The 69,803-nt window shown below is 40.7% G+C and overlaps 1 protein-coding gene across 5 annotated transcripts; it reads left to right on the top strand.

The window, feature by feature from the left end:
• Positions 1-45,186: 45,186 nt before the first annotated feature.
• LOC135239800 (early growth response protein 3-like) lies at positions 45,187-68,077 on the top strand. 5 transcript variants are annotated; one of them, XR_010325495.1, is made up of 4 exons: positions 45,187-45,645; positions 64,057-67,635; positions 67,669-67,701; positions 67,735-68,077. XR_010325495.1 is itself a non-coding variant. In XM_064308751.1 (2 exons), exons 1-2 carry the CDS (start codon positions 45,495-45,497, stop codon positions 65,187-65,189), a joined length of 1,284 nt encoding a protein of 427 aa, XP_064164821.1. In that variant the 5' UTR covers positions 45,187-45,494; the 3' UTR covers positions 65,190-68,077. The 5 variants fall into 5 exon arrangements, 1 of the variants encoding a protein (XP_064164821.1); XR_010325492.1 differs by having other exon boundaries at positions 64,057-67,437; positions 67,471-68,077; XR_010325494.1 differs by having other exon boundaries at positions 67,669-68,077.
• The last annotated feature ends 1,726 nt before the right edge of the window (positions 68,078-69,803 follow it).

Genomic DNA, 69,803 nt, shown 5'->3' with positions numbered 1-69,803 from the left:
CCAGGACTAGAGTGGGCTCCAGGGATAGAATGGGCTCCAGACTAGAGTGGGCTCTAGGCTAAGAGTGAGCTCCAGGACTAGAGTGGGCTCCAGGGATAGAGTGAGCTACAGGGCTAGAGTGGGCTCCAAGGCTAGAGCAGGTTCCAGGGCTAGAGTGGGCTCCAGGGATAGAGCAGGTTCCAGGGCTAGAGTGGGCTCCAGGGATAGAGTGGGTTCTGGGCCAAGAGTGGGCTCCAGGGCTAGAGTGGGTTCTAGGCCAAGAATGGGCTCCAGGGATAGAGTGAGCTCCAGGGGTAGACTGGGCTCCAGGGATAGAGTGAGCTCCAGGGATAGAGTGGGCTCCAGGGATAAAATGGCTGGAGTCCTGTTTGACTGCGCCACACAGGGCTGGATCAGCAAAGGCATTTTTAACATTTTTGCCCATGTTAATGGTCGTTTTTAAGAAACCAAAAAAAAAACTTAAATTGGAAGAGGAAACTTGTCCCCATTTTGCTCAAATGAAAAGAAGAAAATGAGTTTAGGTATAGCTGTGAAATTTTATCTTCTTCAGAAATATTGTTTTAATGACCAAATGTGCTCTTTCTTTTGTTTTGGCATCATGGCCTGGACACAACCTGTCTCAGCTATTGGAGCTATTTTTATTACAAGTTGAAAAATTCAATTTTATCTATTTATTTATTCAATTTTATCTGAAAATAATCAAGTTTAAAGTAATATTCAAATTCATAATCAAATTATTTCCCTGCAAAACAGATTAGATAGATAGATAGATAGATAGATAGATAGATAGATGGATGTTCTTTTTTGTCCACAAGGGAAATTCATTTTGCTCAGGTCAGTACACTACATACAGTCAAGACAATAAACAAATAAATAAATAAATAACACCACCGTAAAAACAGAAGGTATGATTCTAAAAGCAAAGATTTTTTAAAAGAAAACTTTGCTGGGGTGCTTGATAACAGCAACGTGAGCCTGCTTTTATTAACGGAAACGCCGTCTACTGGGCGGCCATTACCGAATAGCACGGAGCAGGCGTGTTCCTCCTAACTTTGTCTGGGCCGACCCTAACAGTTGGCAGACCCTAACAAGTACTTAACCTAAGTTACTGAAATATACCACATATTTTAGTAAGATGGAGGGCAGGCTATCAAACGTGAAACTTGAAAGGATTAATGGCACAAAAACATTTTCATACTCTTTTCATGAGTCAATGCTACCACCCACACACAGCTGAGATGTGCAGTCTCTCAAGACAGATGACTGTTCATCCTTCAAGTGCCATTTTAGTAAATACCTGCTATTGAGGAAATGCCTACTGTTTGGTTGGTTACAGTAATACAAAAAAATGATGCTCTTATCTATAAATTATTCTTAGGTCAGTCAGGTCAAACGCGGTTTTTCAGTTTAATTGTAAAACAATTAACAATGTGAAACAAAGTGGGAGTTATCTATGAATGTAGCCTTTGTTGAAAAAACCCCTTGTGACATGTTTCTGCACAGTCACATTGACTCCTAAAGAGCTGTGAGAGGCACAGCAGATTCATTAATGACCACAGCAAGCGGCTCATAGCTCTCAGGCCATCAGCCACTCTCTCTCATTACATTACATTACATTACAGGTATTTAGCAGACGCTCTTATCCAGAGCGATGTACAACAAGTGCATTAGTTCAAGGTGCAGAGGTGCAAAAGAAACACACTAGAGTGAAGTAAAGATCGTAGTGCCAGAAGTGACCACATAGATCAGGACTCCAACCCTGTAGAGTAACCTGTTCAGCAAAGAAACAACAATCCTGCCAAGTACAAACTAGCACTGAAATCACATTTGCCTAATCAGAATCAGACAAAAACAATCCTGCCAAATAAAAACTAATGTGATCGTATTAGCCTAACTAGGTACATTGAGCTAAACTATAGGCTAGAGAGGGGTGGGGAGAGGTGCAGCCTGAAGAGATGAGTCTTTAATCTGCATTTGAAGGTAGTCAGATTCTCTGCTGTTCTGACCGCCACGGGGAGGTCATTCCACCAGCGAGGGGCCAGGACAGACAGCAGACGGGAGCGGGAAGTACAGACACGAAGAGGGGGAGGTGCCAAGCGTCCAGAGGTGGCAGAACGGAGAGGTCTGGCTGGTGTGTAGGGTCTGATGATCCTCTGGATGTATCCTGGTGCTGACCCCTTAGCTGCCTGGTATGCAAGCACCAAGGTCTTAAATTTGATGCGAGCCATAACAGGCAGCCAGTGGAGGTCAGTGAGCAGGGGGGTGACATGGGAATGTCTGGGGAGGTTGTAGACCTCCCTCGCTCCCTCTCTCTCCCTCTTTTTCTCTTTCTCTCCCTCTGCTCTCTCTCCAGCTCTTCCTTCCTCTCCCTCTCTCTCTCTCCCTCCCTCTCAAATGTTTTCAAATTGAAAATGTTTTATTGGAATGGCAAGATATTTCTTATATTATCAAAGCACAGAGATGAATATATACTGTACAAAGGAACACATAAACATAAATCTAGAGAAACGGTGTACAGACAAATATAGGCCGACCCTAATATGCTCTCTGGTTGTCCCTCTGTTTATGCCAAGCTGTTACATAGTTTGCAGCTAGTCCAATACATTTGGTGGACATATAAAGTTTTTATAAATTCTGGGTAGAAATTCTGCCTTATGTCAGATTATGGGGATTCTTTATATACACCTCTTGGCATTTCAGCTTTGGCTTTGCTCCTGGCTTTGTAGTGATAGCAGAGGTGGTCACTTGTTTTTAAATGTCTCATGGCTCAGTTCTGAATATTAATTAGTAGTGGATATTGGCTAATTCTGCCCTGCATGCATTATTTGTGGTTTTCCTCTGAATCTGGAGGATACTTTCACAAAACTCCATATGCAGGGTCTCATTTGAATGTTTATCCCATTTAGCAAATTTGTGTTGTGTTTGTGGACGCCACACCTCACTGCCATACAGTGCAAATCATTCAATATGATTTTATTTGAAGATTTTGAGGCAAATGCCAATTGGAATTTCTATTTGAGTTGACTTTTTAATGGCATAGAAAGCCCTTTTTACTTTCTCTTTCAATATATTCACAGCCAAATTAAAACTTCCTGTAGAACTTTTTCCGTGATGACTGGATTTTTGTTGGAATACAATAAGTTTTTTTAGGGTTTATTGTCAGGGTCCAGATTGACAAATTGACTGTAGCAAATCTGATGTAGATGCTCTTCTGTTGGTGTAAGCCGAACCAGGTCATCTACATAGAGAAGAAATTTAACTTTGGAGTCATATAGTCTGAGGCCAGGTGCTGTAGATTTCAAAGTAGTGTTGCCAATTAATTTATGTAAATATTAAAAAGGTTTGGTGAGATAGATGAGCCCTGCACCACGCCACACCCCTGGGAGAAATACTTGGTTTGTTTGTTGACAATGTTAACCCCTTAGCACATGCCAAAATCTGACCATTCCTTGCCCATTTAAGGGGTACCCTATTTAAAGCTTTATAACTCCAGATGTGAACACCACAGAGACTTGAAAAATGGCTTAAATGAAGCAAGACATTTGTACCATTTACAATTCTAATGTAGATTAGTTTATATTCATAATTTTGGAAGAAATTAAGTGCCACAAATGCAATTGTCTAGACAAACTCTGCACTGTTACTGCACATACATGTAGTGTAGCCATTTGCTCTATTGTACTGTATGCTGTCTGAAATGCATTGCATTACTGTACCATATCACATACAGTTAATTTGGAGTTACTGTATGCTCATATTTTGTAAAATGGATGGTTTACTGTAATCCCATCAGTACTTCTATTTTTGCAGAACTGAGAGACGACCACCTAATGGAGGCAGAAGACAGCTATTTTCAGAAGAGCAACAGATGGCAATCATCAATATGGTCATAGCCAACAATGTCAGTCGCTTGCGTGAGATACAAAGAAGAGTTATTGAGGATTAAGCTTGCTTACTGAAAAACGTATGTTTTTTTTTTATGCAGGAGAAACAATGTGTCCTTTCATGCAAGCATAACAAACTATACACCATTAGAAATGTAATTTAATTGGGTAAAAAGCTTTTCAGTTGTGACTATAATATCTTGCCACTGGCTGTCTGGGAAGAACTTAAAATGTACAGCTTGAGTTGTTGCTGGCGCACGGTGGGTCCAATTGGCTATACTGGGGGACTGCTTGCCCAGGACTCATCAGAAAAGCTTGTAGGCTGTAGAGCTCATCTTGTTTGAAAGAGTCTATCTGAACCGGAGATTTATATATGCCCCACCTGCAACATTTATATAATACTTTTGGCATATTTATAACAGCGAAACGGACAAAAATGATAATTCCTCAGGAGAATTGCTAAGTAAGCAAAGTACATTCTATTGATGCTTCCTCGGTCAACTAAGAATTACTGTGGATTTTGCTCACTGTATCCTTGCCATGATAAAAAACACTGACTTTACAGTTATTCAGATGAATTCTTGTGTAATATATACCAGGCCATTACAGACTTTACAGAGGATGGCTATGAATACGGATAAGATTTCATCCTCGGAATGTAAGTTAGGGTTAGGGTTAGGGTTAAACTTTTTGGTGGAATGTTGTTTTAATGTCATCCCATCCCCATTACATACAGTAGAGTAAAGAAAAACATACAAGAGTTAGTAAATACACATTTAGGTATGTGTACCACAGTGTGTCACAATGTTTTTGCATTATTTTTAAATTATTTTTTTAAACCATCATAAGGGTAAAAATGTATTTGCTTTGTAATACACAAAAACATTTTATGAATTTTTAGAGAGATTCTGGATGTTTTTGGATCCAGAGATATTTTAGACCCCTGTACTGATGGAAAGACAGTAATACCAACTTGAAAATTATGTTTCTGGAGTCAAAACAGTTGATTTGTAGTGAAATACATAATTATAATTTCCAGCAATACAGCAATAGACAGTTTGACTAACTTTGGAGACACCAGAGTACTGCTTACATTTTCCCTCATAGATCCTTAATAGTTCTGCAAATCACTTGCAGACTTGATGTCAAGGAGTTTATGATCCAGGATATGTATAGTTACCTGTATTATGAATGGGACCTCTTAGTATTTTATTACAAACTACAAAAGAACAACATCTTTTCCAAGATAAGAGCATTTGTGACCCTTTATTTCTGCCTAAATTATGAATATAAACGAATAACATGTTATTGTAAATAGTACAATTGTAATGCCTCATTTAAACCATTTTACAAATCTCTGTGATGCTCACATCTGGAGTCATAAAATTTCAAATAGGGCATCACTTAAATGGGCAAGAATTGGCCGGATTTTCCATCTTTATATGTTTTACAAACACTGGCTGATCCAAAAGAACCATTTCAATGCAAAACTTAAACATACCACAGAACACATATTTAGATATAAGTGACTTAGGAGTCACACAACCATAATGGCCAACATGAACCATGATTAAGCATTCACCTCAATGGGGTGTATTCAATATAATACACCCCACCTGCAACACATAATACCCCACCTGTGATAAAGCAAACCGCACCTGCAATAAAGTTTGCCCCATCTGCAATAAAGCATGACTCTGTTTAAGCATGCCCCACCTGCAAAAAAGCCTGCCCCTGTTTAAGCATACCCCACCTGCAATAAAGCATGTCCCTGATTTAGCATGCCCCACCTGCAATAAAGCATGCCCCTGTTTAAGCATGCCCCACCTGCAATAAAGCATGTCCCTGATTTAGCATGCCCCATCTGCAATAAAGCATGCCCTTTATTTAGCATGCCCCACCTGCAATAAAGCATGCCCCTTATTTAACATGCCCCACATGCAATAAAGAATGCTATGGTTTAGCATGCCCCACCTGCAATAAAGAATGCCCCGGATTTAGCATGCCCCACCTGCAATAAAGCATGCACATGATTTAGCATGCTTCGCCTGTAATAAAGAATGGCCCTTATTTAGCATGCCCCACCTGCAATGAAGCATGCCCCTGATTCATCATGCCCCATCTGAAATAAAGCATGTCCCTTATTTAGCATGCTCCACCAGCAATAAAGCATGCCCCTTATTTAGCATGCCCCACATGCAATAAAGAATGCTATGATTTAGCATGCTTCGCCTGTAATAAAGCAAGCCCCTTAATTAGCATGCCCCACCTGCAATAAAGCATGTCCCTTAATTAGCATGCCCCACCTGCAATAAAGCATGCCCCTGATTTAGCATGCCCCACCTGCAATAAAGCATACCCCTGATTTAGCATGCCCCACCTGCAATATAGCATGTCTCTTATTTAGCATGCCCCACCTGCAATAAAGCATGCCCCTGATTTAGCATGCCCCACCGGCAATAAAGCATGCACATGATTTAGCATGCTTCGCCTGTAATAAAGAATGCCCCACCTGCAATAAAGCATGCCCCTGATTTAGCATGCCCCACCTGCAATAAAGCATGCCCCTGATTTAGCATGCCCCACCTGCAATAAAGCATGCACATGATTTAGCATGCTTCGCCTGTAATAAAGAATGCCCCACCTGCAATAAAGCATGCCCCTGATTTAGCATGCCCCACCTGCAATAAAGCATGCCCCTGATTTAGCATGCCCCACCTGCAATAAAGCATGCCCCTGATTTATCATGTCCCATCCGCAATAAAGCATGCCCCTGATTTAGCATGCCCCACCTGCAATAAAGCATGCTCCTGATTTAGCATACCCCACCTGCAATAAAGCATGCCCCTGATTTGGCATACCCCACCTGCAATAAAGCATGTCCCTTATTTAGCATGCTCCACCAGCAATAAAGCATGCCCATGATTTAGCATGCTTCGCCTGCAATAAAGAATGCCCCACCTGCAATAAAGCATGTCCCTGATTTAGCATGCCCCACCTACAATAAAGCATGTCCCTTAATTAACATGCCCCACCTGCAATAAAGCATGCCCCTGATTTAGCATGCCCTACCTGCAATAAAGCATTTCCCTGATTTAGCATGCCCCACCTGCAATAAAGCATGTCCCTTAATTAGCATGCCCCACCTGCAATAAAGCATGTCCCTTATTTAGCATGCCCCACCTGTAATAAAGCATGCCCATGATTTAGCATGCTTCGCCAGCAATAAAGAATGCCCCACCTGCAATAAAGCATGCCCCTGATTTAGCATGCCCCACCTGCAATAAAGCATGTCCCTGGTTTAGCATGCCCCACCTGCAATAAAGCATGCCCCTGATTTAGCATGCCCCACCTGCAATAAAGCATACCCCTGATTTAGCATGTCCCACCTGCAATAAAGCATGTCCCTGATTTAGCATGCCCCACCTGCAATAAAGCATGCCCATGATTTAGCATGCTTCGCCTGCAATAAAGAATGCCCCACCTGCAATAAAGCATGCCCCTGATTTAGCATGCCCCACCTGCAATAAAGCATGCCCCTGATTTAGCATACCTCACCAGCAATAAAGCATGCTCTTTATTTAGCATGTCCCACATGCAATAAAGCATGTCCCTTTATTAGCATGCCCCACCTGCAATAAAGCATGCCCCTGATTTAGCATACCTCACCAGCAATAAAGCATGCCCTTTATTTAGCATGTCCCACATGCAATAAAGCATGTCCCTTTATTAGCATGCCCCACCTGCAATAAAGCATGCCCCTGATTTAGCATACCTCACCAGCAATAAAGCATGCCCCTGATTTAGCATACCCCACCAGCAATAAAGCATGTCCCTTAATTAGCATGCCCCACCAGCAATAAAGCATGCCCCACTTGCAATAAAGCATGCCCCACCTTCAATTAAGCATGCCCCTGATTTAGCATGCTCCACCTGCAATAACGCATGTCCCATCTGCAATAATGCATGCCCCTGATTTAAAATGGTTCTGGGATTGGACGCTAACCTCTATAGAACTTTCCATTAAAAATCAGAAGAGGAATCATCTTCAGATTCCACGTGCTACCAAATAAGAGTAAAAGGAAAAAAGGAAATGTTTGTGTGTATGTCTATGTGCTTGTGTGTGTATATGCTCACAGCACAATACACATGCTCATTCACCTGTGCGGGTATGCTCACAGACACAATCAGATACACCCGCTCATTCACACCTGTGCGCATATGCTGATAGACACAATAACATACACACACTCATTCATACATGTACTGATATGCTCACAGACACAATCAGATACACATGCTCATTCACACCTGTGCGGATATACTGAGAGACACAATAACATACACACACATTTATACATGTGAGAATATACGCATGCACAGGCACGCACACACACACACATGCAAACACACACACACACACACACACACATGCACACAAACACATAGACACACGCACATACACACGCACATGCACACACACAGACACACGCACATGCACACGTACACACACACACACACACACAGACATACGCACACACACACATGCACACGTACACATGCACATACACAGACACACACACATTACATGCACACGTACACACACACGCATATACACAGACACACACACACTACATGCACACGTACACACACAGACACACACACACGCACATGCGCACGGACACATGCACATACACAGACACACACGCATACACACACACAAACACAGACACACGCACACGCACACACACACCTTCACATTCCCCTGTGATGTGAAGTCACAGTGATGAGTTGGCTGTGAAACATGTCTCATTTTTTAACTGAAATTAAGTTTTTCTGGAAAAAAAAAACTTATTTTCTGTTTTATTCCTGTCTTTCTGTTAGCAGGTTGTTGCATAATTACTGAATAAATATATCAAATTAGTCACCTTCCTTACAGCTCTACAAAAATCCATTCTGGCTGGTTGTCAGAAACTGTCTCCATCCAAGTGGCCTGTTCGCAGTAGTGTATCTTTCTCCACAGCCAGTTTGATGGCTTAAAATGAATCTGATCATTTTGTGATGTTGTACCAGATGTTTACATCTATCATGCATTCTAATCTTTGCATCTCTTGGCCCCCTCTCTATAAATCAATCATTTTCAATTTGTCTTTAAATATTTTTTGTATTACTGTTAAATGAACAATACTGTAAACACAGAAAGGCAGGCACACATGTTGTTGAATAGGACTGAAGTGGGTATCCTCCCTTTTGATGCATCTCACTGAAAATGCTAAAATATTTATTGTTGGGGTAAAAAATTTCAGACATAAAATGATTGATAAGCAATGTGAGATTGATAATTAAATCTTTCCTACATAATGGCACATCAGACAGACCATGGCATAGAATTTAGAGGTACTACGTAAATTTATATGATATGTTATATTTTACTAATGACCTGTTTTGCAGCTCATTCTGTCTATTTTAGTAATGTTGTAAATGAAGCACAGCAATTGGACTTGAGCATTATACTTCTAGCAGCAGTGTATTTGGCTTTCTAAAACACAGAGCATTGAGGGATAACTGTGGTTTCTGTTTTATTGTACTGCTAGGGCCAGTTCAGTGAGAAATGCTCAAAAAGATAACAGAACAAGATAATATTTTCAGAGAAATAATTTCAATTCCATTTAGAACAAGCTTAGAAAACCTAGGCAGTCCGGCAGCCCCATTAACTGACACATATAAAAACTTAACATTGTTTTGACGCAGTTATGTGTAGCAGTACGAATATTATTATTCTTACATTTATTATGTCAACCATTATCATCACTATCATCATCGAGGGTGGGGGGGGGGGGGGGGGGGGGGGGTTGTTGCTGTCGGGGCACCTGCCTTGCCTGTAGCTTGTAGTTTTGACTGAATGTGTCTGACCCAACCCACCCCCCACCCCCATCCTTGCGTGAAAATGTAGACATTGTAATGCTGTGTTTTGAGTTACACAGTATTCACAGTACAGTTTATGCATTTTCTGTTAAAGAGGGCCCTGGACTTTGATGCAGCTGCACAGCCTCATGGGTTCATTTCTATTGGTGAAGCTGGATTCAGTCTAGCTAAAACCAGGCGCCGGGGCCGAAATGTAATAGGACAAAGAGCCCTTGTGAATGTCCCTGGGCAGCGCGGGGGAAATATCACCTTGTGTGCCGCCATTAGTCTGCAAGGAGTTCTCCATCACCATGCCACCCTAGGTCCCTACAATACTGCACACATAATCACATTTCTGGATACACTACATACTGCAGTTCTATAGGACGGACCAGAGCAGCCCAGGTTTGTTGTCATCTGGGATAATGTTCGTTTCCACCGGGCTGCTCACAGTTGTATACTTGCCCCCTTACTCCCCATTTCTCAATCTGATTGAGGAATTCTTTTCGGCTTGGCATTGAAAAGTGTATGACCACCAACCACATGCCCACCTGCCTCTTCTGCAAGCAATGGAAGAGGCATGCGGAGACACTGAGGTGGGGTCAGTCCAGGGTCAGTCCAGGGTTGGATACGGCACGCAAGGTGATATTCTCCTCGATGCCGGGGATGACATTGCTTGTGATGTGGATGAGGTGATGTGGCCAGACCCTAACAGAAGGTGGGATCCACAAACCATCCACCCCATCCCTTACAATCCCTTACAATATTATTTTTTGTTTTACCATTGCACTGTAATTTTACTGTAATTAGTTTTGTTTCTGTGAGTTTACAGTAACATATTGTATTGATTACTGTACTGTAATTCTACTTTTCTTTGTGTGTTTTTTTGTTGTTGTAAAAACCGTCAATGGCAAAAAAATAAGCTGTATATTTTTCTGAAGCCTTTCTATTTTTGTGTTCATTGACATTAGAGTAGATGTTAGATTTTGATTACAGAGTTTCATTTTGACATAGAAGTGAGATGTTTATCTCCAAGTGTTGTGTCTTATTTGGATTGTGTGTAGAGTTTTGACACAATGAGCCAAATTCCGCAACTAGTGTGTAAGCAATCGCAAAAAACTGTAACACTAACACACTCATTGGGCACTTTGTTAGAATTGAGACTGTTCTGCAGGCCCTACCTGGAGCTAGATAGGTGTACAGAATAAATTTGCTGTTAAGTACATACACAAATAACTCTGTGTGGGTTGTTGTGTATGAATGCAAGGCATGCAAATTTGTGAAAATGCATATTTCTGTACTGGTGTGGGTGTATTTCCAAGCACATTTGTGTGAATATACACGTGGATGTGTGTATGTCCAAATATGTATGCCATGTGTGTCTGTGTGTGCATGTACGTGTGTGTGTGTGCATGTGTGCATGTATGTGTGTGTGTGCGTGTGCAGGTATATGCGTTTGTGCGTTCGTGTGCGTGCGTGTGCATGTATATGCGTGTGTGAATGTGTGTGTGTGTGCGTGTGCACATGTACTTAGGTGTGTTAAGGGTGGCAGTGTAGTATAATGGGTAAGGAACTGGTCTTGTAACCTAAAGGTTGCAGGTTCAATTCCTAGATAGGAAACTGCTGCTATACCCTTAAACAGGGTACTTAACCTGCATTGCTTCAGTATATATCCAGCTGGATGTAAAATGCTAGGTAAAATGTTGTGTAAGTCACTCTGGATAAGACCATCTGCTAAATGCCTGTAATGTAAAATGTAATGTGTGTGCGTGCACGTGCATGTGCGTGTCTGTGTGCATTTGCGTGTGTGTATTTATGTGCAGCTGAAGTGGCACAGCTCAAAGAAGAACTCTCTCTCTTTGTCCCTCTGGCAGCAGAAAGTGTAGGCGGCTCGTTTATCATTTCTGTTACCTAGGGGGGATTTACATAACGACCCACCTCTCCATTCCCTGGTTCCACTGCTGCTCTGATCCGCCTATCAACACACACACAAACACGCACACATACACACACACAGAACCCAATCGCACCAGCAACCAGCACATCCTCTCACCATTGCCATAACAACCATGCTCCCCAGAGGGACAGCCTGTGTGTTTGCTGTGGTGAGATACACACAAAGCAGTGTGTAGTAAGGGGAGATGTTGTGGTGAGATACACAGAGCAGTGTGTAGTAAGGGGAGGTGTTGTGGTGAGATACACACAGAGCAGTGTGTAGTAAGGGGAGGTGCTGTGGTGAGACACACACAGAGCAGTGTGTAGTAACGGGAGGTGTTGTGGTGAGACACACACAGAGCAGTGTGTAGTAAGGGGAGGTGTTGTGATGAGGGACACACAGGGCAGTGTGTAGTAAGGGGAGGTGTTGTGATGAGGGACACACAGAGCAGTGTGTAGTAAGGGGCGGTGTTGTGGTGAGATACACACAGAGCAGTGTGTAGTAAGGGGAGGTGTTGTGGTGAGGGACACACAGAGCAGTGTGTAGTAAGGGGAGGTGCGGTGGTGAGATACACACAAAGCAGTGTGTAGTAAGGGGAGGTGTTGTGGTGAGGGACACAGAGCAGTGTGTAGTAAGGGGAGGTGTTGTGGTGAGATACACAGAGCAGTGTGTAGTAAGGGGAGGTGTTGTGGTGAGATACACACAGAGCAGTGTGTAGTAAGGGGAGGTGCTGTGGTGAGACACACACAGAGCAGTGTGTAGTAAGGGGAGGTTCTGTGGTGAGGGACACACAGAGCAGTGTGTAGTAAGGGGAGGTTCTGTGGTGAGATACACACAGAGCAGTGTGTAGTAAAGGGAGGTGCTGTGGTGAGGGACACACAGAGCAGTGTGTAGTAACGGGAGGTGCTGTGGTGAGATACACACAGAGCAGTGTGTAGTAACGGGAGGTGCTGTGATGAGGGACACAGAGAGAGCACTGTTACAGCCCCCTTCCTTAATTTGGCAATACTGTACATTCCAAAGTCGCATTGATGAAGCACACATTTCGTGAATTTTTAAAAACAAAAGAAGAGGTGGGAGGGAGAATAAGAGAGATATGGAAAGAGTGAGCAGAAGAGAGAGAGAGAGAAAAAGTAGCGTGGGTGCGTACAGTAGAAAGTGTGTGGGGGGTTTTTGTGAGAGGGTTGTTTGTGCTATTCTTTTGTTGAAATGCAAATTATTTTAAAGACTTCATTCACAGAGCTCAGTGCTCAGATTGCGGCTCTAGCATCTTTCCTGTCTTCTCTCAGTCTGTTTTTCATAAGACTGCAAAGAAATTATATGAAATTAAACTGTTGCCCAAACCCACCTTCCTTCCCATTGGCCATACAAGCCGAAACCCTCCGTACACATATACCTTGCTATTCCATTTATATAACACTACAGCACAAAAGAATCTAGTTGGTTGGATTACACCTTGCAGGTCCTCTAATGTGGAAGTCACCACCTGTATTCTTCTGGAGTCACTGGATTTTTCCCGTTCTTCTGTTCTTTTTTCCCATATTAAAATTGTTTTTGAAGACACAGCCTAGTCAATCACTACAGCGAGAGTGCATCAGAGGGTGAGTGTAGCAGCTTGCCTCAGTGTGGGCTGGCTGTATGGAAGAGACAAGTACAGTTGAGGCCAAAAGTTTGCATACACCGAGGCTAAAGACATGCTTACTCAATTTCACAACTCCACACATTTCATGTTACCATACATTTCCTGTGTTAAGACAATTAGGGTATTTCCATAAGAGGTTATTTTAAAATAATAGCTAAGAGACAGATTTATTTCAGCTTTTATGTACTATTTCAGATTTTCATTGGGTCAAAACTTGGCATACGCTTTGTTAGTATTTGGTGGCATTGCCTTTTAATTGCTTAACTTGAATCAAATGTTTGGGGTAGCCTTCCACAAACTTCTCACAATACTTTGCTGGACTTTCTGCCCATTCCTCCTGATAGAACTGGTGTAACTCAGTCAGGTTTGTGGGCCTTCTTGTTTGGACACGCTTTTTCAGTTCAGTCCACACATTTTCTATGGGATTCAGGTCAGGGCTTTGTGATGGCCACTCCAATACTTTCATTTTGTTGTCTTTAAGCCATTTTGTTACAACTTTGGGGGTATGCTTAGGATCATTGTCCTGCTGGAAGACCCAGTTGCGACCAAGTTTTAATCTTCTAGCTGATGTCTTGAGGTGTCACTTCAGTATTTCTAAATAATTCTTCATCCTCATGATTTTATGAAGTGCACCAGTCCCTTTTCCAGCAAAACACCCCCACAACATGATGCTGCCACTGCTTCACAGTTGGGATGGTGTTCTCCAGATTAAAAACCTTACCCTTTTTCCTTCATACATAGGAATCATTATGGCCAAGCAGTTCAATTTTTGTTTCATCTGACCAGAGCACACTCCTACAAAAGGTCTTCATACTTGTGATCACCTGTAAAATTCATTCTGGCTTTTTTATGCCAGTCTTAGAGTAGGGGCTTCTTCCTTACTCAACAGCCTTTCAGGCCATGGCAATGTAGGATTCTGTTAATGGTGGAGGTAGACACTTTGGTACCTGATGCCTACAAATCCTTCACCAGTTCGTTTGTTGTTGTCTTGGGGTTCAGTTGAACCTTTCGAACCAAAGTTCGTTCAGCCCTGGGATTTAATTTGTGCCTTGTGGTCCCAAGATTTTTACATTTGCGTAATGTACAATTGTTTGTGGTACCTTCAGTTGTTTGGAAATTTATTTTATTTTATTATTATTTTTTTTTCATTTGGTGTTGTCACTCCAGAACAAAGACAAAGTGTATATATAAAAAAACGAAAACAGAAATTACATTCCCCAGTTCCTCCCAATCCCCGCCCCCACCACCCGCCCCACCCGTCCCACCCACCCCTACATAGTGTTAGTCAGGATAAGATGACAGAGACAGACAGACAGACAGACAGACAGACAGACTCTGTAGGTTTATAATGAATCTAAACAGGTACTGATGTACAACATAAATATGCAAATTATTATTATTATTATTATTATTATTAATAATAACAATAATAATAATAATAATAATAATAAAATATAAAAAAAATATATAAAAAAAAATTTTTTTTTAAGAAGTTTGAGGTCTTAGTTCACTGGTTTTCAGAGTTTTCAGGTAGGGGGCCCAGGTGTCATGAAATTTTGATGTTTGATTTTTGTTAGATGCAGTGATTTGTTCCATTGAGAGATGTTCTGTTATCAAATTGAGCCATTGTGATGTTGTTATTTTGTGTCTGCATTTCCAGTTGAGCAATATTGTCTTTTTTGCAATGGTCAAGGTGATAAGTATGGCATTGTGATATTTGTGTAGGTGACTGATGGGTGTGATGTCTCCTAAGAGGCAGAAGGAAGGGGAAAGTGGAATGCTGTGACCCAAGACTTGGGATATGGTAGTTATTATGTTATTCCAGAAATTTTGGGTTGGTGTGCAAAGCCATACTGAGTGAAAGTAGTTGTCTGTGGTGTTGAGAGTGCATTGGGGACATATGTCGGTGTCTGTGAAGCCCATTAAGTGCATCTTGTGCTGAGTTATGTGTGTTCTGTGTTTGGTCTTATATTGAATGAGCTCTAATCCGGGGTTGCTGGTCATCGAGAAGATGTTACTGCAAATTTGTTTCCAGAGGGTTGCATCAATATTAATTGATAGATCTTTTTCCCAGTCTGTGGTGGGGATGGATGTGGTGGAGTCTTTGCATGATGAGATAAGTCTGTATAATTTTGACAGTTGTTTCTTGGCTGTTGATATTGCAAATAGGTCTGTTACTAATGGTGGTGGCTGAAAGTTATTATGTGTGTATGTATGTATGTATTCTTGAGTTGTGGATATTGTAAGTGTTCTTGAGTGAAGTCAAACTTCTGGATTAATTCATGGAGTGTTAATAAGGTATTGTTTTCAAACAGGTGTTCTAAGTGAGTGATTCCTTTGATTTTCCATGAATTAAAAGAGAGGGTGCGCTTGTTGATTACAAAGTCTGGGTTGTTCCAAATTGGGGTGAATTTACATGGTAAGGGTGTGTGATTGGTGATCTTATTGGTTTTCCACCAAGCTTCCAGAGTTGTGGCAATGACTGTGTTCTTGTAGCAGTTATGTTTTTTTATTGTTGTAGAGAGAAATGGTAGATCTTTGATGGACAATTCGTTGCATTCTGATTGTTCAATTTCTAACCATGGGTCTTGGTGAACATTTGAATGGATCCATTTCATGATGTATTGTAATTGATTGGCTAGGTAATAGTGAAGAAATTTTGGGGCATTTAAACCTCCAAGCTGCTTGCTTTTCTGTAGTGTTGCGAGTTTGATTCTAGGTTGTTTGTTTTTCCAGTAAAATTTTGTGATTAGTGAGTAAAGTGTATTGAACCAATTGGGTGTTGGTTGGACAGGGGTCATTGAGAAGAGGTAATTGATTCTGGGTAAAAATTGACATTTTGATTGTTGCAATGCAGCCTGCAATGGAGAGTTTAACTGACTAACTCCAGCAGTTTAACTGATCTTCGGTGGATTTAAGGATGGGGGTAAAGTTGAGGTGGAACAACTCTGGAAGATTGGAGGAAATATCAATGCCCAGATATCGAATGTTACCAGTTGAGATGTTGAAGGGTAGTTTTGGGGTTGCAGCCTTCCACTGGTGTTGATTTAGTGGGAGGATAGTGGTTTTGGACCAATTCATGGAATAGTCAGAGATAGAGGAGAATATTTCTATGAATTTAAACACTGCAGGTAATGATACAGATGGCTTTTGTATATATAATAATAAATCATTGGCATATAGATTGACCTTATGGGTTGCGTTGGTGGTGATGATTCCAGTGATTTGAGTGTCATGGCGAATGGCGGCTGCTAGGGGTTCTATAAATAGTGCAAATAATAATGGAGAGAGTGGACATCCTTGCCTAGTGCTGTGGTTTAATGTGAAACATTGTGAGGTTATTCCATTGGTGATTACTGATGCTGTGGGTGAGTTGTAAAAAAGTTTGATCTATTTAATAAATGACTTGTCAAGGAATGTGTTTATTGTAGATAGGTTAGGCGTGCAATCTGGTTTATAAAGGTTGCCATAGAATGTTTGAAATGTTGCTGATATATCATTTGGAGTGTACATGGTATTCCCCTCTGAGTTTTTAATAGTTTTTTCTTGTTGTCGCTTGAGTTGATTTGCCAGATATTTTCCTGATTGGTCGCTGTGTTCAAAGTAGTTATGTTTTAGCCTCTGTATGAGAAATTGGGTCTTCTTGTTTATGATGTTATTAAGTTTGTAATTTGTTCCAGCTAGTTCTTTTTTTATTTCATCAGATTGATTTGTAGCCAGTATAAAATTCAGTTCTCCTACTCTCTGTTCAAGTTCTCTTTCCAGTTTTTGCTCTTTCCTTTTTTTATTGGTGGAATATGAGATTATTTGTTGTGTGTAAATTGCTCCTAAGGAAGAACCAGACTTCACAATTTTCTTGAGGTCTTGGCTGAGCTGCTTGTATTTTCCCATGGTATCAAGGGCTAAAAGCCAGTGGGTCTAAAGGCAGGCCCCTAAATACAGTCAAAGGTGTCACAATTAACTCCTTATTATGACAACTGGCCAATCAGAAGCTTCTAAAAAGTCATTACATCAATTTATGGAATCATCCAGACTGTTTAAAGAGACAGTCAACTCAGAGTATGTAAACTTTTGACCAACTGGAATTCTGATATAGTGAATTAAATCTGAAATAAGTCTGTAATCAATTGTTTTAAAATGACCTCTGATGTGAACAAAGTAGATGCCCTAATTAAATAGCCAAAAGAAATGGTAAAATGAATTGTGCGGAGTGATGAAAAACTCAGTTTGAATATCTTTAGCCTAGGTGTATGTACACTTTTGGCCTCAACTGTATTAATAATAATATTCAAATTGGGATATATTATTGTCATCTTGGTGATTGCTGGTGATTGTTTGAAAAATGAAACACATTGTTTATCTTTTATTCCACCTCACTCAGATGACAGGAAGCTTCTGTCTCAGAGAACAATGCTTTTCAGATGATTGTGTGCAACAGAAGAAAGCCACTTATTTACTTACACCACTTATTTACTTGCACGTTTATTTACTCACACCGCTTATCTACTTGCACCATTTATGTACACGTTTATTTACCGAAACAGCTTATTTACTTACACCGCTTATTTACTTACATGTTTATTTATTTACACTGCTTATTTACTTACACCGTTAATTTAGTTACACTGTTTATTAACTTACACTCCTTATTTCCTTACACTGTTTATTTACTTACACCGCTTACTCACTTACACCGTTAATTTACTTACACCGCTTAATAACTTGCACCACTTATTTACTTATTTACACTGTTTATTTACTTACATCTTTATTTACTTACACCGCTTAGTTATTTACACCGTAAATTTATTTACACTACTTATTTACTTACACTGTTAATTTACATACACCGCTTATTTACTGACACCATTCCTTTAAATACACTGTTTATTTACTTACACCACTTATTTACTTACACATTTATTTATCTACACCATTAATTTACTTACACCCCTTATTTCCTTACACTATTTATTTCCTTACACTGTTTATTTACTTACATGGTTTATATACTTCCACCATTTATTTATTCACACCACTTATTTACTGACACCGTTTATTTAAATACATTGCTTATTTACTTACACCTCTTATTTACTGACACGTTTATTTAAATACATTGCTTATTTACTTACACCCCTTATTACCTTACACTGCTTATTTACTTATACAATTTTTTTACATATACCATTTATTTACTTACACCACTTATTTACCTTCATGTTTGTTTACTTAAACTGCTTATTTACTTACAATGTTAATTTACTTACACCGCTTATTCAGTCACACTGTTTATTTACACATTTATTTACTTACACCGCTTACTCACTTACACCGTTAATTTACTTACATCGCTTAATAACTTACACCACCTATTTACTTACACTGTTTATTTACTTACGCCACTTAATTATTTATACCATTAATTTACTTACACCACTTATTTACATACACTGTTTATTTACTTACACCTTTAATTTACTTACACCGCTTATTTACTTATACTGTTTATTTATTTACACCGTTATTTATTTACACCACTTATTTACTGACACTGTTTATTTAAATACACTGCTTATTTACTTACACCATTTATTTACTTACAGCACTTATTTACCTACATGTTTATTTATTTAATGCTTATTTACTTACACCATTAATTTACTTACACCGCTTATTTACTCACACTTTTTATTTACACATTTATTTACTTACACCGTTAATTTATTTACGCCGTTTATTTACTTACACATTTATTTACGCTGCTCATTTACTTACACCGTTAATTTACTTACACTGTTTATTTACAGATTTATTTACTTACACCGCTTATTCACTTACACTGTTTATTTACACGTTTATTTACTTACACTGTTTACTTACACCGCTTATTTACTTACACTGTTTATTTACTTACACTGTTCATTTACTTACACAGTATATTTACTTACACCGTTTATTTAAATACACTATTTATTAACCTTCACCACTTATTTACTTACACTGTTTACTTACACGTTTATTTACTTACACCTCTTATTTAGTTACACCGCTTATTTAGTTGCACCACATATTTACTTACACTGCTTATTTACTTGCATCATTTATTTACTTACACCATTGCTGCACTAGCTGCCATCCCTAGCTCTCATTGGATCGGTGATTCATGAACCTCTCAGCAGGAAACAGGGTCTCTGTTAGAATATACACATACATAATCACTGTTATTATAGCTCTATGCATCTTCAGCCCACAGATCCTTTGAATCATAAGTTACTATGGGAACTCAGGGATTTCTACTGTCACACACAGTGAGGTGGAACTCTCCCTCGGGTGGTGGAGGAGCCATGTCTGATCATTGGGTGCAGGCAGTGTTATGTCATGCCATGTGGACGGTGTCATGTGGGAGATGTAGTGCAGGTACTGTCATGCAAATGGTTACAGCATGTGAGATGTAGTGCAAATGGTGTACTGCAGGAGATGTAGTGCGGAGGGTGTCACACAAATGGTCACAGTATGTGAGATGTAGAAGCAGGCAGTGCAATGTGGGAGATTTAAATGCAAGTGCGGTGCGGTAATGTGGTAGTTGCACTATAAAATTTGCAGCGTGGGAGTTTTAGTATGGTAGGAGTGGTGTGGGAGTTGTAGCACATGAAAGGAAGGTGGCAAATGCATAGTGGGGGAAGCACAAGGTACAGGGAGGAGGGGGGGATAATGGGTGAGGAGTGGGGATGCTCCAGCTTCAGACCCATCTGTCACACGCTCTCTCCTCTTCCGTGTCTTCCTATGCCAGCCAATCAGCACGTAGCCAGCCATCTCAGAAGGATGCGGGTGACACTAGGCATTGTAGGAGTGGGTTTCACAGGAAGAGCGAGTGGGAGGGGGGAGGAAGGGAGGGGGTTCATCAGTGAATGAGTCAGTAACTCTGTCTATGAAAGTGTGCTCTCTCCCACACAGGAGAGGGGAGGGGCAGGTGGGTGAGTGGGCATCCCCTGGTTGGCAGAACCCCCTCTTCCCCCCACCCTCCCACCAGTCACCACCCACCAGGCAAATCTGCTCACAGAGGGTTCCTCTCTGACTATGTGCTGGGATGGGGGATCAACCAGCATACCAGCTGCAGAGAGAACGCAGCAGATCCTGCTGACACTCACTCAGGACATACAGGTGCTGAAATATATATTAAGGATATTATACATTATACATACAGTCCATAAGTATTTTTGGATAGCGATACAAATTTAGTTGTTTTGGCTTTGTACTCCAGCACATTGGATTTGAAATGGATGAATCAATGAATATGACGTCAAAGTTCAGACTGTCAGTTTTAATTAATGGGTACTTACATCCACACTGGGTGAACCATGTAGGAATTTCAGCCCTTTTAAAACACATTCCCCCCATTTTCACAGGGCACCCCTGTAAAAGAGACTTTGGTCTCAGAGGGTCTTCCCTGTATAAATAAAGGAAAATAATAATAATAATAATAATAATAATAATAATAATAATAATAATTTTAGAGGAGCAAAAGTAATGGGACATTTGGCTGCTGGCTGTTTCTTGGCCAGCCGTGTGTTGTTACATTAATTTATGCACAGGAATGCTAATAAAGGTGTAGAGTTGATTCTAAGTGTGACATTTGCATTTGGAGTCTGTTGCTATTTAGGACCAAAGAAGTGTCATAAAAATCTGAATAAATTGGTCAGAGACATAGCCACAACATTGGTATGTGTTCAAATCAACTGTCTGGTTCATTGTTAAGAAGCGAGAATGCACAAGGTGAGTTCAGCAAAGGCAGATGACTACAGAATACTACTGTAGTGGATGACCGAAGAATACTTATCAACTGTCGAACAGATCAGAAACAATCTGGCAAACCACTGGCATACCTGGAACAATGTCTTAAGGACAGATGAGTATTGTACCACAGTGATGAGAAGGAAAAAGTGTGGAGAAAGAAAGAACAGCTCATGATCCAAACTGCGCCTGAGTTTTTGTTCAAGTGCATGTCTAGCTGGGCAGCAGTGCTAGCCTGTTGGGAAACATGAAGCAGGTAGTAAGCCTCTCTGTGATATTTACTATACTGAACAAAAATATAAATGCGACACATCAATTTCGAGTTCAATTGTAATAAACGTAAATCAGGCAACTGAAATAGATTCATTAAGCACATATCTATTGATTTCATGTGATTGGGGATACAGATATGCATTTGTTAGTCACAGATTCCCCCAAAAATTTGCCTCACGCAACGCAACAGATCTCCTTCGCATTGAATTGATTATGTTCCTGGTGATATGATGGAGTTCAGGATGGGATGTCGAAGCCAGGACCGGGTGAGACTGAGAGCTGGTGCGGTTCCTTCAGTGCACAGTGCCTCCACCATCAGCAGCAGGTTCTGGTTCTGTCTTACTCCAGAAAACGATGACAGCTAGGTCTATCAACAAACATATGGCTTAGCTATGCCCAGAAGTCCTCAATAATAATAGTATTTTCCAAGAAAATACGAAAAATCGTTGACAACGTTTCGTCAGGGGCAGCGTGTTTTACTGCTACCACAGACTGAATGTGTTAGTGAATGCGATGATGAGAAAACATTCGGCTACGCTGACCTATAAAACTCTATTCCAAAAGCAAAATGTAGTAACTTCACGTGACACCGAAGTTCTATTTCTGAGAGGTTTCTTTTATTTTCAAGTGCTCAGACCTTTAGCACAACTTCTCTTTACAAGCCTTCTCTTAGACTGACTTCCCTACGCCCCTCACGGCTACACGTAGTTGTATATGCAACAATCACATACTGCCCTCTACTGGTTAGAACAATTATACCTCTTCAGTCTTACTCTATTACACAAAATTAGGCATGTTATACATCGTTAGAAAGTTTATACTCTCACCTACTGAATAAATTAATCATGAGTCAATGAAGCCATACTGTACTAAAAAGGGCAACAACGCCCTTTTGGAAGGTACCCAGGCGTCACAAATGCGCGTATATTTCACAAACGGATTGTTCAAGACAATATATGACCACTCAGTCACAAAAGGGACGTCTATACACATAAAACCAATGGGAAGGTTGTATATTTATTCAATATTTAGTCCCAGATATTGACTGTAGAATGACATGGTATTCTTATTGTACAACTTGACCGCTCTCCCTTTTGTTACGTCACTTTTGGCGGTTTTTTAGATGCGGAAGTAAAATTCTCTCACAAAAATGACTCCAGAAGTCACTGTAGAGTATACATAAGTATATGTTTTTTAATGAAAATCTAATTTCTTGAATTTGGTGAACATCAACAGACAATCCAGAAAATGTATTTGTTTAGCTATACCCACATTAAATTGACCAGAAGCGTAAATTGGACATGAAAAATGTGTTTCACTAACATTAAATAAATGAAACATAGCCAACTTTATTCAGAGTGACAGTGACAGACTGTTTCACGTGAAGTTTATAAGTTTCAGTTATCCTTGCGTTTGTCACTCTGGCTCAGAATGACAGCTGTCCTGTGGCTGTTTTGCTTCATGACCAGGTGTGACTGCCACAGCTGAGCGTAGGATGCACCGCTGGTGTGTCCCCGTTAGCGGGGGCTCCCATATTCCATCCCGTGGAAAATCTGGATTAATATTGCCGCAGAAGAAGGAAATAACGATGGTAAAGCTGAAAGGATGGCTGTTTAGAGGCTAAACCATCTTTCATTTTCAAAAATAAAAACATGAAATAAAAAAAATAAAATAAAATAATTTTCAACCTGTGGCAAGAGCAGGGGATTGATGGAAAGATTTGGAAAGCACAGCAAAGCACATACACAAATGTTTACACGTAGTTGTTTTATTGTTAAAAATGCAACGTTAAACCAACAGTGAATATTCAACTCTGATGGTCAGCCAACATTCTAATGTTCTACCAGTGAGCCAGCCTACGTTGTTTTAACATTGGACTTCCAGTGCCGACAATGCCAACCGGCACCAACGCTGGCCCAACGCATGCTTGGTATCTGGGTAGGGGAGAACAGGCAGAATTGTAAAATTTTTCCCTTTTTACTGAATTACTTAGAAGTAATGCGATCAAAAGCTGTGAAATTACACTACAAAGAGTGTACACTTGTCTGCTACAGTAAATCACATTAAGTTTGAGGTGATCACAAACGGTTTGTGTGCAATTTAAACAAAGATTAACATAGTCCAAAGTATGTGCTAGACAGTTAAAACAGAGGTAATAAAAATAACTGCATAAATCATTAATATCAGCAATATTTACGGGACAAAACGGTGCTGGTGCTGAAGAGCATATACTGTGCATTGATGTTTAAACCATTGTTTTTTTTTTGTGCCAAAAACGGTATAAATGCAGGATTGGTGAGTTGCGGTTTCATCTTAACACTACTTTAATGTAATCAGATCAATAGTGAAGAGTAAAGAAACCTATTTCAGCCAAAAAAACATTTTCTGCATGTCATGTGTGGGCCAGAGGTGGAAACCAGATTTACCTCTTCTGTGCCCTTCTATGTGTATGTTCTATCTATATGTAGATGTGACAGCCATGCCATATGAGGATAGACTTGAGGTTTCGCTGCTTAAGGTCTATGATTCAGTAATGGACACATTTCTCAGCAACATCACAGTCAGAGGTCCATGCAATGCTGAGGCAGACTATTCCATATTGCAAAATAAATCAATATAAACTTGTGATGCCAAAGCTGAAATAGATGATAAAGGAGACTTGTTATGCATCAGATATATTACATAAACACTAGCCAAGCAGTTTGGGAGAAAATGTTGGCTCCCATCTCATCACATATGTGCTCAATTGAATGCTACAGTTTTCAAGCAAATGGACTAGTCGTCTAGCTAGCATTCATGACAGAAAACATACTATGACTATTTTGATCCAAGATAAAATATTAAAATTAATATTAATGGGGGATTCCCAGCTGGCTAGCAATTGGCAAGGTAGCAAACAATGTTGAAATGGATGCTTACCTGTAACCTAGCTCTGAAAAATGTTAATAAACTGCCTAGCTAGGCTGTCTAATGTCTAGCTAGTGAGTAACAACCAACAATATCATTCAAAAATTCTTCCTAATGTATTAGTTGCTAGTTGTTCATTTCTACCAGCCACCTAGTTAGATAACCAGATATAACTCTGAAGGCATTAGCTGGCTAATTAGCCAGACAATGTTTTTGTTGTTGGTTGTTGCTCACTAGCTAGACATTAGACGGCCTAGCTAGGCAGCTGACTTTCAGATCTAGGTTACAGCAAAAATGATTTTTATTCAGACAGGACAATGAATATGACACACAACATTAAACCCGGTCAACATTTAATGAACACAACTGTCTGCCGAGGGTATGTGGCGCGGTGCCAGGCGGCCGTAGCCGCGTATAGTGTGGCTTCACCGTTAGTGTGTTAGCTAATTGTATTGTGTATAGATGGACTAATGTTACTCTCTTTGCAAGTGTCGAAGAACTGAGGTGCATTTGGAGGCATGTCTTTGGAATACCGTGCTTGTAAACCGGGGGCATGCTGTCCGTCTGTGTAATATTGGCACACTCATTTAACGGGATCACTGGCATTGCATGATCTCTCCTAATTTTATTTTGCTTAACCTCACATTCATTGTTCTATTTCAAATCCAATGTGCTGGAGTACAGAGCCGAAACAGCAAGAACTGTGTCACAGTTCAACTGTTCAGATAAGTACAGACTGCACTATATACATACATACACTCACCGGCCACTTTATTAGGTACACCTTGCTTGCCCAGTGTGGTCTTCTGCTGCTGTAGCCCATCTGCTTCAAGGTACGACGTGTTGTGCGTTCAGAGATGCTCTTCTGCATACCTCAGTTGTAACAAGTGGTTATTTGAGTTACTGTTGCCTTTCTATCAGCTCGAACCAGTCTGGCCATTCCCCTCTGACCTCACTGGATATTTTCTCTTTTTTGGACCATTCTCTGTTGTCCTACAACCGATACAAAAACTCTTTGCACTTGAATGGATCTCTATGGGAATTGGGGGGTGGGACTAGATTCAGCTGTAAATTATGCTGATACAATATATAACACATTTGTTGGCTAAATGGCTTTAAGTCATCAAGGGTACAAGGCATCAAATGAGCCTCAAACCACCATGCTGCTGCCAGATATGCAGTAGATACTACAAGCATAGTTTCTCCTGAATATTTTTTCCATTGAGTTCAACAGGAAAATTAATCCAAAAAATAATTAAGTAAGATCCAATTGTACATTAATGTCCCCTGTAGGGGACATGAAACTCTGGTGTTAATCTTAAGAACCGTATATTGTACCATGCCTACAGTACAAGGGATATTCATTAAAAATAAAACAAAATAATACTTAAAAAAATATTTTCACTGCCTCTTGTACTATTCCACAAATGATAAAAATATTGAAACAGTTTTTTTGCCGGATCTCAGGAGGATAAAAACTGCATCAATCGAGTGACTCCATGTGAACTTCTCCCACGTGTTGTGTTCTGCTGCAGAAGGCTACACATTGTGCTATATTGGCTCTTCAGCTGCGTGGGATGGACCTGGAGGCATTTCGTGTTTCTTGGTTGCAATGAATCAGTTTCCACAGTGCAGCGGAGTGGACAGCATTGCACAGACACAGAGTGAAAACTCTGCTGCAAACTGAACACACACTGCTGTCAACACACTCAAAACACTCTCAGGTAGAAATGCAACAAACACACTTTCATTCCTTGTGTTAAGTTTCTCTCAGTCCTTGTCACACCTGCAGTTTTAAGCACATATGCAAATTTCTCAGGACCGTGTCTTTATTTTCTACCCTGAATCCACACTAAGTTCACCATTGCGTGGACACAGATTGTCTTTCTCTCTCTCGCTCCCCAACACACACTAGTTTACATGCACACATAGTCTGATAAGCACAGACTCGAATTGAGCATGCTCAGTGCAGTGCCAAAGAGACTATGGCTGCATTCTAATCAGCATTCTAACTAATGTGTCCTCAAAGTATGTGCTGTCTACTAAGCATACTGTGTATTGTTTAGTGCATACATTTTTGTATGCAGTGGGCAGTATCCCCCATAAAAAAATGTCCCCTGTAGTATTTTCCAACCTAAGTGTTGTGGAAGTTATTCTGCCCTCGTACACCCATATTCATGTGTCATTGCTGTTAGTGATGGAACACGTCAGCAAAGCTGTGCCTTCTCTTTGAAGCGTAACTGTGCATCATATTTATGGGCTCAAAATGCTAGTTTACTTACTAAAAAGTATGCTCCCAAGTATATTCAGCGAGACCCTGGAAAAAACATATCATCCTAGGATTTTGAATACACTACATTTAACTTTCTCATCCAGTGTACTCCATACCTATACTCCATGGTAGGCAAATGTGCTGATTTGGACATGGTCTAGCATAAGCTGCATTTGTTCAGTTCATTGCCAAAACAGAGACCAGCAGAAGGAGTCATGGGAGGACTCTGTGACTTATGTAAATACCTGTTGCTATAGCAATGAGTCTAGTATCTGCATGCTGTGTTAGATCTGGTGAAGAAAGCTGTGCTTCAACAGATTATACAGGAGTCATTATCATGCAGCCTACTTTTACATGTTGCTTTACAAAATCAGCCACGGTGCTGGGTGTTATTAATGCATCTGATTTTCATCCAAAACTATGTGTCAAGTGTGTCACTCAACATTTTCTATGGTTAAATTCAGAACAGAGAATTGCCAGAGAAGATACTCAGCATCTGGTGATGTCTGTGTGTCACAGACTTCAAGCAGTCATTGCAAGGAAAGATTATGAGATTACTTTCATTCACATTACTATGTCCCAAACATTATGATGCCCTGAAATAGGGAGGCTGTGTATAAAAAGTGGTGTCATTTCTACATGGTGAAACCAAGACAAGAAAAAAATGTCTTTGTCCAAAAAATAATGTAGCTCACTGCATATTTATATATTTCACAGAAAATATGTTTGAGGTGAAATGTTTGCAATTGTCAAAAGCCTCAAAAGAAAGGGTAAATTGATCAGCCCTAACGCTAACATCAGCCTTCTTTCCATCAAACATATGTTAATCACTGGGCAGATGCTTTACTTTACTCTGCACATCTAAGCCAAACTCCTTTTTCTTTGCTACTTTAATTAACGGTAAGTGACTCAGGGGCCTGTGTCAGGGTGATGGTTGAAATTTCACCATATAGTCAACTGGGTGTATCCAAATCTAGGCATTACAACATATACCCCCCCCCCCCCCAAATGAATAGTTGGCCCGACGATCAACTCTATATCCAGGCCTGAAAGTGAGATGGTCACCTTTGCGTAATTGTCTGGGAGAGCCGCAGCCCCTACACTCTCCTTCATGATTCACTGATCTAAGTAAATTGTAGGGGTGATGACGGCTCTCAGCCTTTGACCATTGTCCATATTTTTGCTCATGTTTAGAACCTCCATTTTGGACTAAAGACTTACTCAGTATGGGATTGTGACTCCATGTCTACTGGGAGTGCACTGTGATGGTCCTGTCTGATATTTTATATGGGGGTATTGTTTTATGGATGAGCAGTATGGTTGCCTCCTTCCCTACCGACACTGTGCTGACCCAGCCGAGCATACCCCTCCACCACCATTAGGGATTCGCTGCACATTGGGTCAGCATCTCTGGATACAAAGAGAAAGGACAACCCCTCTAGGTCTGAATGTTCCTGGACATCAATATGTCTGGGGACGGGCTCCTCCTGCCCAACATTACTCTTCTCTGGTGCCATCTGTTGATTACCCAGTTGAATTTCCATTCTGCGAAGTCTTCTTTCCCAGACACAACCACTGGTTTGGCTATATACCACACAATCATCTTGCAGGGCATTCACAATCCTATACATATCTGGGCCCCACACATCTTGAATTCTGTTTCTGATGATCCTTAAGATATACAAGTGGTCCTTCCTTCAAGGTTGTGTCTCTGAGGTTCTCACCATGGAATTTCCTCTTATACTCTGCTGCCTCTTCCAGGTTCCTCTTCGGAATTGTGTAGGCTGTCTGGAGTCGTTCTAGATGTTGGCGCATTCCAATCAACCTGGTCTGCCATCCCCAACCTCTTTTCCAAGTAGAAAATCTATGTGCGGAAACTGTGGAGTCATGCCAAACATAAGAAAGTGAGGAGACTGGCCTGTTGAGCGATGAGAGGTAGAGTTATAAGCCCCCAGCAGTTGGGGTAGGTAATTTGGCCACCTGTGTTTTAGTCAGGGGGTAGGCTACACAAGAGAAAAACAACACTCACTCTGTCTATTCCCCTGTGAATGGTAGGGCAGTGTCGTAGAGTTCTTAATCCCATACAAGCCATAGAGCTGTTGTACAACAGCATATTCAAAAATTTAGCCTTGAATCATGGATACAGCTGAGGATACCAAATATATTAAACCAATTCTAGACTAGTGCCCTCACAATGGTTCTGGTGATTTGATTTCAGATGGGCAATGGTTGTGTGTATTTGGACAATACATCTGTCAGAACTAGAACATAAACCATAAGATACAAAAGACTTTTCCATTCCCTAATCCAATCCCACCACTAAAATATTTTTGCTCCTTTTGAAAAGGACAACAGGTGCCAATGATGGTGGCACCTGTTGTCCTTTTCAAAAGGAGCAAAAATATTTTAGTACTGGCTTGTTGAATAGTGATCAAATTCTCTTGGAAAAGCAGTGGTGTTAAAGATGATTACCAGGTAATAAACAGCAGCCTGATACAGTGGGCTCTAGAATTATTGGCACCCTTAATCAAAATGAAGAAAAAAGGCTGCATATAATAAATGACACAGATAATAATCTATATGTTATGTTCCAACATTCGGGAAAACTATATGCTTTTATTTCAACACATTTACTCTCATGCTTCAAATTTTTTTATTAAGTAATCAAATTTTTTCTGAAAATCATAGGTGCCATAATTATTGGCACCCCTAACAATTATTGTAAGTAAAATCAAACAAAATAAAATTGGCAATACAATTTTACTTAATTTAGTTCATCTCAGTCTAAAGGAACTATATTGTGTCATTCCATCACTTCCAGTTTCACTAGAGAATAAAAATGAGGTAACAAGCATACAAAATCTCTTTGTCATCCATCAGCATGGGAAAAGCCAAATAACTGTCAATTCAGAAGAGACTGATGGTAATTTACTGTCACAAGTCTGGTAATGGGTACAAAAAAAGACATAAATGGTTAAACATACCACTTAGCACTGTAAGGGCAATAATAAAAAGGTGCAAAACATATGGAATGGTTGCAAATTTGCCAGGAAGAGGAAGCAAGTGCATGGCGTTCCCACGGACGGTGAGGAAGATGGTGAGGGAGGCCACCACCAAACCAAGAATCTGGAGTTGCCAGACCTTATTGGAATTATGACTGGCAGAGAGTGCTATTGTCAGATGAGACAAAAATTGAACGTTTTGGCCATACACACCATCAACATGTTTGGCGGCAAAAGAGGAATGCATACAGGAGAAGCACCTCATACCTACTGTCAAATATGGCGGTGGGTCATTGATATTTTGGAGATGTTTTGCTGGCAGTGGTCCCGGGGAACTATTTTAGATCAATGGCACAATGAATTCAAGAAAGTACCAGGAAATTCTGGCAGAAAATTTGATTGTCTCTGCTAAGAAGCTAGGACTTGGTCATAGATAGATTGTCCAGACAATGACTCCAAGCATACATCAAAATCTAAACAGAAATGCTTAAGTAAAATCAACATCCATGTTTTCCAATGGCCATCTCAGTCTCCAGACTTTTATTGCATCAAAAACCTGTGGTCTGACTCTGAACTGAAAAGGGGGGGTCATCCATAAGCGCAAACCCAAAGATATCAATGATTCTAAAAAGTTCTACGTGGAGCAATGGTCAGAAATCTCTCCAAATGTGTTCTCTGAACTAATCATAAATTATAGGAAAAGACACATGTTGGAAAATAAAGCTTATGTCAATATGTCAATTGTTTTTTAGTTTAGCATTTTTGTTCACGTTTTTGTGCATATTTATCAAGGCTGCCAATAATTCTGGAGTCCACTGTATACCTCCAGGGGCACCAGAATGGTCCCTGAATGGATCGGCTTGATAGTTAGGGGTACAGATGGTTCCCTGCTTTGATGAGCATCAGCATTTCCTTTGTTCTACCAGAATGATACTTCTCCACAAAATTAAAAGGGGCTAGTTGTGTGGCCCACCTCTGCTCAGTAAGGGCTATAAACTCAAGTTTCATTGTACTATAATTTTCCATATTTTTATCAACCCTTTTTAACCCATTACTAGCAAAAGCAACCCTTATACGCTTTCCATCATGCTCTTGTGATAGCACAGCTCCTAAAACCCAGGTAACTGACATCAATCTCAACAACAAACTCCTTCTTAAAGTCAGCAAAAGCCAACACTGGAGCGCTCACCAGGGCCTTCTTCAGTTGTTGAAATTCTGTTCATAATCTGGGGTCCAATTCTCTTCTGTAATTAAATGAGACCGTATGCCCTGCCTTGAAATCTTTACCCGTTCTGCCACTGATTGGTGCAGCAGTGCTGCAAGCTTTGCACACCCCCTTACAAACTGGCGATAATAACTGCCAAGAAAGGAACATAACTCTGTGACATTTGGGGGGTAGGGCCAGGCCTTCAGTGCCTCACTCTTGTCACAACCCCATCCTTCGAGACCAGGTGACCCAAACATTGTATGTGATATCTCTGGTTGAAGAAAATGACATTCGCTCAGCTTGGCGATCAGTGTTGCACTTCAGTCCAGTAGGTAACGTTACCGGTCTTATAGAAACTTCTTCACGGCAGGTATATCGATTTTCTTGATAAGTGACAAATGGACTGCTCTGCCATTTCTACTGATACTTTTTGACTGGGCTACTGTAGCTACCCTGCAATTCTACATTTCTACATTAATGTTAGCTAGCCTGATATATCCTCTACCGACATACAGACAATTAGTAGGTCTAGTAGGCATTGTATATGCATGTCTCTCATAGCCTACATTTATATGAAGTACTATAATTGCTAACTCATAACAAACACAGTACAAAAAGAAATATCTGATGTTTTCAATGTAGAAAAAAGGCAAGTTACTCACACATACGTACGTGAGTGTGTACGTGTGTTCGTGCGTGTTCACACATGTATGCATATGTGTGCGTGTGTATGTGCGTGTACATGCGGGCGGGCGTGCGTGTGTTACGTCCCCAGTCAAGGTGAGGGGCGTAGCTCATAAGATTATGTGGGAATCCTCTCTCCCATCCCCAGCACTAACCAGACCAGCAAGGCTATTTTAAACAATCTATTTCTTTTTTCAATGAATAGAAAATGGAAGCAAATCAATGGCAAAACAATAAACCAAACATGACTACCTATAACAGAGGAATGAATAACCCATGGAAACAAAAACTCTAAAAATAACAACAGAATCTAACCTAACTTCGTCTCTAGCCAAACACAGCATACAAAGGAAATGGCACCCTACTCCCTACGAGCTTCCTCTTATTGGGGTTAAGGTTCCAGTCATATAGTGGACTCAGCAACAATATCCGATGCAACAGCATACGACAGGAGAGGCAACAATCCAGTGTGTGATGGCGGGAGAAAGGAGATCAGGGCCATGTTGAAATGCCGGATGCTGAGAAGCAGGGACGACAGCAAGCACACAGGCGCGCACACACACAACCAACAAGCAGGGATGTCAACATAAAACAATGTTAATAATAATAATAATAATAATATTATTATTATTATTATTATTATTATTATAATTATTATTATAATAACACACAGACAGTCTAGCTGTATGTCCAGGACATAACACTAGGACGTAACAGCGTACATGTGCATGCGTGTGTGTGCGTGCGTGTGTGTCTGTGTGTATTTGTGTATGCGTGTGGGTGTGTGTGTGTGTGTGTGCATGTGTGTGGGTGTGTGCATGCGTGTGTGTGTGTATGTGTGAGTGTGTGTGTGTGTGTGTTTACACTAAGCTAGAGCGATGGGAAGCATTCCCTAGTACAGGCTCTTCAACACAACTTTGCAGAACAGCCTCATTCTCAGCAAATATCCACAGCTGTTCAGGACACTCCCGCTCTGTCTCCTTCCATTCTCCCTATCACTCACCCTCTCCTCCTCATCTGAAGCTCTCATTCAAAGAGTTATTGTCATGTCAGGTCAGTCACATATGAGGAAGTACTATAGAAATGAATAAACAGAGAAAAGGAAGTCAGTCAGTCTGTCCAGCTCTCAGCTTTCTGTTCTGCTGCATCTGCTGCTGTGCGAGCACACAGGTCCTGTGCCAGTCAGCTATCTGAAACTTTCTTTCTTTCTTTCTTTCTTTCTTCGTTCCTTCCTTCCAGAGAAAGCAGTTTGCAGCTTGCCCTCCAGGGGGAGCATGTGCTCGGTGAGCACCGAGACAGTGAGGCAGGAGATGGCGAAGTAAACTCTGAACCGAGTAACCCCGTTTCTGGGTGAACCCAGGTTGGGGGTGGACGCTGAGATGGAAGCTGCAGTGGTGGAAGGTGGTTGCGTGCTGATTTTAGTAGCCGCTGATGAAACTGCGTGGAGCTTTCAGGGGGGAAGCCGTCCCCGCCGCTCCCGGGAGTGGGCTGTGCGCGCTTTCACGCGCAGTGTTCTTTCCGCCCCCGCAGGCGCGTGACCCCCGCAGCCGCGAGCGACGCTGTTTATTCAGCACGGCGCTCGTCAGCGCCATGTACCCAGCAGTGAAGAGCCTGCCCATCATTAGCACCGACAGATGGAGTTTAACGTGACTCTGGACGGAGCTAGCAACAGAAAAAACTATCTGAATTCTTTTCTTTATGAATTTCCTGTTTCTAAGCAACCAGAGGACCGCACATTGCCATCATGTTGCTGTGGGATTTTTTTTCCAACAGAACCTCAAGGCGATTTTTTGCAGGGTTTGCTTAGTTTTTCTCAAGATTTGAAATGCATACATTGTTTTGGGGTATATGGCAAAATGGCATGCATGGCAACAGGGATTTCCCCCTAAAATTTCCTATGGCTTTGACCTTGTGACTGATCTGCTCATCATTTGCATGGGCAACCTCTATGGCTCTTAAATAAAGCACTGGATTTTGTACACATGCTGGCACACATCACACTTAAACACACTCCCAGAAACTGACACGCATTTGCACAAACTGGCAAACACTTACACACACTGATATATTACACACACTTATACACAGTTATGCATCCTGCCACAAATTGATGCACAGTGCTTATATTGATTCCATCTGAATTCTCTTGCATGTGCATGTGCTTTTTTTGATTATTTATTAGTTTATTTGATCAGTGATAAGTTTCTCCATAGATAGCAGATAACCCTAAACACATACTGGATAACATGCACCTCTCTTGCTTGCATGTTGTAGAGGGTTACTGGGTTAACCAAAGTTCAAAGTGGATATGGGGCCAACTGATAGTCAGAATTGATTTTAGGTTAACTGGAGGTCAGAGAGTGTGACCACTTCCCCCACCTCCTGTTACCCTCATTTTTCGCAGTTAGTACAAGCACACCATCAACAGCACATTTCCTTCTTTAAGGACTTGGTAACTGCAAATGCCATCATACAGGGGAAAGCCTCCAGCGGGCCAGAAAGACTTCTGTTTTTAACTACTACTAGCTGTGAACCTACACTGGGTGTGTGAGTTTGTGTGTGTGTATGTGTATGAGCGTGTGTGTGTGTCTGTGTGTGTGTATGTGTGTGTGTGTGCATGTGTGTGTATGTGTGTGTGTTTGAGAGTGTATGTGCGTGTGTGTTTGTGAGCGTATGTGTGTGAGAGAGCGTGTGTGTGTGAGCGTGTGTGCGTGTGTATGTGTGTGTGTTTGAGAGCGTGTGTGCGTGTGTGTGTTTGTGAGCGTGTATGTGAGAGCGTGTGTGTGTGTGCATGTGTATGTGTGTGTGTGAGCGTGTGTGCGTGTGTATGTGTGTGTGTTTGAGAGCGTGTGTGCTTGTGTGTGTTTGTGAGCGTGTGTGCGTGTGAGAGCGTGTGTGTGTGTGCATGTGTATGTGTATGTGTGTATGTGCATGTGCGTGTGTTCAGGCTAAGTTATAGTGTGATGAGAAGCATTCCCTTTAACACAACTTCCCAGAACAGCCCTGTTTGGACACTCCCTCTCTGTCTCCTTCCATTCTCCCCATCACCATTTCAGGGCACCATAATGTTTGGAACTAATGGCTTCACAGGTGTTTCTGATTAGTCAGGTGTATCCAGTTGCTTTCTTTGTGCAAGTATAAGAGAGCTTTCCGTTTCTAGCCTTGATTATAGTCTTTTGATTGCTTTTTGGGTCTGTTATTGACATTTGTCAACATGAGGACCAGAGATGTGGCAAAGGCCCTGGTAGGCTAAGGAAGACCTCTACAATTGATGACAGACGTATTCTCACAATAATAAAGAAAAATCCAAAAACACCTGCCTGACAGATCAGAAATACTCTTCCGGAGGCAGGCGTGGATATATCAGTGCCTACTGTTCAAGACTTCATGATAAGGACAACAAGAGGGTACACTGCAAGAGGCAGACCACTAGTTAGCCACAAAAACAAGACAGCCAGGTTACAGTCTGCTAAGAAGTAACTAAAAAAGCCTGCCTGAATTCTGGAAAAAGGTGAAATGGGCAGATTCTACAGATTCTCATTCTACAGCAAGGCAATGATGCCAAATGTATGGCTTAAGCAACAAAGGAGATTTTCAAAGCCAAAAACAAGAAAAATTTTTGACCGCCTGAGCCATTCACCTGCTCTGAATCTGATTGAACCAACTCATGAAACGTACTTCATCATTGCAGAATCTCCACAGATGTGGGGGGAGGGGGGCTCTGGGGAGGTAAGGGCCTGTGGCAAGGGCATGCACAGGACCTGCTGCTGCCCTGTTGGCATCCTCCCTGAACATAACCATCGGTGGCAATAACACCATTCCCACCACCAGCCACACTGGGTTACCAGTCAGCACACATTTTGATGTATTTAAACTTTAGAATGTTCTAAGTGAGAGTACAGCAAGCCTTTGATTCTTTTTATTTTTTATTCCTTTTTTCGCACTGCTTTCCTGGGATTATTTTCATTACCTTTTCCCAAGGAAAAACATTTTACAGTTTTCCCCAGTTAGATCTGGGTTTTCTGTTTTTTTTTTCTTCTGGAAAACATACTTTATTCAGTGATGTGTGAAAATTTAATTGTAAAAATGCCCGATAACAAATTTTGATTGACTGATGGCCAGTTATTTATAGGTCGCATTTAACCTGTTATTTAAGATCATATGCAAATGCTCCGTCAAAGTCACAGTAGGCGCCAAAAAGTGGCATTTTAATGTAGGAGTAGGACGATAATTGCTCTGAACAGCTGGGTGTGGCCTGCCTCTCTGCTTACATATCCTACTCATTTATTTTACTGAGATGAATAACATGAACAGGGTCCCCAGGAAAATCCAGACAAAAAAGAAAGAATGTAGTGAATTCAGTAGCATTTGTGAGAGATTTACATTCCACTTTTTATGTACAGCATCCACAGCAGAAGTAAAATTGCTGTAAATAATATGATGGTAAGACAAACAACATAACTAAACTTTGCAGCCTTTAGAAACTCTTTTCTTAAAAAATCCAGGTTTCCCACACTGACAGTTTGACAGTTGAACTGAACTGCCAAAGGAAATTTTGGCAAGTTTTATTCTGAGAGTCCTCAGGTAAAAGGAATTGGAAGACTGCTTGTGTCCATTTGGGTGGCAGTGTAGTATTGAGAAAGGTTGATTAATCCAAAGACTGCAGGTGTGATTCCCAGGTAGGGCACTGCCATTTTGTCCTTGAGCAAGGTGCTTAACCTGCATCACTTCAGTAAATATCCAAATAGCCGTAAAAATACATTAAAAAATTTAAGAAGCCATTTATGTGATTCTGGACAGAGTGTCTGCTGAATGGCAGTAATGTGTTATTTTCAGGTGGTTTGACTGTCGTAGGGCCGTATCATCGGCACAGGAAAACCTTGGATCTCCAGGTGATGTGATTCAAAGCGCACCTGGAAGAGCAAGAGTAGTGCACTCAGATCATACCATTTCAAGACGGTACATGCAGGGCAATCCTACCACATGGTTTATATTCTAACAAATTTTACAGCCATTCCATTTGGTCTGAGTAGGCAGTCAGCTTTGCCCTAGGATAGAATACAATTGCACACAGCCCTCTGAACCGGCTCAGTGTAGACTGAAGGGAAAATAACTCATTGATTAGATACCTAGCGGCTTTGTAACTGTGCAGCCGTCCAATAATGTTTTGTTACAGGCCATTGGCTCCACAGAATCCCCTTTATGCAAGCATGCTGGGAGCACAGGTCATTGTGATGTCAGAGAGCAGCTTCCAAATAGAGGGTTCCCAGTGTTCTTTGCACAATCACAGATGGCTCGTCCCACCCACTAATCCCAGAATTAGGAGGTGTAAAAGTTTTTTTTCCCCACACATAATTCGCATTTCCAGTTTGATTGGTCTAGACGCACTATGACAGATTTGATCATTCACAGGCAACAACATGCTCATGCCTAGCTCAAATTAATATAGTTTTCTAAGTCTGTCTGATCGCTCCCTGTCTGAATGGAAGTAGAATTTTTTATTTTCATGCTGTACTCATATGTGTTTTATTTTCTGTTCTTGCACCTGTTATTCTCTTTGCTTTTTTTCCAACTCAGGAACATTGCACGAGTGTTACATTATGTTACCTTATGTTACATGATGCAAAAAAAAATTGATTCATGGGTTTGTTTTTAGCTGCTTAGATTACTGTAATACACTCCTCACTGGGCTGCCAAAAAAGACAACTGACTGACTTCAACTGGTACAAAATGCAGCTGCCAGAATTTTGACAAAAACACAGAAGACAGAGCACATCAGAACTATTCTGGATCCCCATTTCCTTTAGAATTGATTTTAAGATTATCTTACTGTGGTTTTACAGCTCTTAATGGTTTAGCACATGCATACATCAGAGATTGCCTGTCTGAATATGTTCAGAGTCAAGTTCTCAGATCTACTAAGGCCTGCTTATTCAGTATACCCAAACTAAAACACAACAGATGTGGAGAAGCGGATTTTGATTTTTATGATTTGAGACCGGAACACCAAACCATTAGAAATCAGACAGGCAAGCTCTGTGCGCAGTTTTAGAAAACAACTAAAGACCCATCTTTTTACCTTGGCTTTTACTTTGTACAATTCTGATTACAGACAATTTATTTCTTCACTGAATTATTTTATATTGTCTTTATGACATCTTAATGTTCTTTTTAAACTGTTTTTGGTATAATAAAGCACTCCTTTATTTTACACATTCTTTGTTTCTTACTATTATCTGTTATTTTATTCTTAAATATTTATTTATTTATTGTATTTTTTTATTTAATTGTCCACTGCATTTTTACTGTTATTTTAAATAGTTTTTCATCATTTTTTAAATTCTTTCTCATTTTTAGCCATAAAATGATTTGACATACATATGCTTTGTCTGTCTGCTGTAAGGCACTTTGTGCTGCAATCCATGTATAAAAAGGTGCTATACAAATACATAAATAATAATAATAATTATTATTATTGTTGTTGTTGTCATTATTATTATTGTTATGCTATGGTAACAGAAAATTCAGGACTGAAGAGCAAAATATTTTAGGATACTGAAACAATTCATGCACAGATCATTGCTAATAGAAGATATCACAATGACAAGAACAGGCCATTCAGCCAAACAATGCTCTCCATCTTCCGAACTAAATTGTATCTAGTGCTCTGATTACCTATGACCTGGCAGGTTATTCCACACATTGAATACTCTCTGCGTGAAAAAATGTTTCCTAATGTCTATGCAAAATTTACCGTTAGCTAATATTCATTTATGTCCCGTAATTCTACTAACAGTACTCAACCTGAAGAATCTCTTGTAGTTCACTTTGTTAATCCCCATTATGAATTTAAAAGCCTCAATCAAATCACCTGTGTCTCCTTTTACTAATCTTGAAGAGATTAAGCATTTTAAGCCTTTCCTTATTGATTGTATCTTTCATACCAGGAATCAGTTTGGTTGCCCTTCTTTGAACCTATTCCAGTCTCTACATCTTTCTTGTAGTACAGTCCCCAGAACTGCATACAATACTGTGTGCTCTAACAAATGTATTATATGAGATAAGTATAACTTCCTTTGATTTATACTCAATACTTACATATCCCAGCATCCTGTTGGGCTTTTTTTATTTCTACAGCACAGTGCCTAGAATCTGAAAGGCCTTGATCAACCATTACTGCCAACTCTTTTTCAAACTGAGCACATTACAATTTTGTTCCTCCCATAAAGTAACCCTGCCTTATGTTTTTTTTCTTCTTTTTCTTTTTAACTAACAGAACATTCCTCATTAACAGCAAGTGGAATACACTTCTATTTTATATACACACTTGCCCCATTTGTATGGGTTTACTTTATAATAAAGTCTGTCAGTCTCTGTCTGGTCTGCTGGTGTGGCCTGTCGAGTTTTGGGGTGAGGGGTAGGGATGCTGGCCCCTCACTCGGAACCTCTGTGTTAGGCTCTGCTGTGTTTTTGTCTCCTGTCCCTTCATGCTCAGTCCATGTCATTTGTGTCTTGCTTGTTGACTGTGGAGCTGGATATTCAGAGATGTATTTCTTTACAAAAGCGTATGTGCGTAATATGAGGCTTCAGTAAGTGACTCAACCACAAACTTGGTACCTTGTTAATGACATTTAACCAGACACCTCTGTTTTAACTTAGCTGATGTCTTGAGGTGTTGCTTTATTTTAAGATAATCCTCCTTCATCATAATGCCATCTATTCTCTGATGTGCACCAGTCCCTTTACCAGCAAAACACCCCCACAACATAATGCTGCCACCCCCACAGTTGGGATGGTGTTCTTCGGATTAAAAGCCTCACCCTTTTCTCTCCATACATAGCGCTGATCATTATGGCGAAACAGTTCAATTTTTGTTTCATCTGACCAGAGAACACTCCTCCAAAAGGCTAGGTCTTCGTCCTGGAAACTTCATTCTGGCTATGTATATGTGCCTGTGTGTACAGCAAATGTCATTATGTCAGTCGATTCTGGTGTGAGCTCCAACTGATGGTAATCCCACTTGGGGTCTAGTGAGCTGAACATGGATGATCCATTCATGCCTTGCAGGAGATCCTCTACTGTAGGAATCAGATATCTCCCTCTGATGATGACTCAATTTTCCCTTCTCATATGCAGACACATTTGGATGTTATCCTCTGACACCTTCAGAGCCACCACAACGGGGTTCACCCATGGTGTGTGACCTTACACTTTCTCAATCATGTCCATATCTAATAGTTGCTTTATTTTCTTTCCCACTGCTCTCCCTCAGTGGGATGGCACTCACCTCAGGCGTTCTGCCACGGGTGTTACACTTCTGTCAAAGTGCAGACTTATCTGCTTGGTGACAGATGTATTCATTGGATGGTGGGAAATGTATTTGTCTGCTGATACACCTAAGAGTGCATCCAGCACTCAGACAGCACACAACAAAATAAGGACTCTCATTTTCTAGCTGTGGCGGCAATTGTCGAATGAAGTCTTCCAGATGCAAAATTTTGTGATGTTGCAAGGATGTTGGCTTTGAATGGGATATTTGTGTGGGAGATTCTAGGTTGTCATTTATTTGTAACAGAAGAGTAATCATTTTTACAGCTGGCTTTTTTATAAGAGAAGTTGTGGTTGACAAGAATTCCATGTTTTTTTTTAAACCATTTTTGACGTTCTGCGAATTTCTATATTTTTGTGCAGTTTTTTTTTTTTTTTTTGGTAGTTTTAGATGATAACTGTCACCCTTAATGCTGCTTACAGTCAGTAGTTGCAATCAAATGCTTGACGGCCCCTATTAACAGTGTTGATGCTTAGTGCGCCTTCTCCTGTTAGATACAATAACAGTCAGTGGGTTTACATGATTTTTGAAAAAGTCGATTTATTGTTTTAGTCTGGCTAAAACTGGACTTTTAAAGATCATGTAAACATTGTAGTCCGACTGAAATCGTACAAAGTTGATTTTTTCAGAGTCGGAGGTGGGGGTGGATTTAATAATCAATTCAATAGGCCAAAAATTGGCCTAGGCGTTCTGTGCATGTTCCGTAATTTACATAGCAACTATACGCTCACGGTGGCTGAGCGGAATCGGTAACATTTCAGAAAATATATATCTTTAAAAGATGTAATTCAATCTTCTCCTTGGACCTTTGCCGTTTATTGAGGGTGTGACAGAAGATTTTGGTGCTGCTGACTATAATCAAATGTTTTTCACATTTACCATTCGATTGAGCAAGTAGGCTACCATTCAAAGTACATTTTTATGGGTTAGTGCTGTCCGATTGTGCTAGCTATTTCACATTAACCTTGTACGGCGATCAATAAAGGCTAACAGCACAGTACCACTTAATTATTGTCACTTCTATCACCACTGTAATGGACTAAAAAAAGGCGACAAACGACCTTTTCTGTGAGAAATGTATTGTCGAACTCACACGCATACACTGCTGGCGACATTCTAAAGCTCCATTTTGCCCTCCCTAGTATCGGTGAAAAAAAACACATTTCTGGATGGATGAGGAGACTAACTTCCTCCCATCGCAACTAAAGGAGTTAAATATCCTAAAATACATGGATGGAAGAAAAACGCAGAATGGCGAACTATGTGCATGTAAACGCACTGAGTGTCGCTGACAACAGGAGCTCCATCAAAGACTCAAACCTTGCGATGTAGGGTACAACATTTACCCAAAATGGAGCATTGCATAGTTCAGGCAAGCCATGAGAGTCAAGTCCGCTCCGGCTGAACCAGCTGATGACTTGGCTGAGTGATGTTCACCTATCACAGTCCATTCACATATCTGCACAGTTTGAATTGATTCTCCTGTTATCTGTTCAAAATATGTAATTTTATGTGAATAAAACATACTTTTTATGTAGATGTTCAAAACATTATTCAAAATGTAAAATTTTGTGAAACAAACAGTAGAGTTGCATTTTTATGTACATTATATGTATATCATGAATAATTAAAACTATGTAGCAAAACTTAGTATATATTGGTGGTACACTTGTGCCCTTGAAATAATGCCATAATCCATGTCTCTATTGTGTGTTGCCACAAAGTTGTAAGGCTTTATTTACAAATAGAAAAAAACAGGTGGATATGGCCTTCTTAAGTGCTTGGGGTTAAGGGGTTAACTCGATAAGTATCAAAAAATATTGATTTTACCTTCTTTACTAGGGATGAGCATTTTAATTTTTTTAGTGGTCGACGACTAACAGGAATTTCAGTCAATTAGTCGACTAGTCGTGACGTCATCACCCCCCCACCCCCCACCCCCAACATAGACCATTAACCGCACGTAACTACCATGAAACAAAGTTTCCAGTCCATAAATATAACAGGTGCTATTTAAAATTATTCTTTTATTTTTCCAAATAGGCCAAGTGCTACAGTGACCAAAAATGACAAAACGAAAATGGCTACCAGTACACATAACTACAATAAGTGCTATATGAAATTAATATTTAATTTTTTACAAATAGGCAAAAAGTGCTACAGTGACAAAATGAAAATAAGTCTTACCAGAGATGGCAAAATGAAAGTCCTACCAGATTAGTTCAAGGAAAACCAGCATGTCAACGTGCTCTGGGGATAAGCGTTAGCAACGTAGCTGCTTCCTCGTACTGTTTTTCAATTTGGCTGGTAATAGTCTTTTGTGATGGCACAGAGTATTCCGGTTCAACAAATTCCATTAACCTACGAAAGCCAGCTCCCTCCACGAAACTTAATGGTAGCATATCACCAGAAACCATTGAAGCGACTAGCTGGGTGATCTGTTCTTTTCGGCTGTTATCACATTTGCGTTTAGCTGTAACAAAATCAGTCATACTTTTCTGTTGTTCGTCTACTTTGTCTTTCAGTTTAATACTTTGGTGCCGAAGTTGCAAATGACTCCGCATCACACTAGTAGAACCGTGGTAAGACAGCTTCATCCCACACAACGTGTACTCTACTTTGTTCTCAACTTGGGTAAAATAACGCCATACTTCACTCCGTCTCGCCGCCATCATTCTCTCATTTACAAGCACTTTCTACTATGTTACAGGTAGTTTCTGTCTCCCCGCTCCACCCACCTAGCTGCCCATTGCCCTTATAACGTGATGCGTGTGCTACACTTATTAGAGTCCGGGCGGAAACAAAATCATGAATAGTTTCTTGGTCGTGTAAAAAAAAAAAATCAATAATTATTGATATCAACTAGTCGACATCACTGCCCGAGTCAACTAATCGATTAGTCGACTAATCATGCCCATCCCTATACTTTACCTTTGAATAGTGCATCACAGACAGTCAGAAACACTGCTACTCATTTGGAACTATTGAGACCCTCCATGATCCGACATTCCTCTCAAAATTGGCCCATTGGAGCGAACAATGTTGATGAAACTCTCTTTCTAGGGCTCCTACCCAATCAAATACCAGAAAATGTGTTCTTATATTTGCATTTTAAGATAATACATTTGATTTGTTTTCTGCCTGTATTCATCGTTGTATTGTGGCCAATTAAAATTCTCAGGTTGTTGTTGTTGTTTGTTTGTGCATTCCAAATTAGTTTGTGATATTACACCTCCTCCACAACACGTCATTAATGGTGCGCTAGAATTATGTAGCTACATTTTTCATGCCCGCCATGGCAATCTTACTAAAGGTGCTGTCTTGTATGTTAACAGGATAGTTTAAAGTGACCGAGCATGTTAACTGAGTGCCCAGTTACTGTGCCAAGTTTAATGTCTACTGCTAGTCATGGAGTGCTAGGAGACAATATTCCCTTCTGAATCAGGCTAATGGCCCCTTTTCTTCTCTGGGTGTTTCTGGTGACCCGTCTACGCCAGTCTGCCCCCGTCTTCCGGCTGCTGTGGCTTTCTGCTGTCCCCCTGTGGCCCGCATTTGCACTCTTTCATTAGCCCTTTCCCCCATACCGCCAGCACTGGACGTCCCGCCATGGAGCCTGGCCGTATCTGATGTCACTTCCTGACTGCCCACTTCTGCTGAACAGACCGCTCCACAAACAGTCTGGAGTGTGCTGTTCTGGTCACGCAGGACAGCCTCTGTGTCCCCCGCTTGGGCAGGCCCCTCGCTCAGGTTGCCTGGGCGGCCGATACGGATCTCAGGTGCGCCAGGTGAAGCCCCCTCAGGAGCGTGTCGAGCGGCAGGCGGACTCTAGCAGAGCCGCAGACTTGTGGGTGGGCTCACTGGAATAGGCGCTGCTCGGGGCTGAGATGGTTGAATTCTGGTGACCTGTCATTGCTCCCATACAGGCGCACCTGCAGTGCTCCTCCTAGGAACACTGCCAGGTTGACACCCCTCTCCAGCAGTTGCAGCCTGCTGCTTCCACAACAAAGTTAAGAGGGCAAGAGATTAAAGAAATAAAATAAAAAGAAACAAGGTAATGCAATAATACTCATAAAAGCTTGCCAAGCAATGAATAAATAATTTAAAATCAACAACAATAAAATTTTACAAGATTTTAAATCAATGCCTGGAATTATTTTAGTGGCAACAATGAAATCACTGAATCCAAGTCATTGCAGGATGAGGAGAACAATATCAGGAGCAATTTTCCCTGATTCAGTTTTAGCACGTGTGACCTGGAGTTTGCACCAATCTTAAGATGAGCACTAAAATTTCAACATTGTATCTGATCGCCTTGACATTTGCACCAATTGCAAACTGAACAGCTATTGTTAGCAAAAAGCAGACGCCTCCAGTCGTCCATTTCCTATGCCTGCTCCTGTTCTAACAATGTGTTCCATACCAGGAAAGGACACAAGGAAAGGAAGTGATGTTGGAATGCACCCAGCATCTTTCGGATGAGATGTTAAATCGGACATCCTGACTTACTGTGGTCAATGAAGACCCTGTGACACTCACTGTACAGAATAGGAAGTTCCCCAGTGTCCTGGCTAAATTCCGACCCTGGCTCTCTCAACCTGCCACCGAATCATCCCCTGGTTTAATTGGAAAAAAAAACTGTTCTCTCCCTCTGCACCTCAGCTGATGTGAGTGTTCAGCTCAGGTGAGTGTTCTGGTGCAAAATGGCAGCCGTGCATCACGCAGGTGGGTGCTACACATTGTTAGTGGTTGAGGTGAGTTTCCCCCTCATCACTCTAAAGCACTGAGTGTGAGATAAGTGCTATATAAATGCAAGTCATTACTATTATAAATGACATTAAATAATCAAATTTATATTATTTAATGATTTTGCGTTAAATTACTGGCTACACAGTCACATTACTTTTACATTTGATATGTGAAAATACAGTCCTGAGATGGACTGGCCAACTGACCAGGGTGTATTCCTGCTTCTCGCCCTCTGCATGCTGGGATAGACTCCAGCACCTCCCGCGACCCTGACCAGGAATAAGCAGGTATAAATAATGGATGGTCGGGTAGATGTGAAAATACAGGTGATTATTGTAATTTGGAAATTATTATTCACATAAGTCTCTGTTCTGAATGTTACTCATGGTTCATGCTGCCACAAACTTCGAGTATTTATTTCTAAATTTCTTCTTTCTGTGCTACCTAGGCCACTAGGAACGATTCCAAGACGAAGAGCTTCCATCAGTGACGGCTAAAACCCGCCAAACTGTTGTGTATCCTTACATGGTCATCTACGTCACCTCGTTTTGTCGTCCCCCTATTTAAATATCAGCAAGCGCTGACTGGAGTTCCCTATCTAGGCAACGCACTGAGCTACAACCTACAATAGCGTATCATTCATCTGGACACCTTATTAAACACCAGAAAAGGAAACTCAGATATTACAATAAAAGAACATTTAAAATAATGAACTGACACAATAAATTTTGCTCACCACACAGAGAAACCAGTTTATTTTCGGCGATAACTTCCTCTTTTGGACATTGTACCCGGGATTTCAACCACTTAGTATTTTTTCTATTGCTGGCTATCTACAGCGCTGTCGCAAATAGGACGTGGACTTTTGAGGTATCTGAGACGTTTTCCTTTTAGACAACTTGGATATAAGTGCTATGACAGGGAAACTGGCGGAGCGGGTCCCTACGACAATGAGCAGTTTAATAAACACGATTTCTGACAACCTTTACCCAGAGGAGGAAAGCCCTTCGTCGAACATTTTCGCGAGCACGGATTCTATTTCGCCTTATTCGCAGATGAACACAGGTAAGGACGAGTCTTGCCCACTTCTATTGTTTCAAGGTGCGGTGTCCGTGGCTGGCTGTGGAGATTTACCAAGAGCGTCTTAGTAGCCACGTAAATAGTTTCCTTTGAGTGCTGGAGAGCGCGCGCTTCTGCACTCCAGTTTTGAGCACCTGTTAGAGCAGCACCTGCGGTTTGGTCGCACTTACACATTACATTGGAGTATGCAATTCTAATTCTAAATGTGGCTGGAAGCTTGGCTTGAATAGCTTGGCTTGAATAAAAAAGTTGATGCAGTTCTGACAAAGAGCAGCCATGCCACTCTGAAAACCTATGTATGCAAAACCACAATCTCTTTTGTAGTGCATATTGCATGCTCTTAGTCTCTCTAAACAATTTGATAAGAGCACAGGCGTGTGGTCATTTTTCTCGACATACCCTCGTCTTACTTGTGATGTTATTTAATTGGCCTTTTCGTGCACATGCTCTTGCATGTTAGCACAAAGCATCGCTTGACGTGTGTGATCTGCATAACAATGGCGCATATAATCGAATGCTCCTATTGACTGATTGAGAAGCAAATCGTTTGCATTATCTCCAATCGAGGTACTACACGAGTATATATACACGCGCAGTGCAAGCGTTCCAGATACAAATTACATGCAACCGGGTCCAGTTTGCAAGTAAATATGCATGTACACCGACACCAACCAAAGATAACCTGCAATACTGGAACTTCGAGAAACGAAACATTGTTAAACAGTTACTGTTACACAAAATATGTCATGTAACCAATAGAGACCGTCTATGATGAAAAAAAGGAAATTGAATTGTGCAAATTACATATCATGGTGCTGAATGGTTAGATGTACAACCAAAGATATTAAAGTTTGCTCAGTTGTAGTTACATTATTTTCATTTAGCAGATGCCCATATACAGTATGCTACATTCCTTGCTACACACACACACACACACACATATTGCACAGATTTATTGCACAAGAAATTGTCTGAAAATAATTATTGAATTGATGTCTACTATTATTACTAGGACTACTACAACAACAACAATAATAACACACAGCACTTAATTACACCAGCTTTGCAAATGAGGCCATCATTATTTGTAAGAAAATGAAGACAAAACTTTCAAAGTATAAAACCTTGCTGTGTAAAATATCTATGAGTAGCAAACAAAGCTGTTTCATCAGCGGACAGTCTTCTATATATAGAATTCAATAGCCCTTGCCTACATGGAATTCAACACATACAAAAGGTTACCATTGCACATAGTCAAATGTTCAGTGTCAACTCTTACAGAGTACGTATGATCGCAGCTGGACTCATATGCACCCTGTTCGAGTTGAATTAACAGTGGACATTTTACTGTGTATACATACCTTCAAAAAACAAACGGGCAAGTTGTGTAGTTTTTAGATATGTTGTGAAATACCCTACCCAAAGGAGTATGCTAATGGACTACACTGGGCTCGGTTTCAGGTAGGACTGAATCAGACCGCAGGAAATTTAGATCCATGTCAATAGCATATATGGGAATCACATGCACAGAGACACACATGCAATCTATTCAGTTACGTAATAGATTAAAAGCAGGTACACTACATTTCCCAAAGTATTTGGACACCTCACACCCATATGTACTTGTTGAACATCTCATTTCAAAACTATTGGCATTAACATGGAGTTAGTCCTCACTTTGCTGCTATAAACAGCCTCTTCTGTTCTGGGAAATCTTTCCACGAAATTTTGGAACATGGCTGCGGGGATTCGCTTCCATTCAGCCACAAGAGCATTAGTGAGGTCTGGCACTGATGTTGGGCGATAAGGCCTGGCTCACAGTAGGAATTCCTGTTCATCCCAAAGGTGTTTGATGGGGTAGAGGTCATGGCTATGTGCAAGCCAGTCAAGGCCTTCCCCACCAAACTCAGCAAACCTTTCCCCACATACAAACCTCATATAATATCATTTTATGACTAGGGATGGGTATGGTTTAGATTTTTGACAATAAAAACACACTTTTCAAACCTGAACCGGTAGTCTACCATCTTTAAGAGAATGAGCAAAAACGACAATAAATAAACATCTCTTTTATTGCAAAGGCATGTCCCATGGATTGGGTAAAATAGAGCCACACTTTTGAACAGTTTTTCCTTTTGGCATTTTGACTGAGTTTACTGTTAGCTAGCGTGCTAATGATACCTGCTGTCACTCAGTGAGTTGATAATACATTAATGTATATGATAGCGTAGGTGAAGACAGTACCGAAATGAAGCACCTAAATCTGCATTGCAATAAGCCTACCGGTCGATGGGAACTGGTTGCCATAGTGCTATCAGGTTTTGTTATGACTCAAGCAGCTACATGACAACAAGATAGGCTCGAAAATCTTAAACTACTAGGCTTCACTCAGCCATGGGCTTGTTCTGCGGGCCTGCAGCCGGGTACTATTCATATGGGGGTAATATTGTCTCAAAAGTAAATAAATAAATGCAATGGATCCACAAATAAATGGAGCTGATCCACAAATAAATCTAACTGATCCAGGAATAAATGTAGCGATCCACAAATAAAAGCGGGTGATCCATGAATAAATGTAACTGATACACAAATAAACACAGCTGATCCACAAATAAATGTAGCTGATACACAAATAAATTCAGATGATCCACAAATAAATTCAGCTGATCCACAAATAAGTGTACCTTATACACAAATAAATGTAGCTGATACACAAATAAATGTAACTGATCCACAAATAAATACAGCTGATCCACAAATAAATGCAGCTGATCCACAAATAAATGCAGCTGATCCATAAATGCAGGTTCACATTTGTGCATTGCCTGTGGCTTGAGTTTATTTGTGGATTTTTGAGACAATCCTTGTCCCACGATTTGCAAATATAAAAATAAAAACACAAACAGGTTGTTTTCACGGTGAGTCTAGTTCAACCAATCAGATTTTAAGACATCATGCTAAGACAACCACTCAGTTGGGAAGATTGCTGTAATGGCGATCTCTTTGGTCAACAAATGAATCCTTCAAACCTTGAAACAAAGTGAAACCACATCATTATATTTGTACTATCCCGTGAGATTTGGAGAGAGGCTGATGAAAAAACCTGTCATGGTCAACGTGGCTGCCCGTAAAAACTTGCAACATTAATTAATGAGGCCAGTGTCGTTATAGTGCTGAATTTTAAAACATAACTATAGATGAGGCTAGTGTTGTTATAGTGCTGAATTTTAAAACATAACTATAGAAGGGGCTAGTGTCATTATAGTGCTGAATTTTAAAACATAACTATAGATGGGGCTAGTGTCATTATAGTGCTGAATTTTAAAACATAACTATAGATGGGGCTAGTGTCATTATAGTGCTGAATTTTAAAACATAACTATAGATGGGGCTAGTGTTTATATAGTGCTGAATTTTAAAACATAACTATAGATGGGGCTAGTGTTTATATAGTGCTGAAATTTAAAATATAACTATAGATGGGGCTAGTGTCATTATAGTGCTGAAGTAGGCCCTGCACAAACACTCATTTTAAAACATAACTATAGATGGCGCTAGTATCGTTATAGTGCTGAATTTTAAAACATAACTATAGATGGGGCTAGTGTCGTTATAGTGCTGAATTTTAAAACATAACTATAGATGGGGCTAGTGTCATTATAGTGCTGAATTTTAAAACATAACTATAGATGGGGCTAGTGTCATTATAGTGCTGAATTTTAAAACATAACTATAGATGGGGCTAGTGTTTATATAGTGCTGAATTTTAAAACATAACTATAGATGGGGCTAGTGTTTATATAGTGCTGCAATTTAAAATATAACTATAGATGGGGCTAGTGTCATTATAGTGCTGAAGTAGGCCCTGCACAAACACTCATTTTAAAACATAACTATAGATGGGACTAGTGTCGTTATAGTGCTGAATTTTAAAACATAACTATAGATGGGACTAGGGTCATTATAGTGCTGAATTTTAAAACATAACTATAGATGGGACTAGTGTCATTATAGTGCTGAATTTTAAAACATAACTATAGATGGGACTAGTGTCGTTATAGTGCTGAATTTTAAAACATAACTATAGATGGGACTAGTGTCATTATAGTGCTGAATTTTAAAACATAACTATAGATGGGACTAGTGTCGTTATAGTGCTGAATTTTAAAACATAACTATAGATGGGGCTAGTGTCGTTATAGTGCTGAATTTTAAAACATAACTATATATGGGGCTAGTGTCGTTATTGTGTTGGATTTTAAAACATAACTATAGATGAGGCTAGTGTCATTATAGTGCTGAATTTTAAAACATAACTATAGCAGGGGCTAGTGTCATCATTGTGCTGAATTTTGAAACATAATTATAGATGGGGCTAGTTTTGTTATAGTGCTGAATTTTAAAACATAACTATAGAAGGGGCTAGTGTCGTTATAGTGCTGAATTTTAAAACATAACTATAGCAGGGGCTAGTGTTGTTATAGTGCTGAATTTTAAAACATAACTATAGCAGGGGCTAGTGTCGTCATAGTGCTGAATTTTAAAACATAACTATAGATGAGGCTAGTGTCATTATAGTGCTGAATTTTAAAACATAACTATAGATGGGGCTAGTGTCGTTATAGTGCTGAATTTTAAAACATAACTATAGATGGGGCTAGTGTCGTTATAGTGCTGAATTTTAAAACATAACTATAGATGGGACTAGTGTCATTATAGTGCTGAATTTTAAAACATAACTATAGATGGGACTAGTGTCGTTATAGTGCTGAATTTTAAAACATAACTATAGATGGGGCTAGTGTCGTTATAGTGCTGAATTTTAAAACATAACTATAGATGGGACTAGTGTCGTTATAGTGCTGAATTTTAAAACATAACTATAGATGGGGCTAGTGTCGTTATAGTGCTGAATTTTAAAACATAACTATAGATGGGGCTAGTGTCGTTATTGTGCTGAATTTTAAAACATAACTATAGATGAGGCTAGTGTCATTATAGTGCTGAATTTGAAAACATAACTATAGCAGGGGCTAGTGTCATCATAGTGCTGAATTTTGAAACATAACTATATATGGGGCTAGTGTCATTATTGTGCTGGATTTTAAAACATAACTATAGATGAGGCTAGTGTCATTATAGTGCTGAATTTTAAAACATAACTATAGCAGGGGCTAGTGTCATCATAGTGCTGAATTTTGAAACATAATTATAGATGGGGCTAGTGTTGTTATAGTGCTGAATTTTAAAACATAACTATAGAAGGGGCTAGTGTTGTTATAGTGCTGAATTTTAAAACATAACTATAGCAGGGGCTAGTGTTGTTATAGTGCTGAATTTTAAAACATAACTATAGCAGGGGCTAGTGTCGTCATAGTGCTGAATTTTAAAACATAACTATAGATGAGGCTAGTGTCATTATAGTGCTGAATTTTAAAACATAACTATAGATGGGGCTAGTGTCGTTATAGTGCTGAATTTTAAAACATAACTATAGATGGGACTAGTGTCATTATAGTGCTGAATTTTAAAACATAACTATAGATGGGACTAGTGTCATTATAGTGCTGAATTTTAAAACATAACTATAGATGGGACTAGTGTCGTTATAGTGCTGAATTTTAAAACATAACTATAGATGGGACTAGGGTCATTATAGTGCTGAATTTTAAAACATAACTATAGATGGGACTAGTGTCGTTATAGTGCTGAATTTTAAAACATAACTATAGATGGGACTAGTGTCGTTATAGTGCTGAATTTTAAAACATAACTATAGATGGGGCTAGTGTCGTTATAGTGCTGAATTTTAAAACATAACTATATATGGGGCTAGTGTCGTTATTGTGCTGGATTTTAAAACATAACTATAGATGAGGCTAGTGTCATTATAGTGCTGAATTTGAAAACATAACTATAGCAGGGGCTAGTGTCGTCATAGTGCTGAATTTTGAAACATAATTATAGATGGGGCTAGTGTTGTTATAGTGCTGAATTTTAAAACATAACTATAGCAGGGGCTAGTGTCGTTATAGTGCTGAATTTTAAAACATAACTATAGCAGGGGCTAGTGTCGTCATAGTGCTGAATTTTGAAACATAATTATAGATGAGGCTAGTGTCATTATAGTGCTGAATTTTAAAACATAACTATAGATGGGGCTAGTGTTGTTATAGCGCTGAAGGCACGTTAGTGAACCACAGCTTGACAAGCACCAATGTTAGCCAGCTAGCTACTGCTGGCTTAGCATGTCAGCAAGATGTTATTTACTGTATTTCATTGTGGGACGCAACTTCAGCTAGAACTGTATTACATGTGTGCTAATTAGCAAGCTAACTAGCTAAATATAAAATAACATAACGTAAGATGAGAACAGGCCATTCAGTCCAACACTGCTCATCTATTCCTACCACTAAACTGTATGTAATGCTTAGTTTACCTAAAAGCTAGATAGTATCTAACACTGTATCAAGCCGGGCCTTGAATACCCCTGGTGTTTCTGCCTCCACTACATGTTCAGGCAAGCTATTCCACACATTGACCACTTTCTGTGTGAAAAAATATTTCCTAATGTCTGTGTGAAATTTACCCTTTGCCAGTTCCCATTTATGCCCCCTCGTTCTGCTAACCGATCTCAACTTGAATAATTTATTGTAGTTCACTTTGTTAATCCCTTTAATAAATTTAAAAGCCTCAATCAAATCTCCCCTAACGCCTGTGCCACACCGCTTATCTCACCTGTGCGTGACGGCTACCTCGCTGAACTGCTGCGGCTCGCACGCCGCCAGGGCTGCTGCTGCAGCGCTGCTACTGCCGGCCCTGTCTTTCTACATTGAGTTTGCCTTTGATAATGGCCATCGATAATAGAATGTTTCATTTCATTTCATTATAAATTTAATTTATATTTAGTTTAGACAGAAAAAGGTTAAGAAGCGTGTGCTCAATTGTAAAATAAATAATATTTATATTTTTTTCATGTCTGTGACATATTCAGATATAGCCTAGACATTGAAACTATAGTGAAAGGTGTCAGTTATGTAATGTTGCTGGTATGATGTCAATATGACTATCAACAGCTCTATTCACTGTCTATTTTTGCTGAGAACCGCGCGCCTCGCGTGAAAAATAGGCTCCACGCCGAAACTCTAGATGACGCGCTGCAGCAGCGAGGCTCAAGACGCGCGTCTCACGCAGGCTGTGTGGCCGCTCTAACCTGTTAACATGGGCGCCAAAATGAAAAAGAAGAGGTTCCGCGACATCACACACAGGTGAGGTGAGCGGTGTGGCATGGGTTTAAGTCTCCTTTTACTAAGCTTGAAAAGTCCAAGCATCTCAAGCCTTTCCTCATAACACTTACCTTTTATACCCGGAATCAATCTGGTTGCCCGTCTTTGGACCTTTTCCAGCGCCTCTATATCTTTCTTGTAGTACGGTCCCCAGAACTGCACACAATACTCTAAGTGTGGTCTGACAAGGGTATTGTATCGGGTGAGTATGATCTCCTTAGAGTTATACTCAATACTCCTGGCTATGTATCCCAGCATCCTGTTGGCTTTTTTTTTTTTTTTTTTACTGCTATGGCACATTGACCAGACCCTGATAGGCTTTGATCAACTATTACACCCAAGTCTTTTTCTACATGTGCACATTCTAATTTTGAACCACCCATAAAGTAATCCTGCCCTAGGTTTTTATTCCCCACACGTAGAACTTTATATTTAGTTATATTGAGTTTCATTTGCCAGGTTTCTGCCCACTTCTGCATAAGGTGTTTACCCTTGTACAGCATGATACTCAAGTGTGATCATTCAAACTTTGCGTCACATCAAAATGTCAAATAACAAAAATTGCCTCATGGAAGAAGACATTATTTAAATGAATTTTTTAAACAACTAGTGAAAACGTACACTCAAGAAAGGATATGTTTATACTGGGTTGTAGTAGTTCTTATATATTTGCAACTCAAGCTTGTACATTGGATACTCCATTATTGCACTGTATGTTTGTGGGTCAGGTAAAATTTACTCAAACTAAGTACAGTTGTATAATTCATTTTAGAATGTAAAGTAAAAATAAAAAATCATATTTGTGAACACACTTTTCTAAACAAAATAATAATAATAATAATAATAATAATGCATTTTATTAATGTTGTGTTTTTCATACACCCATTCACCCAACTGAATGCACACAATTGTTCAAACATCTAGTGTAGTAATTTTTTACTATTTTAAGTGTAACACAGATGAATTGCAGATTATTTGCACTATAAATGACTGGCATTTCAAACTTTCATGTGACACTTAAACTTTAAATGGCCACATTCTCTTCAGATAGTAAGATGAAAAAACACAGGGCCAAGTTGCATGAAATAATTTAGGGAACATTATGTAACACCGCTTTGGAACAGAGCTTGTTTAATTTGTGTGAGCTAAGATATCCAATATTGCTTGTAACTTGGCCTCATTTTGATATCTATACTTTTAACAGCAGGTCTACATTTTGCAAGTTTTAATTAATGAATTATAGACAGTGCTTTGGAAATGTGAGTGACTTGGAAATTTTGTAGGTTGAAAATGGGATTTTGTTGTGATATATATATATGTGTGTGGATGCCTATTGGGGGGGACCTTGCAGGGGGGCCCAGGGAAACTGTGTACAAACATGCACACACACACATGCACACACACATACACATGCACATTCACACACACACACACACACACCCACACACACATGCACGCACATACACATGCATGTATGTATGCACGCACGCACGCACACACACACATACTCACACACACTCATGCACGCACGCATACACACACTCACACACACACGCATGCGTCCATGCACGCACGCACGCACGCATGCACACACACACATGCATGCACATACACACACACAAATAAATAAATAGCTTTTCCCTTGTTTATTACACAGAAACTGACTGCATAGACAAAAACATTAATGCTGGAATTTGTGATTTTATCTGAACAGGATTCCAAATTCTCTTTTAAAAGGGCACAGAAACTTACAAATTAGTTAGCTAGCTACCTACACCATATGGCCAAAAGTACTTTTACAACTTTGTGGCAAGACACATCAGAGAGATCATGGCATTATTTGAAGGTCACATTTATAAACATCAAGTCTATGTATCAATATTAAAGGAATATGTGAAGAAATATTCATGGTATACATATAATGTACATAAATGTGCAACTCTACTGTTTATTTAACAAAATTCACTCCAGCTAGTAGCAAAAAATCATACACAGTTCACCACCAGCTTGTTTCCCACCCCTGCATGCAAAACACTTTGTAGATCACAAAAAGTAGTGAAATTCCGCAAGGGTTTTTCCAAGACATCCCTCCAAAAACCTCACCAAATCACATATTTTGGATAATATTTTGAACATATTATCTACACCACAAAACAAGTTTTCTTCACTCAAAATCACATATTTTCAACAGATAAGAGAGGAAATTGTAAATAACTCAAACCCAGATCTGGGCTATTGACACAAAAACAAAAGCAATTACAGTAGGTGAAGCTGCTAGTCAAACTTGGTAGGTCTTACTGAAAAGCTGTTGGAGTACCATACAGAAACTTGACATGGAATAATAAGACATAATAAGGAGAACACCTAAACTTACTTTTTCAGTGAACCTACCTGCCCACCAGTGGGGCTATAACTTTGTCTAGCACCCTATTTGAGAGCTTTATAAATGTGAAAATAAAGCCTCTAATTGAAATCCACTTTTCAAGCTCTTCAGTTACTTCTGTTACAGTGAAAACAGTTTTCTCTAATCTGCCATAATTATAAACACATTTTAATGACACAATGGTAAGTTGTTTCAATAACTACCTCCCTTCCATGTGCATGCAATCACTGCTTGTCGGCACAATGTATGTTATGCACACCCCCCCAGCAGATACGCAGTCTAATTACTCACAAGTGGCTGGACGTGATTACACAATATGGGCTCATTTACAGTCTTGTTTAATTTGTTCTATAACTTAAATGATGTAAAAGTAAATCTATGGCTGTTCAGATGACCAACCATCTGCTGAACAAAATATTCTGTAGTAAAGAGAGCATTGGGTGGTCAGATATGCCAGCCATGTTCTAAGTGGATGCTTGTTGGATTGAGTTGAAAACAGCACCTGACTTAGCTAACATTTTTAGCTTGAATACAAGCGGGTGGATTTTGTATTACAGAAACATTTACATTGTCAAAACAGACATAAAGACTACAGTATTGGATATACTGAAAGTGAATGCAATGTAAGTACATATGGACATTTAAAACTTTGTTGTGAATGATTTATTCTGTGATCTGAGGTGCTGTTCTGAAAGCTGAAAGGGTGTATGATTTTGTTCTTGCAAAAATAAATAAGTAACTGTAGAAAGTATTTTTAAAAATTAGTTTTCTGATGTGCACGTCTCTTAAAAGGGGATGTCCAAAGTGAATGGTTCTAAAGAGGGAATGAAAAGAAATAATTTGATTAGCTATTAACAAATGCATCTGCACCCACCCTCTGATAGAATATTCATCAAAATCCCGCCCAGTCTCTCCAGATGTGCCACTGCGCTTTCCACTCTGTGCTGTTTGCCTCTGGTCCTGAAAATACCAACAATCACAAGCCATGCTCAGTGCGCCACACGTCTACCTTGCCCATGCACCGTGTGGCATTTATTCTGGAAAATAGAACTCTGTGTCTCCATCCATTCATCAATCCATTTTCTAACTGTTTAATGCAGATCAGGGTCGCGGTGGCAAAGGGGCAAGCAGAACAGCCCAGACGTCCCTCTCCACAGCAACTCTGCCAAGTCATCCCGGTGGATCCCAAGGCGATCCCTGGCTAGCCGGTGGATATAATCCCTCCAGTGTGTTCTAGGTCTGCTCCTGTGTCTCCTTTCCAGCAGCTGAGGCCAGAACACCTCCAGAGGGAGGCGCCCAGGACACATCCTTATCAGATGCCTGAACCTCCTCAACTGACTCCTCTCAATGCGGAGGAGCAGCGGCTCTACTTTGAGGTTCTCAGGGATGGCTGAGCCCTGCCACCCTATGGAGGAACCCCATTTCAGCTGTTTGTATTCGCAGTCTCACTCTTTCGGTCACTATCCATAGCTCGTGACCATAGGTGAAAGTAGGGATGAAGATTGACTAGTAAATAGAGAGCTTTGGCTTTTGGCTTTACTCCTTCTTTGCCACCACTGTCCGATATAATGCCCGCATTACAGCAACCACTGCACCAACACGACAGCCAACCTCTGAATCTGTTTTTCCCTCACTTGTGAATATCACCCCGAGAGCAAACAGAGCAAACACCAGGCCTGAAACCGCAAATAGTAAGTGCATAAGGTAAAAAAAACTCCCTGTGGGGAGAAACCCCTCAAATGCTGGTGAGAAAAAACTCCCCAAGAAATCTCAAGAGGAAGCCGACTATAGAGGAATAGTGCAGTTTAGAGGAGCCGAATGATGGATCTGGAGCTCCAGACAGCGTCAAGGCATGGGCAGGGGAGGTACAGGGTTGAAGCAGTCCATCACCATGGAGCGAGGGACAGGACTGGAGCGATCCCGTGGATTCAGGCCGAGGAAACAAGCTGGAGCAGTCTTTGAACTCAGGGTGAGATAAGGGGCGGGAGGCCCATGGAAAGAGAAAAAGAGAAGATAAGGTTAAGGCCAGCTTGACACTTGATGCTAAGCTAACTGGCATGTTCGCTCTGTAAAGCCTTAATGCCAAGAATGCAAACACAGCTCTTGCTCCGAGTATACTGGGACAGAATGGTATGTAACAGCGACCACAGCACCCAATACTCCTGCAGCACCTCTCACAAAAAACCCCAGGCACACAGTTATATACCTTCTCAAAATCCACTAAACACATGTAGACTGGCTAGGCAAACTCCTATGCCCCCTCAAATACCAGTAAAAAGCTGATCTACTGTTCCATAGTCTGGCCAAAACCTGCATTGTTCCTCCTGAATATGGGATTTGACTATTAGTCATAGCCTCCGTTCTAGCACCTTGGCGTGGACTTTCCCAGGGAGGCTGAGGAATGTGATTCATCAACTATTGGGGCACATCCTCTGGTCTCCTTTCTTAAAAATGGGGACCACCACCCCGGTCTGCAATTCCAAAGGCACTGTTCCCGACTTCCATGCAACATTGAGGATTTGTCTCAGCTATGACACACCACCAACATCTAGAGCCTTCAGCATTTCCAGACGAATCTCATCCACCCCTGGTGCTCTGCCACTGAGGAGCTCACCAACTACCCCAGTGACTTCTGCCACAGAGATGGACTCGGATTGCTCCAGTTCAGCCTCCTGAAAGGAAGCCATAGCTGTTGAATTCAGGAGTTCCTCATACTGTTCTTTCCACCTTACGACAGTATACCAAGTTGAGGTCACCAGAATTTCACCATCCCTGTAAGAACAACCTGGATGGTGTCCCACTTTTCCTACCTGAGATGCCAAATGGTTTTCCAGAACCACTTCGAGGCTGACCGAAAGTCCTTCTCCAAGGCCTCCTTCCATGTCCTGGCTTTTTCTTCTGCAACTTCAGCAGCTACAACCTTTCTTGCCTCTGGGTACCTGTCAGCTGAATCAGTGGTTCCCTGTGCAAACTAGCCCTGAAATGCCTCTTTCTTTACTTTGACAGCTTCCCTCACTGCTGGAGTCCACTAACAGGTCCTTGGGTTGCCACCAGGACATGCATTGACTAGGTTTTGATCACAACTTCTAGCATCCGCTTCCACATTAGAGGTTTTGAACAGTGTCCATTCAGACTCCATGTCCCCAACCTCCTCCGAGATACAGGAAAGCTTTCTCGGAGGTAGGAGTTGAAACCCTTCCAGACAGACTCTTTTGCCAGGCGTTCCCAGCAGACCCTCACTACACACTACCCTACCCTTTGTCTCTGTGTGTCTAATGTACACTATGCCTCTGTGGGTCTAATTTACTCTGTGTCTCTGTGGGTCTAATGCACACTATGTCTCTGAGGGACTATTGTACACAATGTCTCAGTGGGTCTGATTTACACTATGTCTCTGTGGGTCTAATGTACACTATGTTTCAGTGGGTCTGATTTACACAATGTCTCTGTGGGTCTAATGTACATTATGATTATGTGGGTCTAATGACTACTATGTCTTTGTGGGTCTAATGTACACAATGTCTCAGTGGGTCTAAAGATTCAGAACGCTGCTGCCAGACTTGTCTTCAACCTCCCTAAGTTCTCTCACATCACTCCCCTGCTGAGGACACACCACTGGCTACTAGTCGCTGCCAGGATCAGGTTCAAAGTCCTGACCCTCACCTACACTGCAGCCAACAATACAGCCTCCGCCTACCTACAGGACATGATTCAATCCTACATTCCAGCTCGACCACTCCGCTCAGCTGTAGCAGGGTGACTTGCACTTTCTGCCATCTGGGTGAATGATTCTCACTCATCCCTACCACGGAGCTTCTCCACCCTAGCTCCCCAGTGGTGGAACAAACTCCCTGTTTCTCTATGAATCACTCAGTCATTGCCCATATTCCACCGTAGTCTGAAGAGTCATCTTCAGACTATACCTGGACTAACTGTTGCGACCCTCTGCTGTTCCTTCGCTAGTCTGTTGTTTGTTTCTCCTGTAGTTGCGGCGGAGTTCCAGTTGAGGCAGCAGAGGGCGTACTTAGGCAGGCAGGCACGGAGAAGCCCAGTTAGAGGAAAAATGTTGGGCTATTCCATTCTCCAGCATGTAATTCAGCTCGGCAGTTAAGACTTTCCTTTATCCCAAGGGGACGCGATAAAAACGTTGTTTAATAGGACCGGCATTGCCAACCTCAATGTCATGCTCTATTACGTGTATTCTCTAACTATCACCACTCTGCAGGGCACTTCCAATCTGAGTTCATTTTTATCATTTAAATCCCTCTCCTTTGTTCCTATAGCACATTCATGTTACACATCTACCTCCTGTACCACTTTCTTGTTACATGTACCTCCATCCAGCATGTATATTGTACTTTGTATCATTATCTTGATGTTGTAGCTTGTCATGCCTCCTAGTTTGACTTAGCATAGGCTAGGTTAGAGAGTAATGTTTACTATGTGAACTGGACTTAATGTGTTCATGGCTATGAATAACTGTTACAAAATAGTATTGTACATTATTGGACCTGTGTCTTGTAGTTATTCCAATGACCTTTGGTTTGCACTTGTTGTACGTCACTTTGGATAAAAGCATCTGCCAAATAAATGTAATGTAATGTAAAAGTACACAAAGTCTATGTGGGTGTAATGTAAAATGTGTCTCTGTGGGTCTAATTTACACTGTGTCTCATTGGGTCTGATGTACACTATGTCTCTGTGGGTCTAATGTACACTATGTCTCACTGGGTCGAATGTACACTATGCTTCTGTGGGTCTAATGTACACTATGTCTCTGTGGGTCTGATGTACACTATGTCTCATTGGGTCTGATGTACACTATGTCTCTGAAAGACTAATGTACACTATGTCTCTGTGGGTCTAATGTATACTATGTCTCATTGGGTCTAATGTACAGTATGTCTCTGTGGGTCTAATGCACACTATGTCTCTGGGGGACTAATGTACATTATGTCTCTGTGGGTCTGATGTATATTATGTCTCATTGGGTCTAATGTATACTATGTCTCTGTGGGTCTAATGTACACTATATCTCAGTGGGTCTCTGTGGTTCTGATGTACACTATGTCTCTGAAAGACTAATGTACACTATGTCTCTGGGTCTAATGTATACTATGTCTCTGTCTGATAACATGTCTCGGTCATGTAACTATGTCTCTGGGTCGATGTACATATCTGGGTCTAATGTATACTATGTCTCTGTAAGTCTGATGTACACTATGTCTCTGGGTCTAATGTATACTATGTCTCTGTGGGTCCGATGTACACTATGTCTCTGGGTCTAATGTACACTATGTCTCTGTGGGTCTGATGTACACTATGTCTCAGTGGGTCTGATGCACACTATATCTCTGTGGGTATAATGTACACAATGTCTCTGTGGGTCTAATGTATACTATGTCTCTGTGGGTCCGATGTACACTATGTCTCTGGGTCTAATGTATACTATGTCTCTGTGGGTCTGATGTACACTATGTCTCAGTGGATCTGATGCACACTATGTCTCAGTGGGTCTGATGCACACTATGTCTCTGTGGGTCTAATGTACACTATGTCTCTGAGGGTATAATGTATACTATGTCTCTGTGGGTCTGATGTACACTATGTCTCATTGGGTCTGATGTACACTATGTCTTTGTGGGTCTAATGTACACTATGTCTCTGTGGGTCTAATGTACACTATGTCTCTGTGGGTCTAATGTACACTATGTCTCACTGGGTCTGATGTACACTATGTCTCTGTGGGTCTAATGTACACTATGTCTCATTGGGTCTGATGTACACTATATCTCTGTGGGTCTCATGTACTCCATGTCTCTGTGGGTCTAATGTACACTATATTTCTGTGGGTCTAATGTACATTATGTTTCTGTGGGTCCTATGTACACTGTGTCTCTGTGGGTCTGATGTACACTGTCTCATTGGGTCTGATGTTCACTATATCTCTGAAAGACTAATGCACACTATGTCTCTGTGGGTCTAATGTATACTATGTCTCATTGGGTCTAATGTACACTATGTCTCTGTGGGTCTAATGCACACTATGTCTCTGTGGGTATAATGTACACTATGTCTCTGTGGGTCTATTTTACACTATGTCACTGTTGGTCTATTGTACACTATGTCTTTGTGGGTATAATGTACTCTGTGTCTCTGTGGGTCTCATGTACACTGTGTTTCTGTGACTGTGTCTCTGTCTCTTCCTATTTCACGGTAAGCGCAGAAGTGTATTTCTTTCACATACCAAAATGTAATCGATTTTACTTGATAACTGTTTAGATTTTCCGTTGCTTTGTATTTTAATATTAATGTAGGTTAAGTTGGTGTGATATAAGTAGAATATCTCTCATGTATCCATTGGATAAGTTCACACTCCTCTGGCAGGGCAAGGCCTTGGCTTTAAGCCTCAAGCCGATCACCCACCGCATGCATAGCATGCGTACGTGAAGCGTAGTTGAAGTACTGTTATTACAACGGCAGCGGGCGGCGTCCTCTACACCAGCCGCGAACGTGGTGTGAACCGGGTGCGAAACTTGTGCAACACAAGCGAACTGAAGCATAGTTTTTCGCTTCTGTTCTATTTTTCGGCTTGCCGCGCATCATGATGACCTGATTATACACAGAAATATGCTCTAAAATGCTAGGTAGACATGCTCTGGCTTATATTTCATCCTTATATTACTGGGGGTGTATCCCTAATTCCCTCTTGCAGTAGTGGAGAACAGGATATAACCAGATAAACACCAGATATTTTATAAGCAGCTAAAAAAGTACAAGCCTTTTTGTTTTTGTATTGTCCTGGCAGAAAAGAAATTCAAACTGGAACCTGGAAAAAAGGCAAACTTAGTTTTGCTATCTTATTTTGCGGAGGGGGTGGGGTAAATTTTAAAATACACCACAGAAAGACATATTGAATGATGTAGAAGTGAATGCACTGAGCAGCGGTTTGTTAGCTTGAAGTGTTGGAAGGTAGTTTTTAACCAACCATTGCTCAGCCTATTTGACTTCTCTGATGTCTTAGTTCGCCGTGCTTTCAAAAAGGGCTTGATAATAAAAATAAGGTAATCCACAGAGCTTTAAAAGAGCAGATTATTTACTGGTCTTGCCAATGAAAATGCACCTATTTCATAAATTAAGTTGTAAGGAAGTCTTTATTGCACTTGTACTTCAAAGCTTCCGGTGTTCATGGCATTGTGGTGTTCATATCCCTTCAAGTTTAAACTGTTTAGCTGATTTTACTAAATCTGATCATTTAAATGTTTTGACGTGAAAAACAAGATGACACGGGAATCCCCAATGGTTGATTACGGATTATTATTATTATTATTATTATTATTATTATTATTATTATTATCATTACATATTCTTCATAAAGTTGGCACGCTTGTTAACCAAGCAAATAAATTAATACAGTTTGAGATTGATTATTATATAAGCTACGTTGCGATTTAAGTTTATGGTAATTCTTTAAAGCGTTTACATATTTTTGATTTGATTTCAAGTAAGCAATCTTTTTCCCTATCCAGTTTCATCAGGTTTGGGTGCAGGGGGCTATATTGATAACACATGAGCACACAACAAAACTTTATTATTAAGAACATAATGTCATGTTTTTAATAGTAGGCCTAAAGTAAACACGTATTTTCCAAGGAGCGAGTGTGGCTCGTTTCATTCCATCTACACGCAGCATGAAGGTAGCAAATCGTTTCGGCAGCCTCAGCACAAACCTTCTCACGTATTTACATAAGTTAACAAAGTATTACCAAATTAACAAACTGAAAAAGGTCTGTCACCAAGTATTCACTTACCCATAATCAACAGTCGTGAACAAACTTGAAATACACGATGTAATCCCACTGCAGACTGCTGCTAGGAATACGAAGCTTTAACCAAGCCTTTGCGCGACACAAACGGAGCCTGTGCAGACACACGACGCGCCGCGCCACTTCACGCCGCTTACGCTATGCGTGCGGTGGGTGACTGGCTTCAGGCGTCATTACTATCCCAGGCAGGACAAAGCTCAGAGCCATTCTCAGCACAAAGTTTATGCTAATTATTTTACAGTTCAGCTCAAGTGTCCCTGTGCAATTGATTTTGAATTAATGTTCATCATTGTTTTTGGAGCCAGTATATTTGGGTATATTAATATGGAACTTGTTCCAGAAATGCAAAGAGTGTGCCGTGAGATGTACATGATTTGCATAACAGGTACACTGTTAGGAAAATGTTGTTAAGATTACAGCAACTAGGGAAACATCTAATTGACCTTCAACTGGCTGTAAACAGATAAAAAATAATAGAATGAGAATGAAAATAAAGAATGAGACTTTGAAATTCTCACTAAGCCTCAATGCTCATCGAAATCTTCAGATCTTCAAAGTGGGCTGTCTGGTATTTCAGTTGTACTATAGCAGAGAATAAAATAGCTGTTAGCTTCAAATGTATACTGAAGGGTGAAATGACTTTGACTGTGTGCAAATGCATTCCAAGTTTAGAAATGGACTTCTCAGTACTCAGTGAGAAACTTCAGCTTGAAAAAGGTTCCACTTTATAGTCCGGTGCAGATGTTTTTGTTTTTTTAAACTAAAGTGTTTCTGTCATGCTTATTTGAGCCCTTCTGGTCCCGTTATTGTATGAATACATTGGCATGTTCTTTGCTCCTTGTTCTGACTGCTTGCTAGTTTATAATGTGTGCCTCTGTCTCTCTCTCCCTGTGCCACGCAGACAGCATCATGGATCTGGGGCTGGGGGGGGACAAAGGGGCGGCAGACCTGCAGTACAGCTCTGGGTTCCAGTCTGTGCGTAGCGGCCAGACGGTCACATACCTGGGGAAGTTTGCCTTTGACACGCCCTCCTCCTCGGGCGGGGGGGTCACAGGCTCCGGCTGGTGCTCGGACAGCAACATCATCAGCTTGGTGAGCGCAGGAGTCCTGGGGGTGTCCCAGTCACCCAGCAATGTTAGCGCCCAGACCTCACCCGGTGGAGGGGGCGGGGGTGTGGCCATGGGCAGCCAAGCTTCAGAGCTGGAGCAGGTGTACAGCACGGCTCTGCCCGCCTTCTCCATCTGTGGGGACATGTATCAAGACCAGGTCTCCTTCAACCACAGCCCTACAGCCCCCACCACCCAGCTCCCCTACCCAAGCAGCGATTACCACACCGCCGCCAAGCCTGCTGTGGATGCCGGGCTCTTCTCGGTCATTCCTGACTACACCCTCTTCCATCACCAGGGGGAGGTGGGCATGATGGATCAGAAGCCCTTCCAAACCCAGGACCTTGGGCGTGTCAACCCCCCGCCCATCACACCTCTGGAGACTATCCGGGCCTTCAAGGACAAGCAGCAGGTCGCCCCAGGTTTGGCTGCTGGGCAGCAGCAGCACGGGCCCTCCCCTCCCCAGGCCCTCACGCTCCGGCCCGTGCGCCTGCGCAAGTACCCCAACCGGCCCTGCAAAACGCCCATCCACGAGCGCCCGCACGCCTGCCCCGCGGCCAGCTGCGACCGCCGCTTCTCCCGCTCCGACGAGCTGACGCGCCACCTGCGCATCCACACGGGCCACAAGCCCTTCCAGTGCCGCATCTGCATGCGCACCTTCAGCCGCAGCGACCACCTGACCACGCACATCCGCACGCACACCGGCGAGAAGCCCTTCTCCTGCGAGTTCTGCCCCCGCAAGTTCGCCCGCAGCGACGAGCGCCGCCGGCATGCCAAGGTGCACCTGAAGCAGAGGGAGAAGAAGGCAGCGGACACGGCCGGTGGGGGGGGCGGTGGGGGCGCTGAGGGCATGGTGGGCATGGCAGGAATAGGCCACAGCTCTCCTCCCAGCTCCTGCACCAGTCAGACAATCACAACCTGCACTTAAAAAACCTCACATGCTTTCATTAGGTGGCACTGGACCACAGAGGGCTGTTCTCCTTTTCTCTTGCCCCTCTATTTCTATCTCCTCTCTTTCACACTCCGTCTCTCTCCTCACCTATTGTCTCTTTTTTATCTTTGGATAATACCTCCATTAATTACAGAAGCTCAGAAAACCAAACAAGAGTCTATAGAAGATACCCCTTTAGCCCCTTTACCTTGAGTCACTGGCTGCTCTACTAACACCCACAGCTATGGACAGCAAGAACAGCACATTTATATGGGATGAGTTGGTTTATGTGAGAAACATGATCAGTGCGATCACATTTAGAGGTGAATCAGTGTTTATATGGGAAACGGGACTAGTGTATTACTGAACAGTAACAGTATGTTCCCATAAGGAACAGGAACAGTATGTTCCTCTGTGGAATAGCATCAGCATGTACCATTTGAGAGCCAAGAGGTCCTAGTTTCTCAAGTCTAATTATAAATAAAAGGAGCACAGAAAAATGTGACCAGCCTTCACAGAGCTGCATGATGGCAATACTGAGGTGTGATATTTCTGCCTGCTGTTGTTCATGCGCATAAGTCGGTTTATCATTTTGAACACTGTTAACGAGTGAGACTTCCATCCATGTTGTCATGGTCCCAATGTCCTACCTGATTGGAAGCAGAAATGCGAAATGGAATTGTAAAACCACAGATATCATATATTCTGACCAGATATCTATCTCCTACATTACCTTCCACACTTCATACATCATTGTCTTTAAAGTTTTGCTTGGCAACAGGGCTTTTTGATGCTGTCTCCATCGCTACTATAGCTATACGTACCTATATATCTCTCTTTGGCAACATCCCTTATGCATGTTCATAAGGAACCAGCAGATCAGTACAGTTCCAACAACAGCAGGGAAAGGGCTTCCAGTGTGAATTTCTAAACACCTTGTCAACACACAAAACATTTGTGGTAAGAACCAAGCTTTCTCCATTCCTTGTTCATTGCAGTTTGATATTTCTCCTATATGAAATTAGAAAACATGAGAGTTGTCTCTGAACTCAGATACATCCCTTAGATGAACACACTCCTTGTGAGGGAATCACAGAAATGGAAAAAAACTCAAATAAGCTGAGAAAACTGAAAACTGTTTGAATCCCTCAATGTTCTGTTAAAAGTAATTATTGGAATATAATATTCCTCAATTATTATCAGTCAACCAATCAATATTTACTTTATGAATATTTTATTCAATATTTCAAAATGTATTTAAAGCCAGGACAGCTGCTTTCAAACAGATAACTTGATGATACCTTTCATTAGTTTAGCCCAGGTCTTTAAATAGTGTACATTATACTATTTATGCATTGCAACTGTTTTCTTAATGTTTCTTGTTTCACATTTAAAATTTAAACAAAAAAAAAAAAAAAAAATCAAAATAAGGCTCAAAGGACAGATTCCAACTAATTCAATGTATTGAAAAAATACAAAAGACAAAATATATAAATATTGCCACTTTTATGTATTTTATTGTTTGCATATATTATAGAACATTTAAAATATATATTAAGAAAACTTACAAAATACACAAATTATTTAAATAAGAAACATATATAAATACATAAGCAGCATGTACTGTATACTGTAACACAGTGGTATTCAATGTCAGTTCTGGTTGACCCCCTGTGTATGCTGGTTTTTGTAACAACCACAATTGCAATCCCAGACTTTTAACATGTTATTTTTTTTAATTGAGTGCTGTTCAAGTTTGGAGGGATTATTGACCCTTTTAATCCACTCTATATTATGCATGCCATAAAGGATAAGAACCCATGTTCACATTGTGCTTATGGTGCTATATTGCAAACAATTACATAAAAAGGGTAACAAAATTTTGAACTGATCAAATTAAAGACTGGCGTGAATCAATAAGCTCCTAATTGGGTTGTTGAACATAAAGCTTAAGCTAGCTGGATGGTCCAAAGACATCTAGGTTAGACTAGCTGGACTGTCCAAAGACATACAGGTTAGGCTAACTGGACTGTCCAAAGACATACAGGTTAGACTAGCAGGACTGTCCAAAGACATACAGGTTAGGCTAGCTAGACTGTCCAAAGACATACAGGTTAGACTAGCAGGACTGTCCAAAGACATACAGGTTAGGCTAGCTAGACTGTCCAAAGACATACAGGTTAGGCTAGCTAGACTGTCCAAAGACACACAGGTTAGACTAGCAGGACTGTCCAAAGACATACAGGTTAGGCTAACTGGACTGCCTAAAGACATACAGGTTAGACTAGCAGGACTGTCCAAAGACATACAGGTTAGGCTAGCTAGACTGTCCAAAGACATACAGGTTAGGCTAGCTAGACTGTCCAAAGACACACAGGTTAGACTAGCAGGACTGTCCAAAGACATACAGGTTAGGCTAGCTAGACTGTCCAAAGACATACAGGTTAGGCTAGCTAGACTGTCCAAAGACACACAGGTTAGACTAGCAGGACTGTCCAAAGACATACAGGTTAGGCTAACTGGACTGCCTAAAGACATACAGGTTAGACTAGCAGGACTGTCCAAAGACATACAGGTCAGGCTAATTGGACTGTCCAAAGACATCCAGGTCAGGCTAACTGGACTGCCCCCCAGTACGCCCCCCCCCCCCCCCCCCCCCCCCACACCATGTGACCATGACCATGTTGCCTCTTTTAATTAAATTGGTTGCAGTATAGCACAACAAGCACAATGTGAATGTCTGACGTTCAATTCTACATTGCATGCACAGCTATTTTTGACATAATGTGGCTTAAGAGGTTAGATAATCCCTATAAACATGAAAAGCACCTAATTAAGAAAAATTAACAGCTTTTAAAAATTTTGCAGCAGTGGTTCAAAAGAAAGCCAGTATTCACAGGGGGTCCCTGAGAGCGAGCATAGAAATGACTGCTGTATGATACATGTAACTGCTTTAATACTCTGCCTCACCATCATAGCTATAACTGAGAAAGGATATTGCCATGGTTACCCTTGGAATGTTGAAGAATTTGAGCACTTAAATGAGGGATTTCAGACTGAAGAGAAGATGAAAATTAGATCATCGCTAATGCTACTTTTTAAGAGGTCTGTGTGCATGTATACATACAAACAGATCAGCACGACTCAATTACTGTACTGGGGATTTTGAAATGGCTTTTTTTTTGGACAAAGTATTTGTACATACAAAGTAAAGAATGTTGTGTGGTCATTAATCTGTTTATACAAAGGTAATTATTTTGGTGTTTAAATACGTCAGAGCCTGCAGGGACTAACTCAGTGTGACTGAGCATGCATGTTTCTTTTCATAATGTCAAATCTTGTATACATAATGTGAATACCAACAAAAAAGAAAAAGAGAATGTTTATATGAATATTTATAAATATAATAAATGCTTTTTTAAACAAAAATACTGTATTTCAATTGCATGTACATTTAAATAGCAGTCTTTGTTTGTGTGCATTGAAGATATGTTTAATTATCTAAAATAAGTGTCTACAATCTCAAATACATCATTTTAATTTTAGCTAAGGGAAACAGAGAAAGGACTATTCATTCTGCAGGATTCCAATAGCAGATATTTGTTTTATTTAAATTAAGAAGGAAAAAGCTTAGATTATGATAGCCCCCTCAGATAGTGCTGATTCAGTCACTCGTGTTCTTTCTGAGAAATACCCCTGTGCAGTTTGAACATGCAGTGCAGATGATCTTGGTGGTATTTCATAATATATTCAAGTGTTAGGCTGGGCTGACACATCCTCCCCCTACCTAAATGAATCATCAGCCATGTTGCAGTACAATCCCATACAGAACAGTGGACAGGAAAGCGCTGCAGTGGCATAGCATCATACACACAAACCTGGACTGCATACCGAGCAGAACCTTACTGCAAGTGCTATTTGCTTCGTGGTTATCGATCCACTGGCTGTTCTTTCCTTCTCCATGGTGAACTCACACTTTAAATCTCTAACACCTCCCACTCCCACTTCCACGCCCACACCAACGGCAAGAGTGGGCTCCATTTGCATAAGAGCACATTGACATTCCACCGGGTCGTGAATTGCAACACTTGGATATGTGTTGCCAATAGTGGTTGTTAGAGAGATTGCAGAGCAGATTTATCTAACATCTGACATTATTATAACAAAGGCAATCCTGACTTATCATCTTATTATTATTATTTATTATTATTATTATTATTATTATTATTATTATTATTATTATTATTATTATTATTATTATTGTACTCTGCCTGCAAGCAGAAGCATTAAAATAAAACCAGGGAGATTTGGAAAGCAGTCTGAATTTTTTTGTGTTCCTTGGCTTCAGATTTCAATCACTCACATTACATTTATTAATGTTTCTAACTGATTTCTAAAACAGGAAGCGATCACAGAGCTCGTTGCAGCTGAACTATGTAAGATATCTGTGTTGCAGATTTACAAAAAGAATTTGTGGTAAATCTCCCAGTTTTCATAAGTAGAACAGAGATGAAATCTCCCAGAGTGATCATATTCAGTGTATACTACAGAAAAAAGTCTTCTATAGTAATTTTACTGTCTTAAGGGCCACCTGGTGTTGTCCTACAGTAC

The sequence above is a fragment of the Anguilla rostrata genome, chromosome 14 (assembly GCF_018555375.3).
Source record: "Anguilla rostrata isolate EN2019 chromosome 14, ASM1855537v3, whole genome shotgun sequence".
Lineage (NCBI taxonomy): Eukaryota > Metazoa > Chordata > Actinopteri > Anguilliformes > Anguillidae > Anguilla > Anguilla rostrata.
The sequence above is the reverse complement of the archived record's forward strand: the minus strand, read 5'-3'. Positions and strand labels throughout refer to the sequence as shown.

Coding starts and splice junctions, on each gene's coding strand:
- LOC135239800 (XM_064308751.1), top strand. CDS start 45,495: ATGACAGGGAAACTGGCGGAGCGGGTCCCTACGACAATGAGCAGTTTA. Junction 45,646..64,056: donor TTATTCGCAGATGAACACAG/GTAAGGACGAGT, acceptor TGTGCCACGCAG/ACAGCATCATGGATCTGGGG.